This window comes from Rattus norvegicus, chromosome 1 (genome assembly GCF_036323735.1).
Source record: "Rattus norvegicus strain BN/NHsdMcwi chromosome 1, GRCr8, whole genome shotgun sequence".
Taxonomy (NCBI): Eukaryota; Metazoa; Chordata; class Mammalia; order Rodentia; family Muridae; genus Rattus; species Rattus norvegicus.
In genome coordinates this window covers 57,253,270-57,311,950 of record NC_086019.1, presented here as the reverse complement: position 1 = coordinate 57,311,950, position 58,681 = coordinate 57,253,270, and the positions used below count along the sequence as shown (strand labels likewise).

Below are 58,681 nucleotides of genomic sequence, written 5' to 3'. Positions count from 1 at the left end.
CTAGGACAGTGGAGGTGCTTCAACAGTGGAGGTTCTGTGTTAGTTAAGGTACTGAGACAGTGGAGGATCATCAGCAATGGAGGTCCTGGGCCAATATAGGTCCTGCAAATTCTACTAGCTATCCTGCAACTGTGGATATCTTTTAACAGTGGAGGTCATGCAACATTGGAGGTCCCTGAGACAGGAAATTGGTCCGATATTGGAGGTCCTGCAACAGTGTAGGTCCTGCGACAGTGAAGGAGTTGGGACAGTTAATGTGATTGGACAGTGGAGATCCAGTGTCATTTGAGGTCCTGTGACATTAGAGGTCCAACAGTTATAGTGTAGGTCCTGAGACAGTTGAGATGAGTCTGCGAGAGTGGAGGTCCTGCAAAAATAAGTGTGCTAAGACATGGGAGATCCTGCAACAGTGAATGTCCCGAGACACTGGAGTTTCTGAGACAGTGGATGTACTTGACCAGTGGAGGTTCTCCAAGAGTGGAGGTCCAAAGCAATGGAGGTCCTGTGATTGCATAAGTGCTGAGAGAGTGGCGATCCTGTGACAGAGAAGTCCTGTGACAGTGGTGGCCCTGAAACAGTGTATGTGATTCAACACTGGAGGTCCTGCAACAGTGAAGGTCCTGATACGGTGGATTTATCATGAAATTGAAGAACCAGCAACTGTGGACTTTCTATGCCAGTTGACATTCTGCAAAATTCTAGATGCTGCGAGAATGGATGTGCTGCAACAGTGGAGGTCCTACAATAGTGGAGGTCCTTCAAGAAGGGCAGTGCTAAGACACTGGAAATCTTGCTAAAGTGGATGTCTTTTAAGAGTTGAGTTGCTACAAGAGTGAAAGTCCTGCAAAAATGTACATTCTATGCCAGGGGAGGTCCTGCAATTTGGAGGTCCTGAGAAAGTGGAGTTGCCCTGAGAGTGGAGGTTCTACCACAGATTAGGTCCTTTGACAGTGGCTGTCAAAGTCCTTGTAATGGAGAAATAATAATGCCAGCCAGTAATGACCATGGCAGTGATGATGATGGGTGACAATCCCAACATCACGTGGTTTCTTCAAATAATTGAGACCAAAACAATATTATATCTTGTCTTGGAGCTTGTTGAAGCTCAACAGTTTTACAAATACATCCAAAAGTATGGCTACCTAAAGCAGGAGAAGTCAGTAAAATATATTGCAAATATTAGCATTGATGAACTACTGCCCTGGGCACACAATATTTCACAGGGACCTGAAACCAAATAGCAATTATCTTGGTTATTAATGGAAAAAAACAAAATCATCGAATTTTGCCTTAGTACCCGAGTTGAACCAGGGCAAATGCTGAAGCACCACTGTGGTGCTTACACTTCTGTTGCCCCTGAACTCCTCTTTGTCAACGTTTATGATGGTCAACCATCATCATTATCTCTTAATCACAGTAAACCCCAGATATAGGCTGACAGTCACAAACCTCATAATGCAACCTCGCTTCAAAGAATGGGAGGGTTTCCCAAATCCCTATGAGGAAATGGTACCTCAGGCCACACCCTACAACTGTGGAAGTAATGCAATATATTCAGTTCTAAGCCCAAGAAATAAAGATTCTTTAAATCAAAAAAAAATTATTAACGGATAATGGCGTCCAATGGCTTACTGAAAGGGCAGGCTATCCAGGTGCCTGGCTTCACAACCAGGCTCCCTCACTGAGTCCAGTTAGGGCTCCATTCCCTACCCTTAAAGATTATGCTGCTTTCCATCTAGGACTTCAGAGGAGTGGAAACCAAACCACCATTGGCACATTGAACTTGTCATTCCCCATGGCCTCGTTTATGCCTATGTCCATAACTCTAGTCATAGAAGATTCAGAAGAATCACTGGGACTGGCCTTTTCTTCAGGCCATTCCAGGTGACACCACACTGGACAAAACATACATGCCAGGGTGTCTTCTGCCTTCAGTCAACAAGCAGCCTCAGGGAGAACGAAAGCAGCAATGAAACCACAGAAGACAACCTATTATCCCTCTGGGCTTCAGGAGAGGGCAAGACTGTCCCAAGCAGGAGCATGCTCAGATGCTTTACAGGGTGGACCAAGAAATTAGGAATATCCAAATCAAGCAGTATTCCTGTGCTCAATCAAGCAAGAAAACTCTCCTTGGACAGCACAGTGTCTCTCCTGAGAAATAAAGGCTAGAGTACATCCAAAGAACAAGCAGCAGGCAGGCTCAGCGCAGGTACCTTTGTGCTTTGTCCTACGCAGTTTGATCTGTGCTGGTTCCTCCTGTGTCTCTGGTTTCCATTTCTGCAAAATTGTTTCTGTTTTACCTATTCTAAGCATTGTATGATTCTTGCTCCACCATAAGCCTTCTTTCAGTTCTGGATTTCTACCCTTCCTAGCAGGAACTCAACACAACTCATGTGTACCCCACACTAGAGTTATCCTTCTGACCGCATGCCTTCACCTGGACTTTAGCATTCCCAAAAGACAACAGAACACCACAAAGTGAGGCTTCGAAGGCTATCGGCTCATTGAGTCTTCCAGGCGCTACTGATCTAGCACATCTGGACATTAATCATAGGAGCTGAAGAAGAAATTCTTAACTTTTCAGACGTAGCATCACACTCCTTGAAGCCTCAACACTAACAACAAGCAATGCTTTCAAAAATGTGACAGTGGAGCTGGTGCCGTAGTGCAGATCCTCTGACAGTGTAGGTCCTGTAACAGTGGAGGCACTGAGATAGTGGAGTTACTTTCACATTGGAGGTCATGCAACATTGGAAGACCTGCACGAGTGGAAGTCATGATACAGTGGAGATTTGACTGATGTAGTGGAGGTCCTGAGACAAGGCACATGCTGCAAGAGTGGATGCCCTGCAACAGTGGAGTTCTTGGACAGTGGAGGCCCTGGGACAGTGAAGGTTCTACAACAGTGGAATTTCTGCGATAGTAGAGGTCTTTAGACAATGTAAGACCAGCAACAATAGAGATCCTGGGCCAGTAGAGGTCCTGCAAAAGTCTAGGTGGTGATAGAGTGGATGTCCTGAAACAGTGGAGGTCCATGACAGTGGAGGTCCTGCATCATTGGAGGTCTGGATCATTGAGGTCCTGAGACAGTGCAGTTGCATAGACATTGGAGTTCCTGCCAACAGTGTAGGTCCTGTGAGAGTGGAGGTGCTAAGAGAGTGAAGGTGATGGACAGTGTAACTATTGTGTTCCTATAATGATGGAGGTCCTGCAACAGTTGAGGTCTTGATACAGTGCAGTTCTTCCAACTTTGGAGGCCCTGCAACAGAACAGTTCCTGGGAAAGTGGAGGTTCTGGGACAGTAAAGGTGATGGGAAAAAGGAGGTGCTGCATCACTTGAGGTCCTGGGACATTTGAGGTCCTGCAATATTGGAGGTCCTTAGAAAAGTAGAGGTCCTGAATCAGTGCATTTGCACTGACAGTGGAGGTCCAGCAACAGTGGACTTTCTCTGCCAATAGAGGTCCTGCCAAAGTGTAGCTGTTGAGAAAGTGGATAATATCCTACAACGTTGGAGGACTGGCATTAGTGAATGCCCTGAGACACTGGAGATCCTGAAATAGTTGGTTTGCTTGGACAGTGAAGCTGCTACAAAAGTGGAGATCCTGCATCAGTGGAGGGGTTTTGAAAAAATGGAGGTGCTGCTACACTATTGGTCCAGCAACAGTGAATATCATGAGACAACGCATTTTCAATGACAGTGGAGCTCCAGCAACAGTGGAATTTCTGTGCCAGTAGAGGTCCTGCAAATTCTAGAAGCTGAGAGGGTCCATGTCCTGCAACATTGGAGGTCCTGCAACAGTTGAGGTACTGCAACAGTGTACGTCCAGCTACAGTGGATATCCTGTCCTAGTAGAGGTCGTGCAAATTGGCCTTGCTGAGACAGTGGATTATCCTGTGAGAGTGGAGGTCCTATGACACTGGAGGGGATGGGACAGTGGAGGTCATGCCAAAATTGCGGTCCTTGTAATGGTTGAGTGGTTATAACAGTGGAAGTCTAGCAACAGTGGACATCTTGTGTCAGCAGAGGTCCTATAACATAAAGGTCCTAGGACAGTGGAGTTACTGAGACATTGGCGGTCCTGTGAGTATGGAAATTCTTTTAACAGTTGAGGTGCTGTGACACTAGAAGTACAGCAAATGTAGATATCCTCTGATAGGAGAGCTCCTGCAAATTGGAGTTGCTGAGAGAGGGGAGGTCCTGCAACAGTAGTGATCCTGAGACAGTAGAGATCCTGCAACAGTGGAGGGGCTGAGACACCGGATGTCCTTTGACAGTGGACTTCTTTGTAATTGTAGAGGTGCTATGACAAGGGGGTTCTGCAATGGTAGGGGTCCTTGTTATAGCTGAGGTATTCCAACAGTGGAAGTTTAGGGACAGTAACTTCCAGTGTCCGTAAAGGTCTTGCAATTTGGAGGGTCTGAGACAGTGGAGTTGCCTGACCGCAGAAGTCCTACTGCAATATTGGTCCGGTGAGAGTGGAGGTCTTGGGATAGTGCAGGTACTGGGACAGTGGAAGTTCTGCTACGGGGGTTATCAAAGTGCATGCAAAGAAGAAGCAATGGTGCCAGCCAAACATGACCATGGCAAATATAATGAAGATTTTCATCAACCCCAACATCATCTTGCTTCTCCAATTGAGTCTGAGACAAGTCTAATAACTTATCATGAAACTGGTTGAAATTTTACAGCTTTACAAATACATTTGAAGGTCTTTCCCCTTAGAGGAGTACAGGGTCAAGGAAATATTTGGGTAAATATTAGCAGGCTTGATCTACGGCTATGGGCACTGTAAAAGTACACAGTGACTTGAAACCAGATTATATTCTGTTAGAGAAGAAAGGAAAAGTCAAAATCATCAACTTTGGCCTTCAAGGCAAGTCAAACTTGGGCAAATGCTGAACTGGCAGCATGGTGCTTATCCTAATGGTGTACCTGATCTCTTCCTAGGAAAACGTTAGGATGTTCCAAAAACAAAACAAAACAAAACAAAAAAAAACAACCCCCCCAACATATGGACTTAGGAGTAGGGTTACATTTTGTCATACAAGAGCTGAGGAGACAGGTTGTGAGTGGTATTTATCCGGCCCACTGTGGGGTATCAGAAGAGGCAGCTTAGCCTCCTAATGACAGTGAATCACAGATATGGGCTAACAGTCACATAGGTGATGACACATCCATGCTCAATGAAGACTGTAAGTGGTTCCCAAATCCCTATGAGGAAATGATCCCTCTCATGCCAGATACTCCACTTGTGAAAGCAATGTAATATATTGGGTTTTGAGGCCAAGAGATTATAGATTCACTGTATCAGGGAAGGTACAACCAGAGCATGGCATCTTATTACTTAATGTAAGGGGAAGCTATTCACCGGCATGGCTGCATAACCCAGGCTCAGTAAGTTTGTCCAGTTAGGGCCCCATTCCCTACCCTCACTGACGGCACTTATTTCCCTCTAGGACTAAAGAGGAATAGAAGTGAGTACACCGTAGACACATTGGTCTCATCTTCCAATGGTCGAGTGTCTGACTTAGATCATACTCCTAGTCAAAGAGGCAGAGGCGCCTACCCTTCTTTTCAGGATACTCCCAATGCCACCCACACTGAATAAAGCATACATACATGCTAGAAGTGCCCTGTGTCTTCAATCAACAATCAACCACACTTAGAAGAGCAGTCGCAATGAGAACACAGAGGACAACCTACTTTCCTGCTGTTTCTCAGCAGAGAGGACTTTCCCCAGCTAGGGCCTTCCCAGAGGCTTTGAAAGAATGAACAAATTTCAATGGGGAAATTCACTGATGAAGTTGTGTTGCTGCTTTCTTTCAAGAAAGAAACTTTATATGGGGAGAAGAGAGTGTTCTCCCAGAAATGAGGCACAAGGCGATCGTCCAGAGAACATGCAGAAGGCACAACCCAGGTACATTTGTGCTTTGTCCATCCCAGTTTGCTCTGTGCTCATTCTTCCTCTGGCTCTGTTTTCCAGTTCCCCATAATTCTTACCTTCTTATATTCTCTAAATATTTTATGATTCTTCCTCTAACCTAAGCCTCCTCCCTCTTCTGGATTTCTTTTCTTCCCAGCAAGGACTCAATATGACTGCTGTGTATCCCACTCTAGAGCGTGGTCTTGCTGACTGCATCCCTTCACCTGAAGTTTATCACACTCTAAAAACACCAGTTTCCACAAGGTGAGGTGGAGAGTGCTATGACCTCATGGAATCTTTCCATAAGTTACTGGTCCTAGCACAAGTGGCCATTAATCACAAGACGCACAGAACAAATTCTTATGTTTACGAATGTAACATCACATTCCATTCAGCCTCAAATCTAATAACCAGTAATGCCTTTGTAAAAGTGCAATTAGAGTTGTTGCAACAGTGCAGATCCTGTGAAAAGGTAGGTCCTGCAACAGCGGAGGCACTGAAATTGTGCAGGTTCTGTGACAGTGAAGGTCCTTTGAAAGTGGAGGCACTGTGATAGGGGAGGTCATTCTACCTCTAGTGGAGGTGCTGCAAAATTGAAGGTTCGGCTACAGTGGAGGTCATGTGACAACTGAGGTCCAGCAATTGGAATTGCTGATACAGGAGTATTCCTGTAACTGTAGAGATCCTGTGACAGAGAAGTTGGAGCATCATTGGAGGTCCAGCTTCACTTGATGTCCTGAAACAGTGTAGTTGCTGTGACCATGGTAATGCTACAACAGTGGAAGTCCTGGGATAGAGCAGGTTATAAGACACTGGAGATCCTGCGACAGTTGTAGTGCTCCTACAGTGGAGGTCCTGTGACAGTGGAGGTCTGCAGTAATGGGGGATCTGCGACAGTGGAGTTGATGTATGGACAGTGGAGGCCCTGCAATAGTGGAGGTGTTTCCACAGTGAATGTCCTGCAATCATAGTGTTGTTTGGACTGTGCAGTTCCTTGGACAGAGGAGTTCTTGTGACATTGATGGTCCTATGACATTGGACGTTGTAAGACACTTGAGCTCCTGCACAGTAGAAATCCTGTGATAGTTGAGATGCTGAGAAACTTGAAGTCCTGTAACAGTGGAGTTGACACACAGACAGTGGACTTCCTGAGGTAGTGGTGGTGCTTAAACAGTGGATGTCCTGTGACAGAGGAGGTCCTGCAATATAGGAAGAACAACATATGCTGGCTGGACCACACAGTGCTTCCAGTAAATAGACCACCAACCAAGGGGTGTACAGGGATGTGATATATATCTATATCTATATCTATATCTATATCTATATCTATATATCTCTCTATATCTATATCTCAGAGGATGGCATTATCTGAAACCAATAGGATGAAAATCCCTTGGTCCTGTGGAGATGTGATGCCCCAATATAGGAGGATGCTGGAATGGTGGGTTTGGAAATGGTGGTGGGTTTAGGAGCACCATCATAGTGGCAAGATGGACTGATGAGATTGAAGATGTAGGAGTGGGAGTTTGTGGAGTGGCACCTGGAAAGTGGGCTATCATTTGAGATGTTAAAAAAAGTGAAAATGATAAGGTTTACATTGTCTGACCAAAACCCAAGGGACACTACATAAGGAACACAAAAACCCACAGGTGCTCACCAACAATCAGATAAAATTTGGCCTTCGGTGGTCTACTCCAAAGAAACTATTCCAAGAATACTGTTTAATTTTTTCAAACACAGTTTAAAACTCTTAAGTGTGCTCTCAAATCTGCCCCAATTCACATAAATCAATCAAAACTGTTGGCTTTGTAAATAGTTCTCTCGTGTCCCAATGTTTATATGCTGGTCACACCAACAACATTATACTTGTCTTCATGTGAGTCAAACAATGTGGGATCCTTGTCCCAAGTGGGCCATGCAGACCCTGAGCTCACCTTCAGGTTCTCACATACACATAAAAGCACACACACACACACACACACACACACACACACACACACACAGAGAGGGAGAGAAAGAGAGAGAGAGAGAGAGAGAGAGAGAGAGAGAGAGAGAGAGAGTGCTTATCATCTATTTCTAAGGCATAATGTGTGCTCTTGGAGTTGGGCACTAGGACTTGCACATGTAAACAAGTGCTGTACACCTAGGAACACTTTCTGATCTGTATTTTCTCTTTTATATGCAGTTCCTTGGATATCTTCAAAAGCAAGTAGGGCATTGACATATCATGAATTCTTGGGCCTAAAGGTAAATTTTAATACAAAGCTCACATGTCACTCACAGATGACTCTAATAGGAAGTACATTAAGTTCAGTATCATTCAATCTGAAACCCTCAATGTGTATACACCACTCTCACTGCCCTCACGAAATCTCATGTTTGGACCACTCTGCCTAGCTGGAGATACCTGTTTATCTCCCAGAATAAAAGGGAGGCTCCAGGCTCAAGTGGAACAGCAGATTCAAGGTGGGACTGTTGGGTGACATTACAGTGAACACCAGGGACTTCCCCTGAGAGGCAGGAAGTGGTCCTTTCATTCCTGCTGGGGAAACAGTATCTAGATTGTCCTGCATGGGACAGAATCCTCTCATTCTAGCAGATATCCTGGGTGACAGAAGGAATGTAGGTAGATTATGAAATCAAACTACCACATTTCTTTCTGAGGCAGAGACATTTGAGAACCTTGGCCCAGGAGTTAACAGCTCCAGATAGCAAGGTGATGTCAGTGTGGGCCCTGTATTGACCTATGTATAGTTATTTATGTTAATCACCAAATATTTAAAATTTACAGCAATTAAGAGCAAAGTCTCCCAGGAGACTCAGCTAAAACTAATCAGTGAGTTTTTAAGGGTGGCAATGGGGGGAGGATGGGGAGGGGAACACCCATAAAGAAGGGGAGGGGGAGGGATTAGGGGGATGTTTGCACGGAAACCAGGAAAGGGAATAACCCTTGAAATGTATATAAGAAATACTCAAGTTAAAAAAAAAAGAAAGAAAGAACACAAACAAGTAGGAAATTTAAATTCATGTGACTGCTAGAAGTAAAGCAAGATGCTCTTGGTAGATAAGGTGATAACCTTTGTGTAAGACCCCTAAAATCATACCAACTTAAGATATGAAGTGCTCAGCTAGCATGCTTAGTGCCATGAACCCAAGACAGAGCTTCTCTATGTCTCATCATCTCTGAAGCACAGTCCACAAACAGTTGCAACAAACCTTCTCTTTCTCCAAGTTCGAAGTTACCTTTATTCTTATTGTTTCCACAGTTAACTGAGCTCTCCTGGATACACAGGTTTGACTAACCTTCTCTGAACTTCTCCCAACCATGTACAGATGGACCTCCCCCTGCACATGAGGCCTGTTCCTCTCAGGCCTGCTGTTCTCCTTCCCAGATTAGAATTGGACACCTTTCAAACCTACATTCTTAAGTCATCTATCAACATTGGGTACATGATAGGCACAAGTTGACATTGAGTGCAAAATGACACTTTCCTACCGGACAATGAATAGGGTCCAGGGGTTCCAAACATGAAAACTGTCCAGGTAAGGTCAGGTAAACCTCATACTGTCTCTATGTAGAGATAAAAATTGACACACCTTCCCAAAGCAGACTTGCTCAGCTGTCTCAGTCCACACAGCAGTCCTTTCTTGAGCTTCCTTACTTCCAGTGACTGATGAGAGTACATGAGAAGATGCTTGATTTCTACAAAGACCTGGGCCCCATGAACCACAGTAGCAGCAGCTTCTGATCAAAAGTTATACCAGGAACTGAAAATACCTAATGTTCATGCGGTGATTTAAATATGCTCAGCCCAGGGAGTGGGGCTATTTAAAGATGTGCCCTCATTGGATAGGTGTAGCCTTGATGGAAGAAGTGTGTCACTGTAGATGTGACCCTTATGTTTCTTGTCCTAGCTGCATGAAAATCAGTTTTCTAGTAGCAACCTTCAGATGATGATGTAGAACTCCCAGATCCTCCTGCAACATGTCTGCCTAGATGCTACCATGCCCCTACCTTGATGATAATGAACCAAACTGCTGAACTTGAAGGCAAACCCAAATAAATGTTCTTCTTATAAGAGTTGCTTTGGTCATGGTGTCTGTTAATAGCAGGAAAACTCTAAGTAAGTCATTTTCTACCACAGATTACTAAGTTAGTTGAGTGATGTCTTCAACTGAGGAGACATGGCCTCTTATTAAGGTGCTAATCTCCAAGCAATTTCAGGCTCTCTTCTGGTATAGGCATTGGCTATAATATTAATCTTCCCAGTGTCTTTTTCTTTCCAAACTCTACATTTTGTATTTCTTTTTGCCCCATTTGTTCTTTTTCATTGAAGACTTATAACCACAGTAAGACCGAGGCCATACTGGGCCCTCTTCAAATTTTCATCAAAGAAATTTGTTTATTACTTTTAAATTTAGCCTCAGATAAGTTTTTAGGATGTGGGCAGAAAGGAAGCCACATTTTTGTAAAAGCTTTGTAGGAATTATCCTAGACCAGTTACAAACATTTTTTCCTCCTGAATCCCCTTCTCCTGGGCTTCCACAGTCTGAATACCTCTTGGCACTCCTGACTCCCAAGTGCCTGCCAGTATAGCCCATTAAACTCTTCTTAGAGCACTGGAATTCTTACATATTTCCCAAAACAAGAAACAACCTGGCATCGTGAGGTGTCACACAGCAAGAGTCCACTCCATTATGTCACCTTCTGCATTTGTTACCTTTGTATTTCTGTGACAGAAATGCCATGAGCACAGCAAACTATAAAACAAGTAGGACATTAGTGATTCTATTTCAGAGAACATGTGTTAGCAGAGGTTAAGTTCCATGACTACAGGGCATGGCGGAAGGAGGAGGAGGCTGAGGTATGACATCTAGAATCACAAGTACAAAGCAGAGAGTGCACAGGGAGTGGTGCACAGCACTGAAACCTCAAAGCCCAGCCCCGCTGACATTCTTTCTCCAGCAAGGGCACACCTCCTGGATCTTCCCAAACAGAGTCACCAAGTGGGAAAGGAGTACTCAAATGCCCGAGACAGTGGAGGATAGCTCATGCAAAATGTTATGGTGATTCAGGAATTCGAATCAGTAACAGAGAGAACCTTCACTCTGGGTCACTGTGTGCTGATGCAGAGCCAGCAAGCTGCTCTCCCTCCTCTTGCACATAAGATGTGGATTAAGTAAAAATGTAAACAAGCATCTCCATGGAAAATCAACAGCCCTGTTAATCTGGTCACACTTACAGTATAGGTCTAGAGGTATTGGACACTGAAATCGCAGAAGGAGCCAACACAAACTAAAACCCTTTAGTCTATAGGAATAAAAATACCACAGAAGGCAAAAGGGGCAAGGACATGAAGCAAACACTCACTCACTCAGCAGATAAAATTACAGCTAATCCTAACCCACAGACCTACTTCTTAAACAGCGTACATTCTGCTGGTACCTATTCAACATGATCCTAAATACTGCAGTCAGAACAAATGGTTTCTTACTTTGTTGAGTATGACTTAAAAACAGTAAAGTCGTCTGAAGGAAGCGAATGGAATCTTCTCAGGGCCTAGGGAGGTCGGCTAAGGGAGTACAGAATAACAAAACAACACCACCCAATTTCCCCACCAGGAAGCAGAAACTGGTCTGCTGTCAGTTGCCAATTGGTGCAGGTTTAACAGAAGCCTCCACACTGGAAGGACTGAGGAAGTTGAGGTTAAAATACAATTACACTGAAAGGTCACTTTAGGAATGAGAAGGGTAGCAACTGGACAGTGCTCTCTCTGTCTCTCTCTCTCTCTTTCTCTCTCTCTCTCTCTCTCTCTCTCTCTCTCTCTCTCTCTGTGTGTGTGTGTGTGTGTGTGTGTTCCATGCATGTGTTTGTGTGTGAGTGTGGTTGGGTTGTTGTTGTTTGGTTAATTTGAGACAGAGTGTCACCACAAACTGAAGCTGTCCTAAAACTCACCCTGTAGACAAGGGAAGTTTGGACACTATAGAGACCTTCTCTCTCCTGAAAGGTGGGATTAATGATGTGTAGCACAAGCTATGAGTGAATGTAAATTTCAAATTCTGAAGGTTTTATAAATCTCTTTTTGCTTGCCTTAACAATGCTGGTGCTTACAGCAATACATGGTACACTGAGGACAGAAAAGAATATACTGTGTGAGTTTGTGAGATGGATAGAAGTGAAAGGAACTAGCTGATTGAGTTTAGTTCCAGAGGCACTGTCAATATTCAAAAACAAATATAGTCAATTTTTATCATTTGTAAAAATCATTAAGGGCATCCAGTAAGAGATTAAACTATTTTTGGTGTTGTGATGCTACACAATCATAAGACTGGTTCCTGTGGAACAGGCTGGTGGAGCAGACAGTAATCAACAGGACATCAGAAAATCTTCAGAGCAAGAACTAGAGAAATCGCTCAGGGTTTGAGAGCACTGGTTGCCTTTGCAGAGGACTTTCACTTGTTTTCCAACAACTCTAAGTCAGCTCACAGTCATCTGCAACTCAACATCTAGAATATCTTACCCTCTTCCGGTTTTGTGGGCACATACTGCAGAGACAAGACAAGTCAGCCTCAGCAAGGCCTGGCCGGCTAATCACACACCCCATGGCTCTGAGCCCATCAGCACCAGACCTGAGGACTACCAGGGGTGCAAGCTTTACACTCTGGACTCTTTAACCTTTGGTCAGGAAGGTACCATGGAAAGTAGCTGGGAAGCAGAGTTTACAGAGAAAGCCATAGAAACAGTTCAGCCTTAAAAAACATAATCTGATCCCTTCAAAGCCAGGTGTATGTGTCTGTGTGTGTGTGTGTGTGTGTGTGTGTGTGTGTGTGTGTGTGTGTGTGTGTGTAGGTGATTATAAGACATAGGTGGTTTGGAAAATCAAGGAGAGGAAGGATTTATTGAGAAGCTGAGATGGTGGGGAATGAAGGGTGGATGTTGGAAGGAAGCTAGAGCATGGTGGGATTTTAATAGCCAAAGAAGTGAAATTCGTATTTAATTCCCTTAGACAACTGGTCCAGGTGCAGTGTTCCTGGTGGTGGCTCAGTGTTCCAGCTGTGGATTCAGGGAACTCAGAACATCATGATGAAAATAATCTCTCAGACTATAGAGTCAAATTCCTGCTGGTGCTCCAGTCTCATCAGAGAAGAAATTAAGTCCCTCCTCCTATGGATCCTCTCATTTTTGTCATTCTCGCCTGCAGGAGATTCAGTCCTTCCTCTGAGGGGGCTACTCATACCTGCAGGTGATTTAGACCCTCTTGAAGGGAATTCTGTCTCCAGATTGGGATGCGGACCCTCCTGTTAGGGAATTAACTCTCTAAATCTTCTCACAGAGTATGTGTGACGACCTGGAGACAGCATTATCTGCACTTCTAAACTCTGATTGGTAAAGAGAATCCACGATATGAGTTTGAAAACCTCTGAGTTATATACTGAGTAATGAAAACCTATGAGTTATAAACTGTTAATTTCTAAATGTATTCTGTTGAGTATGAAAATCTCTGTAATGTTTTGATGAAATTTACTTACTTCCTAGATTTCAAACAATAATAGAAGCTATAGTTAAATTTTAGTATATGCTTGCTCAAAGTAATTTGAAAATATTTTTGATTTTTATTAAAGATGGTGTATGACATAGAAATTTTCCCAACTATTGTTTTGTTTACTGCTAAGATATAGAAATGCTTTATTTCTGCTGACAGAGCTCATATTCATTGGTCTGGTATAACTCACTGTTCAATGCTAAACTTTAGCAGATTCCTTAGGGTCTCTGCCATTTATAATAGGATTCCATCTACAAGTTGACTGCCTTGTTCTTCCTTTCTCATGGGATGCCTTTTGTGCAATTTCTCCCCATAAATGACAAAGTCATATCATGAGAACAATGCTGGATAGCAGTGCCAAAAAGACCTGGGACACATTTACAAAGTCTGGTCCAATTAGAATGGGGCTCTGTGAGAAATTTCTGTCAGGTTTGCCCTGACCCTACGATTCTCTCTTGAGTGCCTTAGCTTGGACAAGATACACCCCACTTCATATGGTGAAGGATGAAGTCCCTGACACTCAGCAGGTGACACTTAAAGACAGTGCCTTCAAGGTGATTGATTCAAGGAAGCCTGAAAGGTGGGCTCTGTTGTAATGTCTTTGGGGTCCTATGAAGGGAACCCTAGAGCCACAGACACTTAAAGGTTGCAGGGAGAAACCACAGAACACCAAGAGGAATCAGCTACCTACAAACTGAGGAGAACTGGAACCAACTCTTGGACCTAAGACTTCCAATCTCAAGCCCACAGAAACCTCTGCTCAGTTCTGCAGGCAGCCCAAAAATATTACAGTGTGCGTTCTTGGTGTGTCCTGGAGCCTGAAATTCACTGCTGTAAGCTCAGGTCGATCTTGGGGTAGATGGGACTAAGTATTAAGTCCTAAGATTTGTCTCTCGAGGTGAGATAAAGTGGTCCTGAGTTGGGTGCTAAGGTACAGTCCCAGGGTGAAGCTTCTGGATAGCTGGGTTGGGTCTTGAAACAGACAGAGCTGTGCGGTCCCCAGGGAACTTAACACTTGTTGCTGGAACAAAGGTTTCTTCTTTCAATGTCCACTTAGGCAAATTTGCAAAGATCAAAAATGCTGATTGTGGCTCTCACCACTTTCCCTTGGGGCATGCCCACAGAGTGCCTTGTTTTCTACTGGGAAGTCAAGCCTTCTCTTATAAGGAGCTGCTCATGCAGTCATCTCACCTCTCTGGTCAGGAAGAAAACCTGCTACAAACTCACCTTTAAGAGGCAGAACAGATCGTCTTCTCTCAGGTTAAGGTCACAGCATAGTCTTTAGATATTGGCTAGGACGGTGGGGCTTGAGCTCCCATTCCCTCAGCCTCTGTCATGTTTCCAGTATACCACAAGCCCTGGCTGGTCACATATCACTTTCCACAGAGACCTCTGTCTTCTAATCCCTCAGTCTCCCCTGTTGAACAGGAGCTTTCTGTCCCTGCAGCCCAGACATGGACTCTAATTTTAGGGTGGGGCTGAGTTTAGATCATGTAATGTTCAGACTCTCTGCTTGGCAGCCATTATCAGGCATAGTGTTTATATTTTTGTTCACTTTATCGGTCTATTTTTTCTACTGTGTGCTCTAAGAAGGGAACGCGTAGGGTTACATAATTTTTGGTGTTAGTAGCTGTACTCCCAAATCCTGCTCAGTATGTAGTCTGTGGATGTTCAGCATAGCTGAGGGAGGTGCCAAGTCAGGAGACCTTGATGTGCTGATGCAGCAAATGAGAGGTCAGAGAGGACCCAAGTGGCAGTTGGAGAAAGGAGCCATAAAGACAGTGGGGAGTAAACAGGTCAACTTCCCTAAGATTCCTGAAAAGAAGCAGACCTAATTGGGCTCCATCCCAAGGGAACTCAAGATAAGACTCACAAAAGAGCGCTACCAAGCCAATCCCAATTCTCTTATTTTTCCCACATTCCTGAGAGCAGATATGGGCGGTTTCAAACTCCCTGGGCTCCCTTCATACTCACAGGTATTTGATGCTGAAACTGCCACAACCTCTGTTCCGAAAATCCCCACAGTAACGAATGAAGGGCGTGGCTAAATCCGAGAGAGGGGGGCGGGTATTGTTCATTGGCCACTCATGCACATGCGCACTATGCCTACCCACAGAAATTTTCCAGTCTAGCTTACTGGTTCATTGAACACAGGATTTTGCTCCTGTCCTCTCAAGAAATACAAGGTCGCCACAGTACTTGAGAAATACAAATCAATTTACTGTGGCATTGTGTACCCATCTCACCTGGAGGCATCTCTTTCCCAGCCCACTCGCGATCCTGCCTCAGACTTCCCAGAGAGCAGGCCCTTCCCATTCCCCTCTACCATCTTGCGAGCATACCTTACAGATAATGTTTTGTAGGGTCCTTCAGTCAACCACACAGGTTCTATGTTCATTTCTCACACCGTTAATTAAATTAAAATTAAATAACTGTTAGGCTGAGAAAGAGATGCAGACTCAACTGCGACAAGTGTTCTTATAGCACTTAAGTCACAGGAGGCACAGCAACACGCTTCTTCCTTTCCTGACAGTGTATCTACATCTCCTTATTAAATGTTCAATGTCTGAGATAGCTGTGTTTGCCTGCCACCCACGAGCTCCCATTCTTCTCAGATGCCTTTGCTCCTACCAGCAAGAAAGCTCTGTAATGCTTTGAGAGCTCTAGATCCTTTGGAGCCTCTGAAATATTAGTTAACTTTAGAACAGAACTGTCATCTTTAATTTCCACCAGTGATTAGTCTAATGATGATTTGTATTTTTAAAATTAAATCCCTAGGATCAAATCCAAAATCTTTCTTTAGAATTTTTGAAATTAAATTATGAATTAGATATTCAATCTCAAATATTTACAATAGATAGGGAGGCTCACATTTTTGAAGAATGATGTGTTGTGCACCTTACATAAAAACCTCCTTCTAGCCACTTCATGCAAATTAAAGCACATACAGGCAACATTTCACCTGCACTGAGAGACTTTCTCCTGCAGACAGGGTCCACTATAACACAGTAGTTGTCTGAAATTCTCGGATATCAATCTCCGGTAGGCAAATGGAGTTTGGAGAAAGAAGGGAAAGATAATTTCTAGGCCTACTGTCCTTGGAATGACAATGGAGAAGAGAGGGTAGAGGAAACACCCTGTCATCTTTACAGCCCTTCATTCTGCCCTCTGAGTCCAAGAACCCCACAGCTAACAAGAACAGGAAACTTCACCTTAGTCAGATCACTAAGAACTAGGCAGGATTTTTCTTGGTAAAGTAAAACAAAGTTTCTTGGATTTGGAACATCTCTCAATTGCAACCATTTCAGAAAAAGAAATTAAACATCACTTAGAAGTACATTTGTTCCTTCTTCTTCAGGCCCACTCCCACAAATCCACTGCCTAGGTCAGACCTGCTTGAGTACAGGTGACCTCTCTCTTCTCACTTACTGTTCAGTTCATTCTCAAGCTCTGTTAACTTAGGAGAGGCTTTCATTTTGTCAGACACATCAGGACCTTGTGAAAAGTGGGGCAGATGCTCTTTAAATATCAGGTTTTCAGGGGCTCCAGAACTCCCAGGTAAGTCTGCATCTTGGCTGGACAAGAAGAAAACAACATCATGCATAAAAATACAACTAACTTGCCTAACTAAATTTTCATCAGAATTTTCATGTTTCAGTGAAACTTATTCTTTGTTGCATATTATTTCAGTAATTTTCTGTATTGCTGCTGAGACAAGCTACACCTACGCTGTGGTCTGAGCAGAACTTTAAAACCCAATCTGTGCTCATCAACTAAATGTAAGTTCAAGGAAAAGGGCAGGGTTTGTGACATAGGCCTATAACCAGTCTCCCAAAAAGTTATGAGTAGAACTTAAAATATAACAAAAGTCTAATAAACCAAGAAACAATTCCATGTAGAAAAGGGACAATATATTCTCTTGACAGTAACTTTCAAAAATAAATATGCACACTACAGATGGCCCAGTGGCCAACTGAAGATTACATAAATGCTAGAAAGACAAGGCAAACAGCTTAGCCATTGAGAGACCCTCTCTCAATGAGTAACAGACAGTAATCTGAGGATAATTTCTGTCAACCTCAGGGCAAGCCTCCACATGCACCTACGTACACAGATATATATGGTAATGCAACAAACCCACACTAAAAATGGAGAAAGAAAATAACAAAGACAGTGTGCTCAATTTCAGTAAGCAGGCAATTTGCGCCACCTAAGCAAGCATAACTACGGGGGTAGTTTAAAAGTACAGCGTTTCCACAAACTTTCCCCAATCTAATATGGAGAGTCAGACCAGCCCTGATTAATGTAATTCAGTGTTACAAAGGCAGAGGACATCTAACCTGAATGGATGTTTAACTATATACATATATACTTATGTAGATATATAACCTTATACAACAAACAGACAATATCAAACAAAATGGAGAGAAATTTGAAGCAATCCTACTAAAATCAGGGACAAGGCAAGCCTTCTCATTCTCCCAGTATCTATTCAGTATTTTATGGGAGGTTCTAGCCAGAACAATTACATAACAAAAATAGATCAAAGGAATACAAATTGGGAAGGAGGAAGTTAAGATATCACTATTGGTGGATGATATGATAGTATCAACCGGTGACCACAAAATATTCTACCATAGAACTCCTTCAGCTGATAAACAATGTAAGCAAAGTGGCTAGTTAGAAAAATTCACTCTATCAAATCAGCAATCTTCCCCTACTCAAAGGAAAAATGGGCTGAAAAAAATTAGGGAAACAGCACCCTTAAAATTAGTCGCATATAATATAAAATACCTCAGGGTGACTCTAACAAAGCAAGTGAAAGATCTGAACAATAAGAACAAGACTCTGATAAAAGAAATTGCGGAAGACCTCAGAAGATGGAAAGATCTCCCATGTTCTTGGATCAGCAGGATAAACATAGTAAATTGGCCATCTTACCTAAACCAATCTATAGAGTCAAAGCAATCCCCATGAAAATTCCAACTCAATTCTTCATAGAGTTAGAGCAATTCTCAAATTCATCTAGAATGACAAAAAACACAGGATAAAGAAAAATATTCTCAACAATAAAAGAAACTCTGGGAGAATCAGTATTCCTGACCTCAACCTGTACTACAGAGAAATAATTAAAAAAAAACACAGTTATTGATACAGGGACAGGCAGGTAGATCAAGGTAATACAATGTACAACCCAGAAAATAACCCCACACACCTATGCGCACTTAACCTGTGACAAAGTAACCAAATCTATCCAGTGTAAAATAGACAGCAGTTTCAACAAAAGGTTCAGGTTCAAATGTCAGTGAGCATGTAGAAGAATTCACATGATCCCTTATGTTTATACAAGTCTTATTTATAATACCCAGAACTTGTAACCAATCCAGATGTCCTAAAATGGAAGAATGGATATAGAAATCGTGATACATTTGCACAATGGAGTACTACCTAGCTATTATAAACAGTGACTTCATGACTTCATCAAATTTGGAAGGAAATGGATAGAACTAGAATATATTAACCCGACTGAGTAAACAAGACGCAAAAGGACACACATGCTATGTACTCACTTATAAGTTGATATCAGCCCAAAAGCTCAAAATGCCCACAATAACCCTCAAAAACCATGTGGAGCTTAAGAACAAGGAAGACCAAAGTGTGGATGCTTCAGTCCCACATAGTAGGGGGAACAAAATAATAACAGGTGGTAGAGCAAGGCAGGGACCAGGGAGCGAGAGAGGAGGGGAAGAGAAATATGCAAGGGTTGGGGAGGACAGAATCAGATTTTAGAAGGGAAATGGGCAAATTAGATTTTCAGGAAATTGATTAAAACCTGGGTGTAGCCACTACAAAGTCCCAGGTGTTAGGGCAGTGAGAGTCTCCCAGGACGCAAAAAGGATGAATTTATCTGAAGTATGCAACAAAGGGGACATACAACCTGTAGAGACCACCTCAACTAGATAGACACGGCCCCAAGTTGACGGATTGTGACACACGACCATCTCAAAAAATTTTACTTAGATATGTTCCTGTCCAAAGTAAACACAAAATAAAAACTGGAACAGACACTGAAGGAAAGGCCATACAGAAACTACCCCACCTAGGATTCCATCCCATCAGCAGATACCAATTCTATACACTATTCCTAATGCCAAGATGTGTTTACTGACAGTAGCTTGGTATTGCTGATCCCTGTTATATCAGCACCTGACCAATACAGCTGCAGATACTCACAGCCAACCATCAACCTGAGCCTGGGGACCCCAAAGGAAGAGCTAGGTGAAAAACTGAAGTAGCTGAGGGAATTGAACCCCATAGGAAGAACATTATCAGCTAACTGGACCACCCAGAGCTCTGATAGACAAAACAGAAACTAAAGAGTATACATGGAAGAAACCATGATTCCAGATACATGGCCTTCGCTGACATCAGTGGGAGAGGAGGACCCTGGTCCTGTGGAGGTTTGATGTGCCAGCATAGGGGGATGTTAGAGTGGTCAGGTGGGAGTAGGGGAGAGAATGGAGGAGCTCCCTCATAGACGCCAAGCTGAGGGGCATGGGGAGGATGGAATGGGTGGTTGTGGAGGGGCAACAAGGAAAGGGGATATAATTTGAAATTAAATGAATAAATTGATTAATTTAAAAAAATCTCATGATCATCTCAGTAGACTCTGAAAAGGCCTTTGACCAAATGTGACAGTCCCTCATGTTAAAAGTCATGGAGAGAGAGGGTTACAGAAGAATACATGAACACAATTAAGGTAACATGTCGTGCCCACCTCGGCCGGCAAGGAAGCACAACACGGTTGGATTCTTCTCAACAGCCTTTACTGCAGGACACCTTCATTGTTGACACGGGGACTCAAGCATCAAAGGTGCTCGCCTTATATACACAACAGTATGCTAATATTCTTTCAGGGATTGGGGGCACGAGTCACCCCACTGTCATCCCAGCCAGGGCAGTTGTCTTCAAAGATATTCCTAGCATGGACCACATCTTCACCTCACCAGACATTAAGCACAATAAACACCAGGGGGGCAGAGAACCCTCAGGGGCTGGAACTGGCATGTTCATACACTCTGGCTTGACCTTGGCCAACACAGGTTCAGAGAACAGCCTCTATGTAGAAAGATCTCCTTCCTCCTCTCAGAGTTTACAACATGTAGACTTAAACTAAGGTGGTGGCACACATGTGAGCAGAGGCACCAGCCTAGGCTTGTTCAATATCAAAGCCTACCTGCCACCCCTGTATCACAGTCACAGCAGCCCATCTCATGAGAATTCTAGGGGTGGTGATATTCTGGGTGAATAGTCTGTGTTCTGCTGCCAGTTTCTTTGCTTCCACATGTCCAACTGTGAGAAGGGATTGAGAAAGGGAAGGTGATGAAGCCCTGCTAATATCTACTTGGTGCCACCAAAGACAATGGGGTCTGACTGGCAAGATCTTTGAGTTAGATTTTATAAAACACAACCTCAGGACAGTTAGTAGGTACTCTCAGGAAAGTGTAGAATGGTAGGTACAATCGGACAGTATCCCTGAGGCTGGTGCAGTGGGCCAGGAACCCTGAGGCAGGTAAAACTGGGTAGGGAGACTGGAACAGGTATAACAGTGCAGGGACCCTGGTGCAGGTGCAGTGGAGCAGAGACCCTGGGGGAGGTGCAATGGGGAAGTTGTCCTGGGGAGGGGACCTTGTATTAGTGATCCTGTGGCATGTATAACTGGCATGGACCCTGGGGCAGGTGCACTGTGACGTGCTCCCAAGCTAGAATGTTCAGACAGGTGTGTGTTTGCTTCACGCAGCTGCTGTCTGAAGTAGAGAACACTGGCAACAGCCCCAGAGGGGATTTTGGGAGCTCCTTTCAAGAACGCCATAGCTCCTAACTGAGAAACTATACATTGCACAGATGGGCCTTTATTGAGATGAGCAGATTCTAAGGGGGCTGCCTTGAATAAACAGCCAAAGAAAGCAGAAATGAATAAGAAGCAATTGCACCAGCCATGTCCAAGGTGTTTTTGCTCAGATAATAGCCCCTGATGAAATCGGTTAAGTCAAATCGTCTGTCTGTCTGACTGTCTGTCTGTCATCTATCTATCTCTATCTATCTATCTATCTATCTATCTATCTATCTATCTATCTATCTATCTATCTATCTATCTATCTATCTATCTATCTAATCTCCCTGAGGGAAGTCAGCTTTTATTTGTAGGAAGAAGGTCACATCCGCACCCTCTTGTGGTGAAAACGAAGATCGCATGTCGTGAGATGGGTTATTTCTTCCTTTGTATCTTTGTATCTTTCTTTGTTTCTCTCTCTCTCTCTCTCTCTCTCTCTCTCTCTCTCTCTCTCTCTCTCTCTCTCTCTCCTTCCTTCTTTCCTTCTTTTTTTCTTTCTGTACTTCTTTATTGCTTGATGTCCCTATCAGTATTGGCTGTACCACAGACCCAGTCACAGTGTGACCCAGAAGAAGCCTACCAGGAAAGTTTGTCCTATCTCTAAGATACACTGTATAATACCATAATCTGGACTGCCGGTCAGACAAGACCTGTGTTTAGGAGACTTGTGGACAGAATGAATGTCTGTGAGTCTGGATGTAGACTCTGTGGAAGGCTCAAGTCTCCTGACTGTCCTGAAGCTTCCCACTGTGATTTATTTCCCTCCTACAGAGACAGCCACCTCAGCAACTTCATTTCCTGGTTATCCCCTAATCCTCTTACACTGTGTAGAGTGTTCAATCTCAGGGAGGGCCTGGGAATCTGAGAGACACCACTGAGACCCCTGGGCCTGGCTGACTCAACTTGAGGTTGATGTGGGCTTCCTCATTTTGCTCACCCACTGAGGACCTCAAAAGTCAGCAGTAAAGTTGCTGAGAGGCCAGGAACCTCCATATTGTCCCAAGAGCAATTGTCCTCTTTTACAGGTTCATCCACAGAGCACGTAATTCTGATTGGTGCAACAGACTGGAAGAGTGAAAGACGTCATCTCCCAAGGGCAAGTGCTGTGCTAGTGGACACTGAGGAGCTGCAGGGATCAGACCCCTCCGCATCCTTCTCCAGCCTCTTTTGTTCTTCCTTGATATGTTTCCTGCAGATCTGAAAGATCCATGCAATTCATGACATGGGTTTGAACTTAATCTCAGGACATTTTATTCATTGCCATAAAACTAAGACCAGGTAATTCATTTGTTTGTTTGTTTGTTATATATAAATACACCGTAGCTGTCTTCAGAAACACCAGAGAGGGCATCAGATGTCATTAGAGATTTTGTGAGCCACCATGTGGTTGCTGGGATTTGAACTCAGTACCTCTGGAAGTACATTCAGTGCTCTTAACCACTGAGCAATCTTTCTAATTTCCAAGCTAACTTTATTAATTCCAATAATGGTTTCTTTATTCAGGTTACATCCTGATCCCAGCCACTTCCCGTCTTCCTTTCTCAGTCCCACCTTACAAATCCTTTCCACCGTAATGCTCTCCCTTCTCTTTGGTACTCCCTTGGGTACCACCCCATCCTGGGGCATCTAGTCCCAGCAGGATCAGGCACCTCCTGTCCCACAGATTTACAATCAGGTAGTCCAGAATGCATAGGGTTCTAGTGGCAGCAACAGAGACTGAGACAGCCCTAAATCTACTTGTCAAATGACCCACATGGAGACCAGCTCCAGATAGCTACAGCAGGCTCTGGGGTTGGTTGCCCAGGCTCTAGCATTCTCCATGGTCCAAGGCTAATTGACTCTGCGGGTCTTCTTGTAGGGTCTTTGACCCCTCTGATTTGCTTATCCCCCACTCTTCCTCAAGACTTACTGAGCTCCACCTGACATTTGGCTGTGGGTTTCAGCTGCTGGATGAAGCCTCTCCAGAGACAGGTGTGCTACTTTTCTCTCTGCAAGTAAATCAGAGTAACATAAATACTGTCAGAGGTTGTGTCTGTCACATGAGATGGATCTCATTTTGGGGCAGTCACTGTTTGGTTCTTCCCTCAATCTCTGCTCTGTCTTTATCCCTGCACATTTATTGGCAAGACAGATTTTGAGTTGAACATTTCGCGAGTGTATTGATGTTGCCTTCCTTTTCTAGAAATTCTTTCTTGCTACAGGAGGTGGCCATTTCACTCTCTTGCTCTGGTTGTAATCTAAGGTAGAGTCACCCTCATAGACTCCCCCTATCCTCTACTTTACCAGGCATCTGGCAATTCACCATAGATCCCTGCCCCTTCCTGCCAAGACAGTTTGCATTATCAATTCCTTTCCTCTCCCAACTCCTTCTCCCTAGACCTAATCACCGTTTCCATCTCCTTTCCTGTCTCTTCTCTTGTCCTGTTCCATCACTTCATCCTTCTGAGGACTGGGACTATTTTTTTTCACTTTCTGAGTAAGATTCACAACTCCTTACATAGGACTTCCTTCTTCCTTCATTCCTATCAATCTGTTATCTTCAACTTTAATGGTAATGTCCACTTACAAGTGAGTACACACCATAAATTTCTCTGTGGTTCTGGGTTACCTCCCTAAGGATGACATTGTCAACTTCATCCATTTGCCTACAAAATTCATAATGTATTTATTTTTAATAGCTGAAGAATATTCCCTTGTGTAGATATTCCATATTTTCTGTATCTTATATTCAGTTGAGGGACATCTAGGTTGCTTTTAGTTCTTGGCTATTGCAGATAAAACCACTATGAACATAGTTCATCAAGCGTCTTTGTGGGATGGTGGGGCATCTTTGGGTTTATGTCCAGGGATTATTTAGCTAAGTCCTGAGGTAAAACGATTCCCAGTTTTCTGAGGAACTGCCAAATGACTTAGAAAGTGGATGCACAATTTGCAATCCAAGCAGCAATGGAGGAGTGTTCCCTTTTTTCCACATCCTCATCAGCACGTGCTGGATGTCACTTGAGATTTTTATTTTAGCCATTCTGATGCACATAAGTTGGAATCTCAGGGTGCTTTTGATTTGGATATACCTGATGACCATGGATGGTGAACAGTTCTTTAAGTGGCTCCTGGCACTTGGAAGTTCCTCTGAAGAATTTAGCTCTGCACCCCTTGTGTCACCATAGGCCCAGAAGAAAGACAGAAATAGAATCTTTATGGGACCCACGTGGCTTCTCAGGGTCAGTCAAAGGTCTTGGCTCCTTTATTCTCTGTAGACACAGGGCACAGGTCCTGACCTCCATGCACATGCTGCACACACTAAGGATGAGTTATGCTGGCCTCTGCTGCTTCTGGGAGTACTGAAAAACATAATCCCTGGGCCAGGGGAATAATGGGGGACAAGTGAGCTCAAGGCTCCTGCCACCTGCCTGAGGATAGAAGCCCCAGCAGGGTTCTCACTGCTGTGTTCCCCAAGATAATGACAAGCAGCTGTTACAGCAGGCCATGCTCTGGTTGAAAGGGCAGACAGGCACATCCAGGCCCAGAGGTGTGTACTGTTGCCGTGCTGGTTCTGTCTGCTCTTTACCGGCATACTCAACCATGCCACCCAGGATTTCCCAAGTTCTGTCTGCAGTGCTTTGGTTCCACAGAAGCTCTGTGGTCATGGAGAGACTGACAAACCAAGGACCAAGACCCTGCCAAGTACCTGTCCACACTTGACTCCTGCTAGAAGCCAGCAGTATGGGCAACCATGTAAAAGTGGAGATATGGACTACTTTTTTCCTCGGGAGCACTTGTGAACCCCAGGGTCAGGTGAAAAGCTTGATGCCAGGCAAGGACAAGAAGGAGCAGAGTGACCTCACCTGACCTTGAGGGATAGGGAACCCTTTGCCTCACAAACTTCAGGGACATATGTGGTGTAAGGCGAGGCAGGCTGTACACACCCCCATGGTAGCAGGTGGTGTGTGTGTGTGTGTGTGTGTGTGTGTCTGTGTGTGTGTGTGTGTGTGTGTACCTCTATGTGTGTCCATGTATGTGTGTCGGTGGGCCTGTCTTGACACTTGTCCTGACTGATGCCAGATACCCACAGTTGGCACAGACTCCACTTAACACTAGGGTTTTTGTTCCCAAAGGTTTTCTAATGGAAGGTAATATGCTTCTCGTCAGGGCTAGTTCACCACATTTTGTATGAATGGGGGACACTTATCTATTGGGATTGCATCCTGAGCTAGCCTTGTGGGCCCTCCTCTTCCCACTGTTCCCAGTCTGTTCGGTGTCACAATGTCCAGGGAATAGAACCCTCAGATCTGTCAGCACCTCTGTGTGGGTCATTGCATCAGCTGACATGCTCAATGGTTGTGCCAAAATCACATGTTCTGGATGAGCCAAGATGCGCACAAGAAGGCCTAGATGAGGAGGTGCCGTACTACCCAGCCAGTCAGACTTAAGTTCCACTCTGACAAACGTTAGGAAGAGGTGCAGATGTGACTCACAAAAATGCATCCACTATTGGGCTCAACTAGCAAGAACCTGTGAGCAGCAGTGACATTCAGTTTCCTCTTATCCAAGTAAAGGGACATCAAATACTTCTTTGGACCTTGGGCAGTCAAGAAATCTTGAAGACTCCATGGGTAAATAATGGACCATGCACCATCCCAGAACCCCAGGACTGAACCTGCTTGAAGCCCCTGGACCTCCTTGGCTAAGGTGAGGAGAGCAGACCCCAAACATCCCTTTACCAGTGCGTCAGCAACACTGTCACACCAGATGGAGCAGACTCCATAGCCTGAGGTGTGCAGTGAGGGCTTTTTTCCATTTCATGCAGTGGTGTCTTGTATGTATGATCTCGTGTGGAACTGAGACATACTGCAAGGGAGGCTTTGTGTTGGGTAGAGTTAAAAGCAAGACATGAGAAGGAACTGCAGAGTTGTGATCTAGGAGACCCTGCAGTAACCAGCTCTGGGTCCTTGGAGCCTAGGCAGGCTTTGCAGTCACAGAGCTCCATCTACTGCCCAAGTCCCATTCTGACCCCGTCTCTAGCAGATAAGACAAGAGCCCAAGCTGCTTCAGGGCTAACAAGACACTTGTTTCTCTCAGACATTTTTGCTCCAGAGAATCCTAGGAGCTTGGAGACAGAACCAAGAAAAATAGGGTCAATCCCAAGCCCTAGGCTCATGTCAGAGCAGGGTCCTCTCCCGCCCCCGCCGTCTCCTACAAGTGGGCAGGGAAAGGACTGAAGTGGTGGGCAGAAGTGCTGAGGGCCAACAACTGACTTGCATGGAAATGGCTGGAGGCTGATCATGCTGGAATGCTCCCAAACCACCTTCAAGGCTGGCTGGCACAGACAGGACTACTATATGGCTCTTGCCCAGACCACAATGTCCTCAAGGGTAGGGTCTTCCCCAGGCAAGTATAGTTCCTGAACTTCATGCCATTGAGAGAGCTAACCTCTTGAGGACCCAGCTGGTCCACCAGTGTGCAGTCTCAGGTTGCTTTGGGCGAGAGAGTCGTGAGCCATCTGTATGATTGAGCAGACACTTGTTGTCCAGGCTGAGGACATACTGGTCACCTCTGCGGTCATTCTCTGCCTCTTCCACCTGCAGAGAGATACAACAATATGGTGGTAGTCTTCACCCTGACTTTTGGTTCTTTCTATGCTTCTACAATTTCAGGATACCAGGTCTACACAGACCACCTCATTCTGGCTATTCGATCTGTCCTGGGCCCGATAGGCCATCCTGTTGGTTGCTCTGTCTCACAACACATTTCCCTCTATGTTGCCTCGGGCTGTCTCCTCTAAGCATCCCAGCATGCATCAGCTCCATATCCTGCCCAACCTACCTTCGGGTCCCTGAGAATTCCAGATACTTTAATGTTCTCCCAGGATGGACTGTGGGCTCTTGTCTTTGTCACATTGATCTTAGAAGTTCTTGGGAGCCTCCATGCCATGGCATAGGATGTCTTTGTGTCCTCAATGGGCCGAGTGATTCCCTGCAGTGCAGGACTCTCTCCTTATTGTTGAATTTTGGCACTTATGTTTTTCAGGAATGGCTCTAGATGTGTTCACCACACACTACCCTGGAAGACTGGAGAGTTCAAGGACGGCCAACTTTCACTTAATCAAACTTTTCCATAGACTGTGTGGGTCCCATCAGCTGAGAGTAGCCTCCACTTTGCAATGATGTGCAAACTTCTGCCTTTCAGCCATGATGGACTTTAGGATCTGCCCTGAGGATCCTACACAAGCCACAGGTAGGAGATGTGTAAATGGCACATGTTACTGGGTCAGGTTAACAGTACAGTGAGGCTGTTCCAGACGCTGCCAGTTATCTTCCCACGCAATCATGCAGTCACTGTGGGCTCATCCACAGACACCTCCCACTCTCCCTGCTGGGAGTTAGGCTGGATGCCTACTATGTGGGAGCTGCCTTGGCTTGTGGAGCAGTGTCAGAAGCAGTGGAGGAGATGTTGTCTGCTGCTTTTATGGTCCTCAGTGCCCAGGGCATCCCTGTGGTCTGGGTTCAGGTCCAGCTCCAGTGAATCATTGATGTAATTTCAGGCCATAGATGCTCCGGACACGATGAGGTACAGGGTAGACCAGGAATGAGGGGGAACCAAGCAATCCAGGACCCTGTGGGGACCAGTGAAGCCATTATTCCATGTCATGTCTCAGGCATGATGCAAGGCTAGGAGCTCTGTGTGCCCTGACAGAGGGGGATGGGACCCTGACTCCCACAAAATGCTCTTCAGACCTATTACACCATCAGGTTTGAGGAGGTCTTCCTCATTAAGAACATTCCACACATCTTGCCTCTGCCATCAGACTCTATCTTCCATGGGTGAACCCCCTCAGGAATATTGACATGTCTTCTATGAATGGTTAATATTCTGTTAAGTAGTTTTCATAAACAGTGCTCAGCAGAGTATGTGTATCCACAAGAAGTCATTTTCAATTCTCTCAGGGAAAAGGAAGCAAAATCCTCCTCCTCCTCCTCCTCCTCCTCTTCTTCCTCCTCTTCCTTCTCCTCCTCCTCTTCCTCCTCCTCTTCCTCCTCCTCCTCCTCCTCCTCCTCTTCCTTCTCCTCCTCCTCCTCCTCTTCCTCCTCCTCCTCCTCCTCTTCCTTCTCCTCTTCTTCCTCCTCTTCCTTCTCCTCCTCCTCTTCCTCCTCCTCTTCCTTCTCCTCGTCCTCCTTCTCCTTCTCCTCCTCCTTCTCCTCCACATTTTTCTCCTTTTCCTCCTCCTCTTCCTTCTCCTCCTCCTCCTCTTCCTTCTCCTCTTCCTCCTCCTCCTCCTCTTCCTTCTCCTCATCCTTCTCCTCCTCCTCTTCCTTCTCCTCTTTTTTCTCCCCCTCCTCTTCCTCCTCCTCTTCCTCTTCGTCCTCCTCTTCCTTCTCCTCCTCCTCCTCTTCTTCCTCCTCTTCCTCCTCCTCCTCCTCTTCCTCCTCCTCCTTCTCCTCCACATTTTTCTCCTTTTCCTCCTCCTCTTCCTTCTCCTCCTCCTCCTTCTCCTCCACATTTTTCTCCTTTTCCTCCTCCTCTTCCTTCTCCTCCTCCTCCTTCTCCTCCTCCTCTTCCTCCCTCTCTTCCTTCTCCTCCTCCTCCTCTTCCTTCTCCTCTTCCTTCTCCTCCTCCTCTTCCTTCTCCTCTTCCTTCTCCCCCTCCTCTTCCTCCTCCTCTTCCTTCTCCTCCTCCTCTTCCTTCTCCTCTTCCTTCTCCCCCTCCTCTTCCTCCTCCTCTTCCTCTTCCTCCTCCTCTTCCTTCTCCTCCTCCTCTTCTCTTCCTCCTCCTCTTCCTCCTCCTCCTCTTCCTTCTCCTCATCCTCCTTCTCCTTCTCCTCCTCCTCATCCTCCTTCTCCTCCACATTTTTCTCCTCCTCCTCCTTCTCCTCCTCCTCTTCTCTTCCTCCTCCTCTTCTCCTCCTCCTCCTCCTCCACTTCCCCCCTCTTCTCCTCCTCATCTTCCTCCTACTCTTCCTCCTTCTGCTACTGCTACTGCTGCTGGTGCTATTGCTTCTACTCCTGTTGCTGCTGTAGCTTCAGCTGGTGTCTTTTCCTTGGCCATGTCTCTGATGTCATCTCCTGTTTATACTCCGGACATGACAGAATTTCCAGATGGCACTGTGAAAGCGACAAGACAATTTATTCCAATCCAAAAAATAAAAAAATAATGAGTTAGAATTCTTAGATTACTATTTGGGGCTTTGATTGCCTTACTATTTTATTATTTCTTCTTTTCTACTTCCCAGTTGAGATCTTTGAAAGAAATTATTTAGAAATGTTACCTATAAAATCCTATATATCACTAGGTCTTAGGAACAAAAAATCAGTATGCAAAAAACTATGCATGCATGCACGATTCTGACCATCAACAATAACCAGCAAACTAGACTGTTGATACTTATTCAATGACAAACTTTGTTATTAGTTTTGAGACTTACTGAAATGTGATGTTACTTTTGAAAAGATAAGAATCTGTTCTGAGGCACTTGTAATTAATGACCACATGTGCTAGGACCAGTAGCCCAAGGATGAGGCTATGAGCCCATGACCCTCTAGTCATCACCCTGTGGGAGTTATTGTCCTAAGGGGGAGATAGAGTCCATGTAAAGGGATTGGGCAGCAAGACAATTCTGTAGAGTGGCATACACATCATTCATATTGAGTCCCTGCTTGGGAAGAGGAGAAATCAAGAAGAGAGAGAAGGCTTTTTGTTAGGGAAACATCATAAAGAACTTAGAGAAGGTACAAGGTAAGAATTGTGGGGAAAATGGAAACCAGAGACAGAGGAAGGACCAGCATAAAGCAAACTGGAAAGGACAAAGCACAAAGGTACCTGGGCTGTGCCTGCTGCTTGTACTCTGGACTCTCCTGTGGCTCATTTCCAGGGCTAGTTGCTGTTCTCCCCCAGGCAAGGTTTCTTTCTCCTTGACAAGCAGCAACACAGCTTCCTCGGGGCATTTCCTTTATTCCTGGTCCACCCCTTAAATCCTCTGGGCCAGACGTGCTCAGGATGGGCTCATCTTCTGCTGGGGCTCTGTGGGAGAGTAGATTGTCCTATTTTCTTACTGCTACTTTTCTCAGTGAAGATGCTTGTTGGTTGAAGGCATGGGATACTCATGGCACATTTGTGATAGTGGTCCTGTGTAGGTGTCTTAGGAGTGGCCTGAGAAGACCAGGGACATTGGATCTTCTGCCTCCTCTTGGACTAGCCTTCTGGCCATAGCCAGACCTTGACCATGGGAGGATGACAGTAGCAAGGTGACAAGAACTAGCACCCTTCCACTCCTCTTTAGTTGTAATCTGAAAGCAGCAGCAGGATCAAGGCTAGGGAATGGGGCTGCAACGGGACTCACTTGCTGTGCCTGGGCTATGCAGCCATCCCCCTGGAGGTCCTGTTCTTGTAGGAAGCAATAAGTTGCCATTGCCTCATTATATTTTCTTTTCATTAAAGAGTATTTTATTACAGAGGCTTGGAATCTAATACATTCCATCGCATCCAAAATTGCAGGGTCTGGTGTGAGGGGGAGTAGTTCTCCATAAGGACTTGGGAACCCCTTCCAGTGTTCTTTCAATCAGGAGTGTTTCATCACCTCTGTGGCTGTTGATCTATAGCTGGGATTTACTGTCAGTAACAGAATAAGGAGGTCCTACAGGTTTTCTGAAACCCCACAGGAGGAAGGATACACCCTTGCCACAGCTTGTCTTTGAAGCTCTTGGATGATCAGTGAATCTAATTCGAACTTTCCCACCACCATATAACACAAGACCACTCCTATGGTCCACATGTCATTCTTTGGCCTGTCTTATAGATGGCCAAGGAAGAGTTCAGGGGCACAAAAAGAGTATGCACCGCAGTGCTGGGTTAGCATTTGTCCTGGTTGAAATTGGGTGCTAAGACCAAAGTCGAGGACTTTGACCTTTTTGTTTTTATCGATCATAATATCATCCGGTTTGAGGTCCCTGTGAACTATACCAGGCCCATGGCAGTAGCTCACTGCTGATAATACCTGTTCAAATATTTCCCGGGCCTGGTCCTGCTCTATGTGCCCTGACTCTCTGTTGGCCTTCCACCAACTCCATTATGAGGTATATTCTAGGTTTGCTCTCAATGATTTGGAGGAGCGAGATGATGTTCGGGTGGTTGGTCTTTATATGTTTGCTTCCGTCATAGCTTGCTGGAACCACTGCTTGTACTTTAGGAGAACTTTGACAGCCACTGGGGTGCCTGAAGCCAGTGGTGGGCCAGGAGGACCTGGGCGTGGCTCCCTTGCCCAATTGTCCCCAATACTTTGTATTGGGAGTGAACGTTTCCCTCCTCAGAGATATTGGGCTTGGGGATGGAGTGGTAACTCCTCCTCACTCTGTGTAGACATTTTATCAGTACTGATGCTGTCTAAAAATAACATTAAAAAGTAGGAATCAAATAGTGAAAAAGATGTGGCAATACAGGAGCTAAAATTACACATGTAAATAATCAAAACAATAACATACCACGTAAGAACATAAAAACTACCACAATAAATAAAACCAGACATCCTAATAAAGCATAAAAAAATCAAAACCTCAGTAAGGAAATAGCCAGTGGTCTTGCAAATATATGGCCTAAATCTATCTCTTGTATTCATACAAAAATCAGTCAATCTATAAATAAGAAGCCAGCCATCTACATAGGCCTTTAATCTGATATTATGGGGTTGGCATATCAAATGCCTGGGAGCCACTGGTCATCCAGCCCAGATACTTGGACAGCTGCAGGCCAGTGAGAGAGCCTGTCTTGAAAATAAGATTGATGACCTACCTCAGGAACAGCAGCCAGGCTGACTTCTGGCCTCTACATGCTCTTACACTGAGGTGCAGACAATATAGATACAAAGGGCAAAAGGGGATGGACACACACACACACACACACACACACACACACACAAACACACATCTCCCTGACATACAGGCCACCACGTAGATGGAAGAGGATACTGCACTGCACCCAAACACTTTCCATATAAAGTCAATCCTCATGCTCAGGTACTAATCCGTTGTATTTAAACCTTTCACCGTTTTTGCTATTCCCTGTATTGTGAAGTGTGAATTTTTATTTTATTTTTCTTCTGCAAAAAGAAGAGACAGAATTTAGCCCTGGAGACTCCCTAGGACCTGGCTGGAAGTGAGGCCTGGAGAGTCATGTGTGCTTCTGGAAACAAATCTCATTCATATGATGCTTCCCTGAGTCAAAGGATGTATGGAGGGCTCTATGCCCTATCTAGGATTGACCTCAGTATATTAATGGGAGCTGAGACTTCTGTCTGATAGAACAGTGCCACCCTCCTGCAAGATGTCTGTGATGGTTTGTATATGCTTAGCTCAGGGAGTGGCACTATTAGGAGGCATGGCCTTGTTAAAGTAGGTAAGTCACATTGGTCATGGGCTTTAAGACCCTTTTCCTATCCACATGCAAGCCAATCTCCCCCAACCAGCCTTCAGATGAAGATGTAGAACTCTGAGTTCCTCTGGCACCATGCCTGCCTGGTTGCTGCCATGCTACCAGCTTGATGATACTGGACTGAGTCTCTGAACCTGCAATCCTGTGTTCATTAATGTTGTCCTCATAAGAGCTGCATTGGTTGTGTTGTGTCCCTTCACAGTAGTAAACCCCTAAGTGAGACAATGTCCATCTTCCCTTCCCCAGCTTCCAGACTTTAGAAGCTTCACACATGAGCGGCATTCTCTTGGAACTATGAGGCTAAGAGGCTGTAGGTTGTCTGCTTGATCTGAGAGTGCTAGGATATCCTGCTCCTAAGGGAATTGTTACTGCTCCATTGCAATACTGTGAATAGCATCAGCAGGCTTCTGCTTTGTACTCCCTGAAACAATACTGTCTTCTCCAGGAGTGTATCCAACAGCTCTCAGAACCTCCTCCGGAACTATGTGTTTCCCAAGGATTACCTGCACTTGCTTACACACCCATATTCTGAGTTCTGAAAACTTTTCAAAGTCCATTCATCTGAGACTGGTGAGTTCAGAACAGTAGTCCCAAGTGTCTTGTCCTAACCTGACATTTCACTCTCATGAGGCATCACCTGCCCTTGACAGATGATTTTCCCACAGGACGTTGGATGTATGGGGAATTGTGTGTACTGACTCCTGTCAGATCTGCACAAGATGGCATCAAGGCCCCATTTGCTCTTCTTTATGGAATTCACATTCCTGGCACTGTTGTTGGTATTTAGGTCCATGTCAGTCCATAGTTATATGTTAGCATGGAAACCCAGGGCAGTTCCCTTCAAAGATATTCCTAGTATGGGCCACATCTTCACCGTGCCTGACGTAAAGCACAGCAAAACACCAGGCAGGCAGAGAACCCTCAGGGGCTGGAACTGGCATGTTCAAACACTCTGGCTTGACCTTGGCCAGCACAGATTCAGAGGACAGCCTCTATGTAGGAAGATCTCCTTTCTCCTCTCAGAGTTTAGGACATCTAGAGTTAGGCTAAGGTGCTGGCACACATGTGAGCAGAGGCGGCAGCCTGGGCTTCTTCAATGTCAAAGCCTACCTGCCACCCCTGTATCACATGTCAGAGAAGCCCATCTCATGAAAATTCTAGGGGTGCTGATATCCTGGGTCAATAGTTCATGTTCTGCTGCCATTTTCTTTGCTTCCATGTGTCCAACTGGAGAAGGGATTGAGAAAGGGAAGGTGATGAATCCTTCCAAGTATCTACTTTGTGCCACCAAAGACAATGGGTTCTGAGTGGCAAGATCTTTGAGTTAGATTTTATAAAAAGGCACCTCAGGACAGTTAGTAGGTTCTCTCAGGAAGGTGCAGTAGGGTGGGTACAATGGGGGAGGATCCCTGAGGCTGGTACAGTGAGCCAGGGACCCTGAGGCAGGGAAAACTGAGTAGGAACCCTGGGCCAGATACAACAGGGCAGGGACCCTGGTGTAGGTGCAGTGGAGCAGAGACCTTGGGGGAGATGCAATGGGGAAGGAGTCCTGGGGAAGGGATCTTGTAGTAGTGACCCTGTGGCATGTGCAACTGTCAGAGACCCTGGGGGAAGAGCACTGAGTCATGCACTCAAGGTAGAATGTTCGGACAAGTGTGTGTTTGATTCATGCAGCTGCTTTCAGAAGTAGAGGACACTGGCAACTGCCCCAAAGCGGAGGTGGGAGCTCCTTGCAAGAACGCCACAGCTCCTAAGTGAGAAGCTTTACATTCCACGGATGGGCCTTTATTGAGATGAGCAGATTCTAAGGGGGCTGCCTTGAATGAACAGCCAAAGAAATCAGAAATGAAGAACAAGCAATTGCATCAGCTGTGTCCAAGGTGTTTTGCTCAGTAAAATAGGACTGGAAGAAACTGATTGAGTCAAATCACTTCTCTCTCTCTCTCTCTCTCTCTCTCTCTCTCTCTCTCTCTCTCTCTCTCTCTCCCCCTCCCCCTCTCCCTCTCCCTCTCCCTCTCCCTCTCCCTCTCCCTCTCCCTCTCCCTCTCCCTCTCCCTCTCCCTCTCCCTCCTCCTCTCCCTGAAGGAAGCCAGCTTTTATGTTTAAGAAAAACGTGTGGGTTTGGTCCCCAGCTCCGAAAAAAAGAAAAAAAAAAAAAAAGAAAAGAAAAAAGAAAAAAGAAAAAGGTGACAGCAGCACTGCCTTGTGGTGACAATGAGGATTGCAGGGAGGGAGATAGATGGGTCGTTTATTTATTTACTGCATGGGGTGGGATAGAATGCCACTTTTGGCCAGTCCCCATCAGCATCCACTATACTACAGACCCAGTCTCAGTGTGAAACAGAAGAGGCCTAACTGGAAAGTTTGTCCTATCTCTAAGGGACACTGTATAATACAATACTCTGGATTGCAGATCTTTCGAGGCCTGTGTTTAGGAGACTTGTGGATAGAATGAATGTCTGTGAGTCTGGACTTAGACTCTGTGGAGGGCTCAGGTCACCTGACTGTCCTGAAGCTTCCCACTGTGATTTATTTCCCTCCTACAGAGCCAGCCACCTCAGCAACTGCATTTCCTGGTTATCCCCTAATCCTCTTACACTGTCTAGAGTGTTCAATCTCAGGGAGGGCCTGGGAATCTGAGAGACACCACTGAGCCCCCTGGGCCTGGCTGACTTAACTTGAGGTTGATGTGAGTCTCCTCTTTTGCTCACTCACCAGACACCTCAAAAGTCAGCAGTCAGCTTGCTGAGAGGTCAGGAAACTCCATATTGGCCAAAGAGCAACTGTCCTCTTTTACAGGTTAATCCACAGAGCTTGTAATTCTGATTGGTGCAACAGTCTGGAAGAGTGAAAGACGTCATCTCCCAAGGACAAGTGCTGTGCTGCTGGACACTGAGGAGCTGCAGGGATCAGATCGCTCCCTGTCCTCCTCCAGCCTATTTTATTCTTCCTTGTGATGTTTCCTGCAGATCTGAAAGATCCAGGCAGTCCATGTAATGGGTTTGAATTTAATCTCAAGACATTTTATTCATTGCTCTAAAACTAAGACCAGGTAAAATTTCTTCCTTCCTTCCTTCCTTCCTTCCTTCCTTCCTTCCTTCCTTCCTTTTTCTTTCTTTCTTTCTTTCTTTCTTTCTTTTTTTCTTTTTTTCTTTCTTTCTTCCTTCCTTCCTTTCTTTCTTTCTTTCTTTCTTTCTTTCTTTCTTTCTTTCTTTCTTTCTTTCTTTATTTCTTTCTTATTTGTTATATATAGGTACACTGTACCTGTCTTCAGAAACTCCAGAGTGGGCATCAGAACACATTAGAGATATTTGTGAGCCACCATGTGGTTGCTGGGACTTGAACTCAGGACCTGTGGAAGAGCATTCAGTGCCCGTAACCACTGAGCAATCTTTCCAATTTCCAGTCTCCTTAAGGAGAGCACAGCTCTGCTTAGCTATCCAGAAACTTTACCCTGGGACTGTACCTTAGCACCTCACTCAGGACCACTTTATCTCACCTTTAGAGACTAATCTTAGGAATTAATATTTAGTCCCATCCACCGCAAGATAGAGCTGGGCTTACATCAGAGTGTTCCAGGCTCCAGGGCACACCACGAATGCGCAGTTTAATCTTTGTGGGCTGCCCCCAGAACTGAGCAGAGGTTTCTGTGGGCTTGTGTCCAAGTCTTGAATCCAAGAATTGACTCCAATTCTCCTCAGTTTGTAGGTAGCTGCTTCCTTTTGGTATCCTGTGGTCTCTGTTTGCACCCTTCAAGTGTCTGTGACTCTAGGGTTCCCTTCACAAGGACACCAATGACATTACATCAGAGCCCACCTTTCAGGCTTCCTTGAATCGATCACCTTGAAGGCACTGTCTTTAAGTGTCACCTACTGAGTGTCAGGGATTTCATCCTTCACCATATGAATTGGGTTATATCTTGTCCAAGCTAAGGCACTCAAGAGAGACTCATAGGGTCAGAGCAAACATGACTAAATTTCTCACAGAGCCCCATTCTAACTGGTTCAGACTTTGTAAATGTTTCTGTCCCAGGCCTTTCTGGCACTGCTATCCAGCACTGTTCTCATGGTATAAATCCATCATTTAAGGGGAAAACTGAACAAAAGGCATCCCATCAGAAAGGCAGTTGACTTGTAGATGGAATCCTATTATAAATAGTAGAGACCCTACAGAATCTGCTAAAGTTTAGCACTGAAGAGTTAGTTATACAAGACCAATGAATATAACCTCTGTCAGCAGAAATAAAGCATTTCTATATCCTAGCAGTAAACAAAACAAAAGTAGGAGAAAATTTCTATGTCATACGCCATCTTTAATTAAAATCAAAAATATTTTGTCCTTAATTTGACCAAACACATACTAAACTTTTAACTATAGCTTCCATTATTGTTTGAAATCTAGGAACTAAGTAAATCTCATCAAAATATTAGAAGTTTTGATAATCAATTGAATACATTTAGAAATTAACAGTATATAACTCATAGGTTTCCATTACTTAATATATATCTCAGAGGTTTTCAAATTCATATCATGGGTTCTCTTTACCAATTAGAGTTTAAAAGTGCAGATAATGCTGTCTCCAGGTGATCACAGATACTCTGTTAGAAGATTTAGAGAGTAAATTCCCTAAGAGGAGGGTCCACATCCCAATGTGGAGACAGAATTTCCTTCAAGAGCGTCTAAATCACTTGCAGGTATGAGTAGCCCCCTAAAAGGAAGGACTGAATCTCCTGCAGGAGAGATGACAAAAATTAGAGGAACCCTAGAAGGACGGACTTAATTTTTTCTTGTTTCTTATTTACTTGTTTACACTAATTCTCATTTTCCCAGATTCATTAATTTAGTATTAATTTATTTGACTAGTATAATAAAAATATAACTTAATTGAACAAAATTCAGGAATGATAGTTAATGTAATTTGTTGGGAACTTTATCTGACAACTCAGATATTTCACAAGTAAGAAAGTGTTCCAGCTCATCTCAGACCTCAGTGCAGAGGTTTCCAGTGGAGAGAGATGTTATTTTAGCTGCTGTTCCAGAGGTATATGGACTTGTCCCTCCAGTACTAGGAAGCTGATCTATTAGAAATAGTGTTAAAAACCCAAGTGTCACATTAAATAACAAGTAAAATAAACATAACATTCCTTTGAATGCAGGAGCCATGGCACACCCATCATACACTGATGGCAGGATGTTTAGCACTGAGCCAGAGACAAAGATGTACCAGAAGTCGGCTTCACGCACCTCTACAAGTCTCCTGACACCACAGCCCAGGAGAAGGACTTTCTCCAGGACCAGATGAGATCTGTGCTAGAGACATGGGAGTAAATGCGTGAAGCCTTTTGGAGGTTGAAGCCTTTTGGAGGTTGCGGTCTCTATTCAGTAAACTCCATCCTCACTACTTTGTTAGCCAGCCTTTTAAGTGTAAAAATGATCTCCACTACCTTGGAAACCTGACACTTTTTTGAAGACACATTTACAGTGCATTTTGATCTATAAGGTCAAGGGTTTTCCTAATAAAGTCCTAATTTTGGACTAATTTGAGACCTCTCTGAAAATGGTACTCTAGCAGGCCAAGATCACAAACAACACAAACAACAATGATCAAAGTGCAAAGTGCCTTACTGGCTTCTGGGTGACAAGGTGACTTAGAGAGTGCCTGCTCTTGTCACATTGGGGCTGAAAAGGTGATCTGCTCTGTTTTTCATCAGCCTGTCTTTACCAGGCAGCTTCGTTGGATCACTGTGCTCTGTCCAAGGCTTTTGAGGACTCTCTGGGGAGCCGTTTTGAGCTGAATTATTATAGAGCTCAAAACCTTTACTCTTCCAACCTATCGATGCTGGACAATGCCATCCTCTGCTACATATTGGGCTGGAGCCATTGATCCCTCCATGTGTACTTATTGGTTATTGGTTTACTATCTGGTATCTCTGGTGGGGTCTGGTTGGTTGATATTGTTGCTCTTCCTTTGGGGTTGCAAACCCCTTCAGCACCTTCAGTCCTTTCTCTAACTCCTCCATTGGGGTCCCCATGTCCACTGCAATGGTCAGCTGCAAGCATCCTTATGCCAGGGCACTGAGATGGGAATGGGTGGGTGGGAGTGGGAACGTCCTAACAGAAGCAGTGGGAGGAAGTTGGAGGAGCATGAGAAGGGAATAACATTTGAAAGGAAAATACATAAAATATCCAAGAAAAATAAATTTTACAAAAAGTTTGCTTTTTGCTCTGGGTTTTCCTGAGCCATAATGATCTGAAACTGAAACCAAAGCCAATTCATTCATTCTCTCCCTCTCACTGGTTCTAAGAGTTGAAGAGCAACCAAAACTTCTTATATTTACTAATTGCTCTTAGCATAATAGGGTGATCTTTTATATACATTTCTTTGCCTATCCTTAAAAAAGAAAAACCAACCAAGCAATCAGAACAAAACAGAGCCCAGGGTCTCACAATATAGTTGAGGCTGGTCTGGAATTCACTACACAGGCAGGGGGACTACAAACTCACAGAAATCTGACTTCTTCTGCATCCTTAGGGCTGGCATTAAAGGCACATGCCACCACAAATAGCTTTATAAGAACATTTTCACAAGCTTTTACATATATTGTGTCTAGAAAAACATTTCATTCACTTCGTATGTATCTATGGGGGAAATTGACCTTATTTATTTTCTCAACACCTGAATTGTAATTTGTAAATAACAAAGTAACCTTTTTTAGAGTAATTTTTAAAAAGCACTCAACTACTCTTCTCTCACTTGATAACACACATATTATTATCCATCAGAATGACAGCATCACATGGTGCTGTCACCTGGTGTGATTATCCACACCTGTTCACAGTTTAGTCTTCCTGTCTGCTCACCTGGGACTCATTTGTTACCCACTTCCCTCTTTGAGTTTGTAAATGGTGTTCTGCTTTAACATGCCAACACATGGCCTAGCCAGGGTTGTTCCTATTCTACGCTTTAGTAAACAGGATTCTAGGCTGTCAGACACTGATATTGCTGTTGATACTCTAGCTACAAAGGTCAGGCACTAGGGTGTGCAGGTTCCAAAGCCGAGGCAGGGTCAGAAGAGGATTTGCAATACTGCACTTAGAGACTGTGACTATATCTAGGAAACTGTACCATTAGATCTGATCTGAATCATGACCCAGAAGTATTTCTCAGCATCATGCACTCATTCTCAACTAACTTCTTCCTTGAAGAGCTGAGCAAGAGCTGTGGTAGGAGCTACTACATGGGACTTTTAGAGCCTCTCTTTATAAAAATAATTTATGTGTATGAGTGTTTGCTCAGCATGTGTGCACATGAATGCAAAGAACTTAGAAGAAGGCTTCAAATCCCCTGAAATTAGAGTTTTAGGCAGTTTTGGGCTAACACTGGTGTTGTAAAATACTGAACCATCTTTCCAGCCCCAGATTTTGATAACTTTTAGGAGCAGACATATCTCAATACAGGATCACTATATGTTGGCTAACCTGCTTGAGTCACTAGCTCTAACCTCTCTGCACCATGGAGGACTATGGCTGGGTAAGAAATGTGGACAGGCATCCCTGGCCTAAGAGGAAACTGTATAAGGCCTCTGGGCTCCCGTGGGGGAGGGCCCAGGAGCGGCAGGACCCCTGCCTGAGACACCGCCGAAACCTGAAAGAAACAGACCGGATAAACAGTTCTCTGCACCCAAATCCCGTGGGAGGGAGAGCTAAACCTTCAGAGAGGCAGACAAGCCTGGGAAACCAGAAGAGACTGCTCCCTGCACACACATCTCGGACGCCAGAGGAAAAAGCCAAAGACCATCTGGAACCCTGGTGCACTGAAGCTCCCGGAAGGGGCGGCACAGGTCTTCCTGGTTGCTGCCGCTGCAGAGAGCCCCTGGGCAGCACCCCACGAGCGAACCTGAGCCTAGGGACCACAGGTAAGAACAAATTTTCTGCTGCAAGAAAGCTGCCTGGTGAACTCAAGACACAGGCCCACAGGAACAGCTGAAGACCTGTAGAGAGGAAAAACTACACGCCCGAAAGCAGAACACTCTGTCCCCATAACTGACTGAAAGAGAGGAAAACAGGTCTACAGCACTCCTGACACACAGGCTTATAGGACAGTCTAGCCACTGTCAGAAATAGCAGAACAAAGTAACACTAGAGATAATCTGATGGCGAGAGGCAAGCGCAGGAACACAAGCAACAGAAACCAAGACTACATGGCATCATCGGAGCCCAATTCTCCCACCAAAGCAAACACGGAATATCCAAACACACCAGAAAAGCAAGATCTAGTTTCAAAATCATATTTGATCATGATGCTGGAGGACTTCAAGAAAGACATGAAGAACTCCCTTAGAGAACAAGTAGAAGCCTACAGAGAGGAATTGCAAAAATGCCTGAAAGAATCGCAAAAATCCCTGAAAGAATTCCAGGAAAACATAAATAAACAAGTAGAAGCCCATAGAGAGGAGACACAAAAATCCCTGAAAGAATTCCAGGAAAACACAATCAAACAGTTGAAGGAATTAAAAATGGAAATAGAAGCAATCAAGAAAGAACACATGGAAACAACCCTGGATATAGAAAACCAAAAGAAGAGACAAGGAGCTATAGATACAAGCTTCACCAACAGAATACAAGAGATGGACGAGAGAATCTCAGGAGCAGAAGATTCCATAGAAATCATTGACTCAACTGTCAAAGATAATGTAAAGCGGAAAAAGCTACTGGTCCAAAACATACAGGAAATCCAGGACTCAATGAGAAGATCAAACCTAAGGATAATAGGTATAGAAGAGAGTGAAGACTCCCAGCTCAAAGGACCAGTAAATATCTTCAACAAAATCATAGAAGAAAACTTTCCTAACCTAAAAAAAGAAATACCCATAGACATACAAGAAGCCTACAGAACTCCAAATAGATTGGACCAGAAAAGAAACACCTCCCGTCACATAATTGTCAAAACACCAAACGCACAAAATAAAGAAAGAATATTAAAAGCAGTAAGGGAAAAAGGTCAAGTAACATATAAAGGCAGACCTATCAGAATCACACCAGACTTCTCGCCAGAAACTATGAAGGCCAGAAGATCCTGGACTGATGTCATACAGACCCTAAGAGAACACAAATGCCAGCCCAGGTTACTGTATCCAGCAAAACTCTCAATTAACATTGATGGAGAAACCAAGATATTCCATGACAAAAGCAAATTTACACAATATCTTTCCACAAATCCAGCACTACAAAGGATAATAAATGGTAAAGCCCAACATAAGGAGGCAAGCTATACCCTAGAAGAAGCAAGAAACTAATCGTCTTGGCAACAAAACAAAGAGAATGAAAGCACACAAACATAACCTCACATCCAAATATGAATATAAAGGGAAACAATAATCACTATTCCTTAATATCTCTCAATATCAATGGCCTCAACTCCCCAATAAAAAGACATAGATTAACAAACTGGATACGCAAGGAGGACCCTGCATTCTGCTGCCTACAGGAAACACACCTCAGAGACAAAGACAGACACTACCTCAGAGTGAAAGGCTGGAAAACAACTTTCCAAGCAAATGGTCAGAAGAAGCAAGCTGGAGTAGCCATTCTAATATCAAATAAAATCAATTTCCAACTAAAAGTCATCAAAAAAGATAAGGAAGGACACTTCATATTCATCAAATGAAAAATCCACCAAGATGAACTCTCAATCCTAAATATCTATGCCCCAAATACAAGGGCACCTACATACGTAAAAGAAACCTTACTAAAGCTCAAAACACACATTGCACCTCACACAATAATAGTGGGAGATTTCAACACCCCACTCTCATCAATGGACAGACAGATCATGGAAACAGAAATTAAACAGTGATGTCGACAGACTAAGAGAAGTCATGAGCCAAATGGACTTAACGGATATTTATAGAACATTCTATCCTAAAGCAAAAGGATATACCTTCTTCTCAGCTCCTCATGGTACTTTCTCCAAAATTGACCATATAATTGGTCAAAACACGGGCCTCAACATGTACAGAAAGATAGAAATAATCCCATGCGTGCTATCGGACCACCACGGCCTAAAACTGGTCTTCAATAACAATAAGGGAAGAATGCCCACATATACGTGGAAATTGAACAATGCTCTACTCAATGATAACCTGGTCAAGGAAGAAATAAAGAAAGAAATTAAAAACTTTTTAGAATTTAATGAAAATGAAGATACAGCATACTCAAACTTATGGGACACAATGAAAGCTGTGCTAAGAGGAAAACTCATAGCGCTGAGTGCCTGCAGAAAGAAACAGGAAAGAGCATATGTCAGCAGCTTGACAGCACACCTAAAAGCTCTAGAACAAAAAGAAGCAAATACACCCAGGAGCAGTAGAAGGCAGGAAATAATCAAACTCAGAGCTGAAATCAACCAAGTAGAAACAAAAAGGACCATAGAAAGAATCAACAGAACCAAAAGTTGGTTCTTTGAGAAAATCAACAAGATAGATAAACCCTTAGCCAGACTAACGAGAGGACACAGAGAGTGCGTCCAAATTAACAAAATCAGAAATGAAAAGGGAGACATAACTACAGATTCAGAGGAAATTCAAAAAATCATCAGATCTTACTATAAAAACCTATATTCAACAAAACTTGAAAATCTTCAGGAAATGGACAATTTCCTAGACAGATACCAGGTATCGAAGTTAAATCAGGAACAGATAAACCAGTTAAACAACCCCATAACTCCTAAGGAAATAGAAGCAGTCATTAAAGGTCTCCCAACCAAAAAGAGCCCAGGTCCAGACGGGTTTAGTGCAGAATTCTATCAAACCTTCATAGAAGACCTCATACCAATATTATCCAAACTATTCCACAAAATTGAAACAGATGGAGCACTACCGAATTCCTTCTACGAAGCCACAATTACTCTTATACCTAAACCACACAAAGACACAACAAAGAAAGAGAACTTCAGACCAATTTCCCTTATGAATATCGACGCAAAAATACTCAATAAAATTCTGGCAAACCGAATTCAAGAGCACATCAAAACAATCATCCACCATGATCAAGTAGGCTTCATCCCAGGCATGCACGGATGGTTTAATATACGGAAAACCATCAACGTGATCCATTATATAAACAAACTGAAAGAACAGAACCACATGATCATTTCATTAGATGCTGAGAAAGCATTTGAGAAAATTCAACACCCCTTCATGATAAAAGTCCTGGAAAGAATAGGAATTCAATGTCCATACCTAAACATAGTAAAAGCCATATACAGCAAACCAGTTGCTAACATTAAACTAAATGGAGAGAAACTTGAAGCAATCCCACTAAAATCAGGGACTAGACAAGGCTGCCCACTCTCTCCCTACTTATTCAATATAGTTCTTGAAGTTCTAGCCAGAGCAATCAGACAACAAAAGGAGATCAAGGGGATACAGATCGGAAAAGAAGAGGTCAAAATATCACTATTTGCAGATGACATGATAGTATATTTAAGTGATCCCAAAAGTTCCACCAGAGAACTACTAAAGCTGATAAACAACTTCAGCAACGTGGCTGGGTATAAAATTAACTCAAATAAATCAGTTGCCTTCCTCTATACAAAAGAGAAACAAGCCGAGAAAGAAATTAGGGAAACGACACCCTTCATAATAGACCCAAATAATATAAAGTACCTCGGTGTGACTTTAACCAAGCAAGTAAAAGATCTGTACAATAAGAACTTCAAGACTCTGAAGAAAGAAATTGAAGAAGACCTCAGAAGATGGAAACATCTCCTATGCTCATGGATTGGCAGGATTAATATAGTAAAAATGGCCATTTTACCAAAAGCAATCTACAGATTCAATGCAAACCCCATCAAAATACCAATCCAATTCTTCAAAGAGTTAGACAGAACAATTTGCAAATTCATCTGGAATAACAAAAAACCCAGGATAGCTAAAGCTATCCTCAACAATAAAAGGACTTCAGGGGGAATCACTATCCCTGAACTCAAGCAGTATTACAGAGCAATAGTGATAAAAACTGCATGGTATTGGTACAGAGACAGACAGATAGACCAATGGAATAGAATTGAAGACCCAGAAATGAACCCACACACCTATCGTCACTTTATTTTTGACAAAGGAGCCAAAACCATCCAATGGAAAAAAGATAGCATTTTCAGCAAATGGTGCTGGTTCAACTGGAGGGCAACATGTAGAAGAATGCAGATCGATCCATGCTTATCACCCTGTACAAAGCTTAAGTCCAAGTGGATCAAGGACCTCCACATCAAACCAGACACACTCAAACTAATAGAAGAAAAACTAGGGAAGCATCTGGAACACATGGGCACTGGAAAAAATTTCTTGAACAAAACACCAATGGCTTATGCTCTAAGATCAAGAATCGACAAATGGGATCTCATAAAACTGCAAATCTTCTGTAAGGCAAAGGACACTGTGGTTAGGACAAAACGGCAACCAACAGATTGGGAAAAGATCTTTACCAATCCTACAACAGATAGAGGCCTTATATCCAAAATATACAAAGAACTCAAGAAGTTAGACCGCAGGGAAACAAATAACCCTATTAAAAAATGGGGTTCAGAGCTAAACAAAGAATTCACAGCTGAGGAATGCCGAATGGCTGAGAAACACCTAAAGAAATGTTCAACATCTTTAGTCATAAGGGAAATGCAAATCAAAACAACCCTGAGATTTCACCTCACACCAGTGCGATTGGCTAAGATCAAAAACTCAGGTGACAGCAGATGCTGGCGAGGATGTGGAGAAAGAGGAACACTCCTCCATTGTTGGTGGGATTGCAGACTGGTAAAACCATTCTGGAAATCAGACTGGAGGTTCCTCAGAAAATCGGACATTGAACTGCCTGAGGATCCAGCTATACCTCTCTTGGGCATTTACCCAAAAGATGCCTCAACATATAAAAGAGACACGTGCTCCACTATGTTCATCGCAGCCTTATTTATAATAGCCAGAAACTGGAAAGAACCCAGATGCCCTTCAACAGAGGAATGGATACAGAAAATGTGGTACATCTACACAATGGAATATTACTCAGCTATCAAAAACAACGAGTTTATGAAATTCGTAGGCAAATGGTTGGAACTGGAAAATATCATCCTGAGTGAGCTAACCCAATCACAGAAAGACATACATGGTATGCACTCATTGATAAGTGGCTATTAGCCCAAATGCTTGAATTACCCTAGATCCCTAGAACAAACGAAACTCAAGACGGATGATCAAAATGTGAATGCTTCACTCCTTCTTTAAATGAGGAAAAAGAATACCCTTGGCAGGGAAGGGAGAGGCAAAGATTAAAACAGAGACTGAAGGAACACCCATTCAGAGCCTGCCCCACATGTGGCCCATACACATACAGCCACCCAATTAGACAAGATGGATGAAGCAAAGAAGTGCAGACCGACAGGAGCCGGATGTAGATCGCTCCTGAGAGACACAGCCAGAATACAGCAAATACAGAGGCGAATGCCAGCAGCAAACCACTGAACTGAGAATAGGTCCCCTATTGAAGGAATCAGAGAAAGAACTGAAAGAGCTTGAAGGGGCTCGAGACCCCAAAAGTACAACAATGCCAAGCAACCAGAGCTTCCAGGGACTAAGCCACTACCTAAAGACTATACATGGACTGACCCTGGACTCTGACCCCATAGGTAGCAATGAATATCCTAGTGAGAGCACCAGTGGTAGGGGAAGCCCTGGGTCCTGCTAAGACTGAACCCCCAGTGAACTAGTCTATGGGGGGAGGGCGGCAATGGGGGGAAGGTTAGGAGGGGAACACCCATAAGGAAGGGGAGGGGGGAGGGGGATGTTTGCCCGGAAACCGGGAAAGGGAATAACACTCGAAATGTATATAAGAAATACTCAAGTTAATAAAAAAAAAGTTTATCGAGTCCCATGGAGGAGATAGAGGGAGCCAATGTTCCAGCGGAGTAAAATAAATATTCATTTCTTAGCCATGCTTCTTGGTAGAAGCCAGATGTATTTGAAATGGGAGTGGGAACTGCCTCTGCAGGTCAGAACAGGGCTCCTGTGACCACAGTAGACACTGAGCTATGGGGTGGATGCCACCCAAACAAGGATAATTACCTCAACAAGAATACCACTTGGCTGGCTGCTTTTGCAGTAGGCTTAGGGGCAACACTTTCTGATGCCTGTCCTTCCTGATGTCCTCTGTTGGCTCCCTGACAGCTAAATAGGAACATAGCAAGTGCTCTATGCAGCAGTAGGCATTCTTCTTCATCCCAAAGGCATGTAGCTTTTCTCAGGGTATTTCATCACAACAAAAGTACAACTGGAACAAGGTGCTGCTGGGAGGGTAAAGTCGAGTGGTAAGGGGCATGCACAGTCCTTACACAGAGGATGGAGGCACTGGTGTCAAGACAAGACATCATCACTGGAAAAGAACCAGCTATGTCACAGATAGCTACACAGAGCCTCCAGGAGACATGTTGTGCTAGGCTCTGGCGTGGGAGTTGTTAGAATTAAGGGCAGGCCTCACAGGTCTGAGTTCCCTGCCCTGTGGTTCTTATTTATAGTTAGTTGCTGGGTAACAAGCTGTAAGACACTGAAAGGCAAAACTCCAAGCAGGCTGACTGGTGTTACTATCTCCAGAAGAATGCTTACTTTAAAGGGATTAAGTTCACTACAGTAGCATCTATCCATCTACTCTCTCTCTCTCTCTCTCTCTCTCTCTGTATCTCTCTGTCTCTCTGTCTCTCTCTGTCTCTCTCTCTGTGTCTCTCTCTGTATCTCTCTGTCCGTCTCTCTGTCTCTCTCTCTCTGTCCCTCTCTCTCCCTCTCCCCATCCCTGTCCTTCCACTCTTCCACCTCCCCCTCTTTCTCTGTGTGCTTGTTTCCTTTTCTTTCTTTCTTTCTTTTTCTTTCTTTCTTTCTTTCTTTCTTTCTTTCTTTCTTTCTCTCTCTCTCTCTCTCTCTCTCTCTTTCTTTCTTTCTTTCTTTCTTTCTTTCAGAAAGCTCAAGGGAGTCTATGAGAGTGATGAGACTACTAGCAGTTTGGGTTGGAGAGACTGAAGTGGACATCTCCTGTAGGCAGGCTGGATTTCCAGTAGGGAAGGGGACAGTAACCAATCCATAAAAGCTTCAACCCCAAATTTGTCCCAAGTGCAAGAAGTTCAGGGATAAAGATGGAGCAGAGATTGAGGGAAAGTCCAAGCAGTGACGTTGAGATGCACCCCATGGGAGAGAGCACTATTAAAGATAGTCTAGGAATTGCAGACTGTACCTGATGTAAATGTCTTCTGCCAGGCTTCCTCCAGCACCTGATGGTAACAGATGTAGAGACCTAGAGTTAAACCTTAGGGGGAGCTTGAGGAGTCTTGTGGACAAGGAAGTAGAATTGAGAAAGTCAGAGGGACAAGGACACCACAAGAACAACCACAGAGTCAACCAACTTGGGCGCATGAGGGCTCACAGAGATTGAACCACCAACCAAAGAGCATGCAGGGGCTAAACCTAGGCCTCCTACATATTTGTGGCAGATGTGCACCTCCTCTTCAGGTAGGTTTCTCAACAATTAGAGCAGAGGCTCTCTTGCAATGTTGCCTGCCTTTGATCCCTTTCCCCTAGATGGGCAGCATTTTCTGACCTCAGTGGGTGCGGATATGCTTATTCCTGGTAGGACTAGATGCCCCAGGGCAGGGTGATACCCAAGAAGCTGGGTTCTCCTTTTCTGAGAAAAGAAGGGACTTATGGAAAGAGAGGCATGTGACTTGGGTCTAGGAGGAGAGGAGAGAGGGAGGGCCTATGATTTGGATGTAAAGTGAATAAACAAATAAATAAACTTAAAAAACATAAGGGAGACGCTTACCTTAGAAACAATGGCCAAGGTGACTGATGGCCTTAACACTTTCCCTCACACAGGTGTTCTCACACCAACAACTACTACACGTACAAGGCACAGACACTCACATACACACTTGCACACACACACACACACACACACACACACACATGTACTCACAGTCACCCACAGGAATACCTACACAAACACACATACACACACGCATACACACACAAACAGGTACTCACACATTCAAGTAAAGGTAAAAGAAAACACACACACATATACACACATGAGTGCCCCCCCACATACACAAGCCACCCTCCTCCCAAACACACACCGATCTAAACACACATACAGAAGCTCACACACAAACCAATCAAAAGCAAAATCCATACACTGCTCGCTAGATACAACAAAATCACCGAGGTCTCCACTCTACCACTCTTCTCAACTCAAAGATCCAGGCCTAGCCGCAGTTTAACATCCGTTGACTGGACTGCCTCACAGTCACTCCTCATGAGTTAATAGCAGGACCTATCCTGACACAGCTCAGGTGGGCTATAAAGACTGCCATTAGGCTTTTAGAAATCAAAGCATGTAGAATATGATGCTGTCCTTAGATTTGAGCTTCTACACTTCCTACACTTTCCCCATTCAGGTACATTAGAGCTTGGTCCCTTCCAAGGCACTTTTAATTTGATGGTTTGAGGCACGAAGTTATTCTTCCTGGGGCCTTGGAATGCCACAGGGCCAATTTTCCTATGTGAAGAAGATGCAGAAAAACCTACGAGGTCATCTTTCACAAACAGCTATTTTATTCTCAGAGTCGGATAAACACATTGAGAAGACGTATATCCTCCACTAAGAGTGAGGCGAGAACTTGTGCCAAGAGGAGGTGTGTGATGTGACCCTGGTCGGCAAAAGGGCTCTGGTCTTTACCAGCTTTGGACTGGTTTTCAACCTCCACCAGGAAGAGTGATGCCTTTGAGGTGCTCTCTTGCCACCTGGCATCTCTTCATTTGCTTTCATCCTTCCACAGCTGACCTGGAAGGTGACAGCTCTCACAGCGCTCCCTTCTGCAGGTCCGTGTCCACACGTGGGTCCTCTTCAACACTGGGACTGCAGAGATGCAGCATCCGGCATCCTCTAGTGATCTTCTAAAAGGCAATGACACATGTGAGAGGGACTCTGGGACCTCTGCTGGACAGGGCATCTCTCCAGCTGTGGTCACCCTGTTCCAAACTGCTCTCCAAGCTTCTCTGAACCTCTTCCCCTCATCTCCTAGCCCCCACCCCATACCACCCTCTCCTCCCTCAGCATCTCCTTCTCTTCCTTCTCCAACTTCATCCTCCTACATTGGTTAGTATCCTGCTGTCTCTTTCTAGTTGAATGTATTTTAGTATTCCCATGAGCAGGATGAACATGGGAGTTACAGTCGGCAATGACAGATGTGCTGGTAGCTTAGACTTAACCATCGTCCCACGGTGTTTTAGACCTAGCTTCTCCGTGCATCGTCCCATAGACATACACACTATGATAACCTGCCAGTTGACTCAGACACGAGCAAAATAGATGCAAATTCAGCAATGTACCTGGGCAGTGTTGGATGCTTGCTCTCTGGATTCCTTCCATGTTCTTCATTTCTGGGGAACAACTCTGTTATGCCCCAGGGGAGGTTTTTTTCTGGACGGAATGCAGCAACACAGGTTCATCAGGCCATTTCGGATGTTCTTGAGCCACCCCCTAAATCTTTTGGGCCAGGGCCTGCTTGCGACAGGCTTAACCTCTGCTGAGTCACTGGATTTGTCTTCTGTGCTTTCAGTGTTGATGGTCTTCTTGCCTCTGCTGTGCACTGAAGAAAAGCAGGGGTCACTAATAGAAATTCTGTGGGTTAGCTCCACTGTGGGTGCTATCTGACGTGGCCTGCAGAGAAGACCGCCAGGCCAACTGGCCCTCTTGACTAATCCATGACTAGGAGTCTGGCCGAGGTCAGAACCTTGACTATCGGAGGATGACCCGAGCCATCTAGGCTCGCTTCCTCGACTTCTGAGCCCTCGCACTGAAGTAGCAGGGTAATCAAGGGTCGGGAATGGGGTCATGCATGGATGAGGCCGGGTTGGGTTGTCACACTCCTGAAGAGCCTGCTTTTCCAATAGGTAATAACAAGCCATACTTTGGTTGAATTTCTTCTGATCGAGGGAGTCTTTAACCTCTTGGGCTTCAAATCCAATGTCCTGCATTGCTCTAAGAATGGCTGGGTCTGGCCTGAGGGGGATGAGTTCCTTACAAAGTTGTGGGAACCCCTCTGAGTCTATCTTAAGCCAGGGATGAGTCAAAAGATCAGGAATTGTGGGCCTCTGCTGGGAGTTCACTTTCAATAAAAGACTCAGCAGGTCTTGTAGCTCTTCTGACAGGCCAGGTGGGACAACGCACGTCCCTAACACAATTTGCCTTCGGAGTAGCGGTATGCTGGCAGCCTCAAATGGGACCTTTCCAACTGTCATATAATAAAGAATTACTCCTAGGGCCCACACGTCGACCTTGGGGCCCTCATAAAATTTCCCGAGTAACAGCTCAGGAGCAGAAAATGCATAAGTCCCATAGGGCGTTCTCAACTTTTGCCCAGGCCGCACTTGAGTGGCAGAACCAAAATCAATGATTTTAATTCTTCCCTTGGTATCGACTAACAGATTATCGGGTTTAAGGTCCCGGTGTATAATGCCTTCTTCATGGCAGTATCCCACAGCACTTAATAATTGTCTGAATATGCCCCGTGCTTCATCCTCCTGCAGATGGCCAGCCTCTTTGATGTGAGAATAAAGCTGGTTCCCCTTGGCCAACTCCATGATGAGGTATGTTATCTTTTCAGTGTCAATGACTTGTATGAGAGATACAATATTTGGGTGGTTGATCCTCATCATGATTTCTACCTCAGATGTGACCTGCTGGCACCACTGTTGTCTCTTGAGGATCATTTTGACAGCCACGGGGGTACCTGTGAGGCGGTGCACGGCCAACTTCACGGCCGCGTGGAAACCATGGCCGATGGTATTCAAAACCAAATATTGAGAGCAGAAACTCTCTGTGCAAGAGCTGCCCTGAGATCGGAGCCTTTCTGACGCCCGTTTGCTCCCGAAGCTCATTGGAGGTAACAGAGTATAAATGCTACCTAAGAGGAAGGAAAAAGAAATAAAGGGAAGAAAGAAAGCTAAGATGGAAAGTAAAATAGTGAAAAATAAGAAAAACAGAAAACTAAAACCAACCAAAACAACAACAGAAACCCTCAAAAGTAAAACAACGCACAAAGCCAAGGAAATCCTAAGTAAAAAACTACATACTAGTCACTAGGAGGGAGGAGCACAGCTCAGCCACACTAAGATCAACATTACTGATTGTGTAAGAAAAAGAATGTACAATGAAATGAATGATCAAAGAAATTAAAACTATTAACAGTTAGAAAACCCAAGCTACAGAAAATGAAATGAAACAAAATCAACTTCCAAACAAGCAAAACTACATAAAAGCTAAAAACCTAGAGATTAAAACAAAATAGAACGCACTCATCAAAACTCCTAGAATATAGAAAGTATTAAAGAGACAACTCTAAGGAAACGTCCCAGTGAACAATTGGGATTAATTGAGATAGGGGTCTTCAAAGGGTTTTTCTCACAAGTCATGCATGGCTAAGGAATGTATGGCTAAGAAATATATATGTATATGTTCACCATCTTGGGCCATTAGGGAGATGAAAACTAAAACTAGTTTGAGACTTCATCTTATTCTAATCAGAATGGCAAAGGCAACAATGCTGGGGTGGATGTGGGGGATGGAGACCCTCATGCACAGTGTCCGTGGGAGGATATAAACTGAGGTGGCCACTGTAGAGTGTGGGGGTTCCTCAGAAAACTAGAAATAGGTGTGCCACCTGATACAGCTACGCCATTCCTGGGATATACTCAAGGAACAATATTTCCTGCTGCAAAGACACTTGTTCATCCATGTTCACTACTGTTTCATTTGTTCACGGTGCAGGGAATGTAGACAGCCTAGGTATCCGTCCAGCTGATGAATGACTAATGCGAGTGTGGTACCTACACACAGTGGAATGTCATTCAGATGTAAAAGAAACTGAAATTATCAAGTTTCCAACTAAATGCTTGGAGCTAGACAAGGTTACACTAAGTGAGCTCACCCAGACTCAAGATAACAAACACAGCATGTTCTTACTCATATGCACATCCTTGCAAGAAGTCTTCAGATTTAATAGTACAACTCTCATATCTTAGAGAAATTTCTTGGTGCAATTGCACAGAAACTCATAGCTGCTAAAAGACTGGAGAATACCTGTTGACAAAGTGCTCAGGCAAAACAGGTGTGGGGGTGTGTCCACATTCCCTCCCTCCCTTCCTCCATGGCTCAGGGACTATAATGGAAAACAAGGGCAGAGACATTGTAAGATTTTGGGGTTGGGAAGAGACATATCAAAATATCTTCTCAACACAAGACCACCTCATTCATAAACTCCCAACAGCTGTGACTGCCTGCATCAGATCTCCACAAAATCAAGCAGTCCTGCATGACTAACCCAGAGTGGGAACATTGACAGTTGATGACACATAGGGAAGAGAGTCATTCCCCACAGTCAGGAACACAGGACACCAGGTTATTAAAAAAACCATGAATTTGTGGGTTGTGGCAGGTGACTGTGAAGATGGATGTGGGAGGAGTTGGTGAAGGATGCAGGGAGTGAAGAGGATCCAAATACATTCAATGGAAGATGAAATTCTCCAAGAATTTATATAACATTTACAAACCACAAATAATCACAAACTCAAATCCCCAGTTAGAGTAAAAACAGCAATAACCAAAACTCCCATGCATAAAGAGTCCTATGAGAGGTACCCAAATCCCATGGGGGAGACAGCTGGACTCTCAGAAGTGAGGAGAATTCTGAGAGAATGGGGGAGGCCACCAATTCTCCTCACGTTCCTGGCAGAAGAGGAACCTGCCTAGAGCCCCGTGCACCCAGGATCCTAGGAGCAGTCAGGCAGTCTCTCCCTGTGCAAGAATTGAAAGCCATTCACAAGGGGCGAAGACACACTAGAGAGCAGTTCTAAGACCATCAGTTCTGCTCCAAGGGTCCTGCCTGAAGCCCTCAGGACACACCAACCCAGGAGCAGTCTGGGATAGAACCCTTTCAGTTCCTGCCTCCAACCAGAGCTGAGCCAGTCCCAAAGCTCTCTGTACCCAGAAATGACCATGTGAAAGCCGGTCTCCAGGATTGCTGATACAGTTGCTTACAGGAGGGTCAAGCCACTGTTATCGTCAGCAAGACCAGATAACACCAGAGACAACCAGATGGCAATTGAAAATTGCAGCAACCTAAGGATAATAGGGATGGAAGAGAGAAAGATTCCCAACTTAAAGGGCCAGTAAATATCTTCAAAAAATTATTGAAGGTAACATCCCTAACCTAAAATAAAAGATGCCCATAAACATCCAGGAAGCCTAGAGAACTCCAAATAGATTGGACCACAAAAGAAACACCAAATGCACAAAACAAAGACAGAATATTAAAAGCAGTAAGGGTAAAAGGTCACGTAACATATAAAGGCAGACCTATCAGAATTGCTGCAGACTCCTCACCAGAGACCTTGAAAGCCAGAAGATCCTGGGCAGATGTCAAACAGACCCTAAGAGAACACAAATGCCAGACCAGGTTACTGTATCCAGCAAAATTCTCAACCAGCATAGCTGGATAAAAGAAGATATTACATGGCAAAACCAAATTTACACAATATCTTTCCACAAATCCATCCCTAAAAAGGATAACAGATGGAAAACTCCAACACAAGGAGCGAAACTACCCCTTAGAAAAAGGAAGAACGTAATCCCCTTGCAACACACACAAAAGAGAGCCACACAAACATAATTCCACCTCTAGCAACGAAAACAACAGGGGACAGCAATCACTATTCCTTAATATCTCGTACTAGCAATGGACTCAATTCCCCAATAAAAAGACATAGTCCAACAGTCTGGACATGTAAAAGACGACCCAGAATTTTGCTGCATAGAGGAAACATACCTCAGTGTCAAAGACAGCCTCTACCTCAGAGTAAAAGTCTGGAAAACAATTTTCCAAGTACATGGTCCCAAGGAACAAGCTGGAGTCGCCATTCTAACGTCTAACAAAATTGACTTTCAACCAAAAGTTATCAAAAAACTTTCATATTCATCAATGGAAAAATCCACCAAGATGAACTCTCAATCCTGAATATCTCTGCTTCAAATGCAAGGGCACCTATATTCATAAAAGTATACTTAGTCAAGCTCAAAGCACACATTGCACCTCACACAATAATCATGGGAGACTTCAACACCCCACTCTCATCAATGGACAGATCATGGAAACAGAAACTAAACAGAGACATAGCTAATCTGACAGAAGTTTAGGAACCAAATGGATTTAACAGATATTTATAGAATATTTCATCGTAAAACAAAAGAATATACCTTCTTCTCAGTACCTCAAGATACCTTCCCCCAAACTGACCATATAATTAGTCACAAAACAGGTCTCAACAGATACAAGATTGAAACCAACATTAGCACAAAATTCTCCAAATTGTAAACATAAGAAAAACAAAAGAGAATTAAAAAATAACAACCTCAACAACTCTGAAAGCCAAAAACAATCCAAGCAAAGAAAACCAAAAAATAAAATCAGAAGCATAAAAGGTTAAAACTCAGATAATCCCTGGGTCGTGATGGTCCATACCTTTCCTCCCAGCACTCAGGAGGCAGAGGCAGGAAGATCTCTGAGTTTGAGGCCTGCCTGGTCTATAGAGAAAGTTCCAGGGTACTCAGGGCTAAGCAGAAAAACCTATCCTTAGGAAAATAAACAAAGAAAAAAAACCCAAACCCAAACCAAAACCCAAACCCAAACACCCAAGGACCCTCATGGCTGCAGACACTAAGCCTGGGAGGAAAGATCCTCATCTGTAGTGTTCATTGAAAGGCCTGAGAGCAGAAAAGGAAAGAAACAGCAAAATGTGCCCCTTCTGCTCACTGTGGTTCAGTTTCTGCCTTTGCAGCTGAGCTCAGGTGCCCTGGAGTCCTCCCTAGCCTGAGTCAGTGATCTCAAGTTCAAGTCCCAGCCTCCCAGTTTGTAGTATCAAACCCAGCACAGTGTCAAGCCATGGGAGATGTGGACACTATCTAGGCCTTGCTGTTTGCATCTGAGTGGTGCTGTTGAGCACCAGAAGAAGCAAGGGCAACAAGGTCATGTAGAGTACTGACAGGCACTGGGCTACTAGTGACTATTAAGTCACCCTTCACCCCCACCAAGGTGTTCAGGGACATGCAGCCTTGAGCTAACCTTCCTCCCAACCTCGATTTTATGATCCCTCTAGCTCTATATTTTGGTTCTGCAACACCTCCTAGCCTCTCCTCAGACAGTTGTATCTCTGAAAGAGAAGGTAAATTGCCCTTCACCAACCCCTCCTTTGAAAGATGTCCTTTCTAATACACAGTGGCACCGCAGAGACTGGAACAGAAAGAGACCGCCCTTCACGGTGGCATGGTCAGAGCAACAGGGTTTGCTGGTTCCCTGAGCAGCAGCCCTGAGTCCGTGTGAGCACTGGATCCTGGAGACCTGCATTCAGAAGGAAGATGGAACAGAACGAGTTAGACTCTTTGGCATGCTCTCCATCATGTCCTTAATTCACCCAGTGCCACAGGACAATCAGAGACACATTACTGACTTGTATTAGACCTTTATATGTTGTTTCCAGTTAGAAAGGAGACATTTGTGTTGTCTCAAGCATTCTGCAAGCACTGGTTGACTTAATGTACCATTGGTCAGGAAGGTGGTGTGGTGCACAGCCAAAAGCCTAAGTACCCAGTCCCCAAGCCTGCAGTATCCTATGGAACTGGGAATGTCCCCATTCTGCTGTGCTGGCACAGGCCACTTACAGGTCTAGAAGGGCAGAAAAACATCCACTAGGTTCACAACATAGAGGGTAGGTGCTCAAGTCTCCACTCTACCCCACACCTCCTGATTCCTTGTCCACAGCATGGACTGAAAACAAGAAACACCCTAAGTTGCTAACATGGCATCCAGAGGGTTCTTCCCACGGATACGACATCTACTGGCCTCGTGCTTACTATCGTGCCTATTGGAGTGGACAAGCCAGAGTGCCTTACAGCATTTACATCTGCATACCATGCTCTGCCTTTCCATACTCCAGGGCCTGTGCCTCTTCTGAGTCCTCAGTTCACTTCCCTGAGATGTGGCCTTGGTGTTCCTTCTACACAGGCACTGGCCCAGTTGTGAAAGTAGCTAAAAGACCAGACCGCAGTTGACTGTAACACAGAGGGTAGTCATGCCCAAGCCTATCATACCCTGACTGCACAAGCCTCCTTTAAAATCTCTTCACTCATTTTGGTGTTCCTATATACATGTGTGCATGGCAGGCATGTGTGTAGAGTGAGGTGTGCATGCATGTGTGCATATAAGTACAAATGGCACGTGTGATGTGCACAGTGTATATATGTCTGTGATATATGTAATGTGCATGCACATCTGACACGTGATGTGTATGATGTGTGGGTTTAGGAATATGGAAGATATATATATATATATATATATATATATATATATATATATATTTGTATAGTGTGTGTGTGTGCATGCGTGAGTTTGTGTATGTGTGTTGTGCACTGTGAACATCTGATGGGGTCCTTTTTCTCTCATACTAGCTGGCCTGCTGCAGAAAGGAAACAGGTCTCCCCAGGAGAGTCTAAGCATCCAGCCGTCCAGGGATGGGCCTGCACATGAACATAGTCTGGCCAGAAACACCCTCTAAGCTCTTAATAAAGAACATTCTCATTCCAGAAGAAGCAAGAGAAAACTAAAAAGAAGCCAGACAGCAAACTGAGCTTCCACCACAGAAAATTCTTATATGGGAAAGCTCCCAATTCCCTGAGAGTGAGATGTTTACGACCCCACTGCCTGCTCTGGAAGCAAACCCACTCCCCTGCTGAAAATTGGGGCCTTCCTGTAATCTCCTACCCTGAAGACAGGCAGAGGGAGAGTGGCTGGGATCAGGATGTAACCTGAATAAAGAATACATTATGGGAATTTAAAAAGTTAGTCTGGAAGTTGGAAAAATTGCTCAGTGGTTAGGAGCACTGAATGCTCTATCAGAGGTCCAGAGTTCAAATCCCAGCAACTATATGGTGGCTCACAAATATCTCAAATGAGACCTGATGCTGTATCTGGTGTTTCTAAAGACAGCTACATTGTACTTACATATAACAAATAAACAAACAAACAAATGAATTACCTGGTCTTAATTTTAGAGCAAGGAGTAAAATGTCCTGAGATTAAATTCAAATGCATGTCATGGACTGCCTGGATCTTTCAGATCTGTAGGAAACATCTCAAGGAAGAACAAGAGAGGCTGGAGAAGGATGGGGAAGGGTCTGATCCGTGCAGCTCCTCAGTGTCCACTAACACAGCACTTGTCCTTGGGAGATGACGTCTTTCACTCTTCCAGACTGTTGCACCAATCAGAATTACATGCTCTGTGGATGAACCTGTAAAAGAGGACAGTTGCTCTTGGGCCAATATGGAGGTTCCTGGCCTCTCAGCAAGCTCACTGCTGACTTTTGAGGTCTCTGGTGGATGAGCAAAATGAAGACACACAGAGTAGCCTCAGGTTGAATCAGCCAGGCCCAGGGGGCTCAGTGGTGTCTCTCAGATTCCCAGGCCCTCCCTGAGATTGAACACTCTACACAGTGTAAGAGGATTAGGGGATAACCAGGAAATGAAGTTGCTCAGGTGGCTGACTCTGTAGGAGGGAAATAATTCACAGTGGGAAGCTTCAGGACAGTCAGGTGACCTGAGCCCTCCACGGAGTCTAAGTCCAGACTCACAGACATTCTTCTGTCCACAAGTCTCCTAAACGCAGGCCTTGTCTGACCTGCAGTCCAGAGCACTGTATATACAGTATCCCTTAGAGAGAGGACAAACTTTCCAATTAGGCCTCTTCTGTGTCACACTGAG

At 44.4% G+C, this 58,681-nt stretch overlaps 1 protein-coding gene and 1 long non-coding RNA gene across 3 annotated transcripts; both read right to left on the bottom strand.

The window, feature by feature from the left end:
* Window positions 1-5,818: 5,818 nt before the first annotated feature.
* On the bottom strand, window positions 5,819-15,531 carry LOC134485005 (uncharacterized). Its single transcript, XR_010062901.1, has 2 exons — window positions 15,444-15,531; window positions 5,819-7,124 (listed from the first exon to the last, which is right to left on the bottom strand). It is a non-coding gene; the product is annotated as an uncharacterized LOC134485005 (long non-coding RNA).
* Window positions 15,532-48,392: 32,861 nt separating this feature from the next.
* Window positions 48,393-58,306, bottom strand: LOC134485003 (sperm motility kinase 3A-like). 2 transcript variants are annotated; one of them, XM_063280827.1, is made up of 3 exons: window positions 57,960-58,306; window positions 50,202-56,266; window positions 48,393-49,766 (listed from the first exon to the last, which is right to left on the bottom strand). In XM_063280827.1, the coding sequence occupies exon 2, from the start codon at window positions 51,750-51,752 to the stop codon at window positions 50,247-50,249; it is 1,506 nt and encodes a 501-aa protein (XP_063136897.1). In that variant the 5' UTR covers window positions 51,753-56,266; window positions 57,960-58,306; the 3' UTR covers window positions 48,393-49,766; window positions 50,202-50,246. The 2 variants fall into 2 exon arrangements, with proteins under 2 accessions (XP_063136897.1, XP_063136896.1); XM_063280826.1 differs by lacking the exon at window positions 57,960-58,306 and having other exon boundaries at window positions 50,202-57,233.
* Between the last annotated feature and the right edge of the window lie 375 nt (window positions 58,307-58,681).

Bases quoted from the DNA above. Each gene is read 5' to 3' on its own strand.
- LOC134485003 (XM_063280827.1), bottom strand. From the start codon at position 51,752: ATGAGCTTCGGGAGCAAACGGGCGTCAGAAAGGCTCCGATCTCAGGGC.